Below are 62,902 nucleotides of genomic sequence, written 5' to 3' on the forward strand. Positions count from 1 at the left end.
TTTAGCTTTGGAAGTGACCCCTGAATCTGCACTCCTTTCATCTTGGATACAAGAGCACTTGAGGATGGACTATTTCCTGGTGGGGGAGGGGAGGAGCTGAGACCCCTTCACACAAGCCAAAGCCAATCACTCCAGATGGTTCACTCCAGATCTGAAACCAGTTCCAGTCTGAATGTGGGACCCAGCTGAGAAAGTGGAGCCTGCTGCGCTTCCTGCTACAGGATTTAAATGTCCAGAGAACTGCCTTGCAGAGGGAGCAAGGCAAGCAGCAGCAGCCGGGGTTGGCTGGTGTGAGCTCTAGTGCTCTGCCCAACAAGCAAGGTGAGTCCAGGGGAGAGTCCCAAAGCCCAGCCCTGGCTCAGGAGGGAATCTTCATTCCAAGGGTGAAAGCCAGGCGTGGGCCGGACTGCAGGAAGCGCAGCCCAGGTCAGCAGGGTCCAAACGCTTCGGGCTTGAGCAGAGGGGGAAGCTGTGCAATCACCTCCGGACGTGGAGCAGCTGCAGGGTGGTGCCCAGGGGGCTGCGGCGGCTACCAGGGAAGTCCCTGCCTCACCCACTCTCTCTATTCCCCCCTCCCCATAACTCCCCGCCGGCCCCAAGCCCTGCTGTGGAGCCGCCACCTCCCCATGCGAACTGGGCCTCCCAGGGCAGTTTCACTGGCTCCTCACCCCCCTCTTGGGGGATGGGGCCTCTCAGCCCATCTCTGGAACGGAGCGTGAGGAACCTTTGTATTGTCTCTCCATGTGGACTTTGCCCCAGGACATAATTGTCCAGAAAATGCCTTTCCTTCTTTCAAGGACAATAAACCCGGTTTCTTCCCCCCCATACATAGTTCCTCCTTCCCCCTCCCCCAGTGCCTTCTGGCCATTTGAAACCCCTGCATGTCTGAGGGTAAAAAGAGCCCCACTCGTCACACTTTGTCTCCCTTAAATTCCACCTCCCCACACACACGAGCTTCCCTGTGCTGCAGCAGGGCCAGGGAGCTACCAGCAGAGGGAACCCACAATGCTAGTCACAGGGCTGTGCTGTCATCCATGACATCACAAATAAAGCTGCCCATGAATTGGAGTAGAGCCTTCCACATCTAGGGCCCAGCTTCCAATCTGGACCCATATGGGGCTAATGGTGCAGAGGGAACTGGCTGGTTTAGGGAATGGGACACAGGGCCTCCCCCCTTCTCTGGAGTTTCAGTTTGACCCCAGGACATACATGAGATATTAGTGGATTTTTCAGACCCTTCCTGAGCCCATCTATCTCCTGGTGAGCATGGGAGCTGAAGCCATCAATATCTGTGCAGCACTGGAACTTTGATTCCCTTTTTTTGGTCAAGGCTTCTAGTCTTCATGGCTGTGAGAAACTTTCCAAACATGATGTCATTTTCCTGGGCTTGCAGGCAGCTCCAGTGCTGCCACTGCTGCTTAGAGCTTACCCAAGCATCCATAAAGGGAAGTTCACAAGGCTCTGTTCAGCTTCACTGCATCTGTGGGCAGCCCTGAAGCCTAGACTACAAACATGGCTTTGACACAGTGTAACACATTTAAAGGGCTTTCCACTATCTCAGTTAAGCTAACACAATGGAAAAATGCACCCAAGTTCATGGGTGTGTTAAGATGAATGGGGCAGCTCACACCTTAGAGCTGTTGTGTCATGCTGCTGGAGGACTCAGGAGGACTAGAAAGTTTTGCCACTTTACTGGGATAGTTAAAGTCTCCGTACCCACTCCCACCCCCAAACCAGGTCTGAGTCAGACATAACTATCAGGCCTAGTCTACGCTAGAAAATTTTATACCCGTATAACAGTATTGTGGTTGAGGGGGGGAGAGGTGACTTTTATATCTATTCTATTATAGCCCTAGTGTGAATGCAGTTATGCTGGTATAAGGTTCCTTATATCAGTAAAGCATATTTCCCCTCCCAAATTGGAATAAGTTGCACAAGTATAAGTACCTTTATACCAGTATAACTGTATTCGCAAGAACGGGATTGTTTTGTGTTTTTACTATCCTGCTATCCTTAAAGCGACAAAGCTATCTAGTGTAGACAAGCCCTTTACACTCATGTTTTCAAGCATCTCTCTATAACCATAAGGGATGGAAATGTTATTTTTGCCCTTGAAATGAAAGCCGAGACTTTGTTGTGGTCATGTGACTCCCAAGGACGAAAATCTAGGCACATGCTTATTGTGTCTGTGCCTTAATCCAGCTCTGAGTAGAATAGCAAAGACTCCTCCTTCCTCCCCCAGCATCCAGGAGGCTTTAGGGAAGGGTGGAATAGTAGACCCTTCCCCTAATGGCTCTGGGTAGGGTGCGGGAAGAGAGAGCTGCTTCTCCTCTTCCTGCTGCAAAGGAGTGGGCAGTGGCTTCAAGTTCATGAGATGCCTACTAGCCAGAGACTAATATGAAAGCTACAGCCCCTGACCAGGGTTCAGGTTAGCACCCTAGTGGGAATTCCTGCATGTGCCTCCAGCCCAGCAACTGGGGGCAGGGCATCTCACCATGCCCCTGGACCTCCCTGCTGGCCACATCAGTCTTTTGTGTGAGCCTCTGGTATTAGATGTCTGGGCTCCAGGATTTGAGGAATAGGCTATGAAGCCTCACCTCTAGGTCATAGGTTCAAATGTGATGTTGGCTAGTGATGGTGTATCCCTGGGCTACCCAGCCAGCTGGCACTATGTGTAATGAGCCTGTGACTGAAGTACGGTGCCTAGAGGAGAGGTGCCCAAATCACAAGTGGCCGCCTTGTTGTCACAGCAAAGGGGCCAAGGAGTCGGACCTTGGGGACTAGTCTCCACGGAGGAGGGCTGGCCACATCTAGAAGGAGGTGGTGGGTGCTGGGAGCTTGCTTTGGTAGAGCTGCTTTGGGGATGAAACCAAGCCCATTGTTTTAAAGCTGGCAATCCAGCACCTTGTGGCAGCTCCAAGCTCCACTCTTCCACCACCCTAGCCCAGCCCTGCCGGATCCCTGTGCTGCCTGAAGCAAGGGGTCTGCATGTGGGATCCATGCAGCAGCCCTTGGCTCAGGCTGTCAGCAGCAGGAGTTGGACGTGGTGTGGGAGCAGCAAGCTTAGCCCTGAGGAGTAGGGTTAAAGCGGTGGTTCTCCCCCTTCTCCATACCGTGACCTTGTGTTACTAGAGAAAAAGGTTAGGGACGCCCCTTCCATTTCATAAGGAAGAGAGGCTGTTCATGACTCCCAAATCGACAACCCACAGCGAGAGCATCTTACTTGGTCTCTTACTCCCTGGGCTGGGAGTGGTGTGGGGGTAGCACATTCAACCTGATGGGGAATGACCACCTCGCTCCCTGGGCTGGGAGTGGAGGATGCAGTGGCAGGATGTGGTAAGTCAAGTCCTGTGGGGTGGGCTGTGTCAGCCCTTGCAAAAGGGTTTCATTGACACACACTCTGCAAGACCCTCCTGAGTGACGGGCAAATCTTGCTCTCCTAACAAACCTAAGGAGCAGAGGTGATGGGGTGGCCAAAACAGGTACAGGTGCCTGCTTCCTCCTTGCCCTGGGGATGCTCAACACCTGCTCTGACCCAGGCCCTGCCCCCACCCCAACCCTTCCTCCAAGCCCCTATCTCTGCCCCACCTCTTCCCACCCCCACTTTGCCCCCTTCCCCGAGCGTACCCCAGCTGTGCTCCTCCCCCTCTCCCCAGCACCTCCTGCACACCGCAGAACAGCTGATCATGGTGGGTGGGAGATGGCTGCCGGCGGGTGCTAAGCACCCACTAATTTTTTTCCGTGCCTATGAAAGTATGGAGTTGGTGCCTATGAAAACAGGTGACCAAGATGTGTGGCCTGTCTGAACACTGCTTCACAAAGCACCTCTCTGACAGCCTCAGTGAGAATACAAATGTAGCCCTGAGCCCAAATGGCAAACCCAGATGCAACTGTACTAGGACTTAAGGGCAAGTCTGGCTCCCAGCTGTGGGGCTTTGTCCTATCTCTGCATCAGGCCCCCTGGACACTTTCCCCTGTGACGATGCTGATGGTGATGTTCAGTCCTGCCTGTAATGTGCTAGGTGCTTTCCAGTCATAAAAGAAGGCCGTGTCCTGAAGAGCCCACAATCTGAGACCAGCCAGAACATAAAAACTGCCATACTGGGTCAGACCACTGGTCCATCTAGCTCAGTATCTTGTCTTCCGATAGCGGCCAGTGCCAGGTGCTTCAGAGGGAATGAACAGAACAGGCAATCAAGTGATTATCCCCTGTCGTCCACTCCTATCTTCTGGTGAACAGAGGCTCAGAGCATGGTGTTGCATCCCTGCCCATCCTGGATAATAGCCATTGATGGACCTATCCTCCATGAACTTATCTAGTTTGTGGGTTTTTATTTTGTTGGGGTTTTTTTTAAACCCTCTTATAGTTCTGACCTTCACAACATCCCCTGGCAGAGTTCCACAAGTTGACAGTGCATTGTGTGAAGAAGTACTTTCTTTCATTTGTTTTAAACCTGCAGCCTATTAATTTCATTGGGTGACCCCTAGTTCTTGTGTTATGTGAAGGAGTAAATAACTCCTTATTCACTTTCTCCACACCAGTCAAGATTTTATAGACCTTTATCATATCCTCCTCCCCCGCCCCCTCCAAGTCATCTCTTTTCCCAGATGAAAAGTCAGTTTTTTCAATTTCTCCTCATACGGAAGCTATTCTATACCCCTAATCATTTTAGTTGCTCTTCTCTTATCTTTTCCAATTCTAATATATCTTTTTTAAGATGTGGCATCCAGATCCGCAGTATTCAAGATGTGGGTGTACCAGGGATTTATATAGCGGCATTATGATATTTTCTGTCGTATCTATCTCTTTCCTAATGGTTCCCAACATTCAGTTCACTTTTTTGACTGCTGCTGCACATTGAGCAGATGTTTTCAGAGAACTATCCACAATGACTCCACGCTCTCTCTCTTGAGTGGTAACAGCTAATTTAGACCCCATCATTTTGTATGTATAGTTGGGATTATGTTTTTCAATGTGCATTACCGGTACTTTGCATTTATCAACATTGAATTTCATCTGCCATTTTGTTGCCCAGTCACCCAGTTTTGTGAGACCCCTTTGTAACTCTTCACAGTCTGCTTTGGACTAACTATCTTGAGTAATTTTGAATTGTCTGCACATTTTGCCACCTCACCATTTACCCCTGGAAAAGGGAAACCGGTACAGAGGTGTCTTGGCCCTAGCATAACAAAACAAAGGGTTAATAATAGCACAGTGGCCTTTGTTTTGTCAAGGTAATGTTTGCCTCACTGCCTCAGGATGTCATTGTGGTCTATGGACAGAGCACCTGACTAGCAGTCAGAAGAGTTGAGTCCTAGTCCTGGTTTGGATTTCACCTCTGGGGTGTCTGTCCCCCCTTCTGTCTGTCATATCTGTGGATACTGTAAGCTCTTGGGGAAGGGGACTCTCTCCCTCTGACATTTCACAATGCCTAGCATGATAGGGCCCAATTTTGGCTAGAGCCTCTAGGCATTAGTGTTAGACAAATAATAAGGTTACTTGCAGGCATCACAATAGAGGTGAGTCTTCAGCTAGGATCTGAATGAGGAGAGGATGGGGACCTTGTGGACCAGCTAAGAAAGGATGTGCCATGCAGAGCAGGTGGCATGGAAGAAGGCACAGCTATACTTGTAGGAGAAACAAAGAAACAGCATGTTGAGGCTGCATCATTTAGGGGTGTGGCAGGGAAGGGGTGGCTGTCAGAGTGTAGGGCAGATAAATAAGGAGGCACAGGATTATGCAGGGCCTTGAAGGAGTGATAAGTTTTGAATTTGATATGGTGGAAAAGAGGAGCCAGTGGAGGGATACAAAGAGGGAGGCATGCTGTGAGATCATGGAATACAGCTTTAATGGACTGTATGGCGGGGGGGCTATGTGGGTGCCAGGGATGCCAGGAAAGAGTGTAGAGTAACCAAGAGGGGAAATAAGGGACAGGACTGGAGTTTTTGGCTTGTGATTAGAGAAATGGCTGGCTCTCAGGCTGGTATAGAGCAAGGAGGGACAGGATTTGGACACAGAGTTTAAGGCCAGAAGGGACCACTAGATCATTTAGTCTGACTTCCTGTATATCACAGGTCACCACCCACACACTACTAAACCCAACAAGATGGCCTGGCTGTAGAGAGATGGAGGAGGCTTTGATATCATGTTGTTAAAGTTTCCACAATGACTAGGGTCTACAGCCAGATCATCCCTGTGCCAGCACTGAGGGGAGGCAGCTGGCACTCTCCTGACCCTGGGGCTGCCTCCTCAGCCCTTGGCAGAGGCTAAGCCTCAGCTGCACCCTTTTCCTGCCTCCTCTCGCTGCCATAGTGTCTGTAGGCATTGCAACAGCAGGGAATAACTGGACTGTGGGAATGCCTCCTGCTCCTCCCACCCTGGAATGTCCCTGCTGAGGGATTGCAGAGGCCCTTTGTGCTGGCATTATTCATCGGGAGGGCCCTTATTCCAGTGCCAAAGGGCAAGGATGACTTGGGTCCTAGATTCCTGAAATCACTCTTGCTTCATACACTTAGCCCTTCTCCATGCTTCTACAGTGAGTGGCATGTGCCACCTGGTGGCGGAAAGGGAACTACAACCACAATTTATTGCAGAAGTTGGAAGATGTGTATTGTACTGTCACAGTACAGACTCACCAGGATCGGTATCGAGAGCTTTGTTGTTCTTTTCACAGCTGGGATCATTCTCTGAGGCTTCACTCCTTCACCTGACCAGGCAGAGGGAGTGCTCTGAATTAGACTGTCCCATTTATTTGGTAGAAAGCTCCTTGAGAACAGGCTCTGTGTTTCCGCTGTGCTTTGTACAGCCCTGTGTGCAATGTTGCTTTCTAACAAACTCATTCTCACAGGAAAGCTGGTGACTGAGGGGAGTGGCCATTCCCCTCTCGCGGTGCTGTTGTTGGATAATAAAATGAATACACTTTTTTTTCCCTTTGAGATTCCCAGGTTTTACCGTTTGGGGTAAATGTTGGGCTTAGTGTGGGCCTGAGCACAAAGCCAGGCACAGAACAGACAAGGTGTAAGCTTTTCCTCTTCACAGCTCTGCCCAGGCACCAAACTCCTGGTCTGCAGCACCCCCTGCTCTTCCATCCTTGCCTCCCGCCCTCAAGCTGTACTCTCCTACACCTTGCTTCAAATCACTCTGGCCAGCCTGTCCTCTCTGGAGGCCATCAGTGCCATTTTATACATTGGCCACAAGAGGTCACTTGAGAGCAACACAAGATTTATCCCTTGCCCATGTTTGTGTGTGGTGACCCAGGATTCCTCCTTTGAATCTGGAGGACTGAGAGCAAGAGCAGCCCCCTTGAGAGTGGGGGTGGGGGGTTGGTAGGCATGGTCTCTGCTGGAGAGCTGGAGCTCACATCGTTTGAATTCTTGTCTTGCAGGATGATCCAGCGGCACCAGCTAGTGCAGTCTGTACTGCAGGAGCTACAGGAGGCCACCGAATGCTTTGGGCTAGAGGGACTGACAAGTGCAGCCCTGGAGGCTGAGAGGACCTTGTCCTCTTTCTCCCTACCCAGCTACTGCGGGAGGCAGTTCCAGGAAGAGTTGGAAGTTGACCGGGTGGCAAGAAGCCTGTATCCGGAGGATGCCCCCAGCAACATGCTGCCTCTGGTCTGCAAGGGGGAGGGGAACCATCTGTTTGAGGCAGCCAGTGTGCTGCTGTGGGGGAACCCTAGCCTGAGTCTGGAGCTGCAGGTGCGCACAGTTGTGGAGATGCTGCTGCACAAGCATTACTACCTGAACGGCATGATTGACTCCAAGGTGATGCTGCAGGCTGCCCGCTACTCCCTCTGCACCGAGGAGTCCCCTGAGATGACCAGCCTGCCTCTGGCCATCCTCGAGGCCATTTTTGATGCTGACATCAAGGCCACTTGTTTCCCTGGCACCTTTGCCAACATGTGGCATGTCTACGCCTTGGCCTCGGTGCTGCAGTGTAACATCTACTCCATCTACCCCATGAGCAACTTGAAGATCCGGCCATACTTCAACCGCCTCATCCGGCCCAGGAAGTGTGGCCCGCAGACCTCCACACTCCACATCATGTGGTCAGGGCAGCAGCTCTCCTCACAGGTCTTCAAAGCACAGTACTTCGTGGCTGTGGTAGGCCTGGAAGAGCTGGAACCCACAAGCCCTCCTCCAGAGCCTCCAGTCCAGCCAGTCCAGACTCTGGAGCTGCTGAAGAGTGACCCCCGGCTGACCTACTTTAACCTGTGTGACCGCTACAGCATCACCAAGAGCACCTTCTACCGCTGGAAGCGCCAGTCCCGGGAGCACAGGCAGAAAGCAGCCACCAGGTTTGCAGCCAAACACTTCCTGCAGTCTTGCTTCCAAGAGGGCAATGTGATCCCTCTTCAGCACTTCCGACAAATGTTCCCAGAAATCTCCCGCTCCACTTACTACGCTTGGAAGCACGAGATGCAGAGCATGGTCAATGGCGGTGATACCTCTGCTCCAGCTGAGGCCCTGGTGTCACAGGAGCCTCATGGAGACCATCAAAAAAAGCCCCACCCAGACAGGGATGATGCAGCAAAGTCAGAGGGGGGCCTAAGGCCGAAGATCCCTCCCCTGGAGCCCAACCAAGCAGGAATCTTCATGCAAGGAGCCAAGTCATACCTAGAGAAATGCATTGCCATGAACACTCTGGTGCCCTACAGGTGCTTCAAGCGCAGCTTCCCTGGTATCTCCAGGTCCACCTACTACAACTGGCGGAGAAAAGCCATTAAGGGGAATCCCAACTTCAAACCCCCTCAGCCTCCCTCAGTCAGCCAGAAGCCCCTAGTGAAAGGGAAGGCATACCTGCCATTCAAGCCTGGAAATCTGCCTGGCAGGAAAAGGCTGAACGGACACCGGCCAGAGCCCAGAAGTCTCCTCCAGCTCAAACCCTCTCTCTATAACTGGAGAAAGCAGCTTAGAGACATGGCCAAGAGGCATGTCCAGCAGTGGCGGCTGCCATTCTGCAAGTTCCGCCTGCGCTATCCAGGCTTCTCCTCCACAGCCTATTGGTTCTGGAAGAGAAGCAGCCAGCAGATGAGCAAGCATCCTCTCTGGACCAGCTCATCCCAACAGCAGAGTCAGGTCATCTCTGAGGCTCCTGGAAAAGCAGAGCCTGGGATCAAACCACAGTCACAAATGGAAGTGGCTCCCAGGCATCTAGACAAGCAGGCATCAGTCACCCCCTACAATGCCACAATCTCAGGCTATGCCATGTCAGAAAGAGCCAACAGCCGGATGTTCGTGATGGATGTGATTGCCACTGCCCAGTTCAAAGCTCAGGCCAAACTGTTCCTGCAGCAGCGCTTTGAATCGAAAACCTTCCCGACCTACAAGGAGTTCAGTGCCCACTTCCCCCTCACGGCTCGCTCCACCTATTACATGTGGAAGCGCGCGCTGCACGATGGACTGACGCTAGTGGATGCCTGAGGGTGGGCTGCCTGCTGGAACCTGCTCTCTGCTCTCCAGTCGGGAGGGCAATGTTTGTGAGCTGTGATTCAGCTCTCTCTCTCTCTCTCTCTTTCTTTGGGGGGTTTTTTTATTTTTCCCTTTTATTTTGTTTTCCCTTCTGTTTGGCTAGATCTGGTCTCGGGGTGCAGGGACCAGGTCTGCATGTTACCAGTCCCTGGAGGTGGGGGGAGTGGAATGAGAGCTCTGCTTTGTGTTTGGGTTTATTTCTGGGCTGCCAAGATGCCCCAAAAGAAAAAGACAAAATGGAGTTTGCCTTCTCCTGGTGCTTAGACTGGGATACAGGGTGGTGGAATGGGGGAGAGGGAGGGATATGTGACTCTGAAATGTTCCTGTAGGTGCCCTGGGTGTAAATGCCCTTAATTCATGGGCTGACAAGTTGCAGGCCTCCATTCTAAATGCTGTGTGCAGGATTTGCGGGCTCACCTGCCCCAGGTCACTGTCCAATCCAAAATTGATCTTGTTAACGTCAAGATTTTCTTGGGAATGAGGTGAGCCATATGGTGCCTGGCACAGAGGTGCCCAGCCTCCTCCGGCACAGAGGTCAACAAGCTCATTCTCGCTCAGGCCCCCACAAGTGGTGCTGAGACTGTCCCATGCATGGTGTTCTTAGGAAGAATTCCTAACAGCCCAGCCTTGGGTGGGGGCACCCTGGAAGCTGCACTGACAGTTGGGGAGCAGCCTCCCTGCTTTGGTGTATTCCTTGTTGGTTTAGGAGCAGGGGCTGGGAGCTGAGGAGCGGTTTAGCTCAGGCACAGCAGTGACATGATCTGGGGTTTTGTGATTGTATTAGTTCCAGAGGCCATGTGACTCTGTGCCGTCCCTGATCACTCATTGTTCTGCCTCCAGTCACAGGAGATAAGACTTCCTGGCATGCCTTGGTTGACAAGTGGATTGTGTTCCTGTTTCCTTCAGTCTGCCCTTCCTCTCTGGGAATGATCACATGTAGATCTTCAGCTAAGCAGGGACCTGTTGGCCTTGTCCCATTCAAGCCTGTGTCTTGCAGTCCTTTGCACACTCTGGAGAAAGATAACTTACCTGGGTCCTCTGCCCTAGTAGTAAGTGACCTCACTCCTGTGCCCCTCTGCAATCCCAGTGAGCATGTGCCTTTATGTTCCTGCTCTCCAGGAGCACCTATTTCACAGGAGTCTGGTAGGATGCCCCAACCTGCTGCCCACTGCAGGGGGTAGAGAGACAGCACTGTGGGCTGGAGGGGGAAAGGGGGGGGGTTCTGCTTTCACTATCTAAAAAGAACTGTGAGCGAGTGGGAGGGTGACTCATGGCTGAGCAGCAGAGCCCTATGCTGAGACAGGGCTGGATGTGCATGTGTGACCTGTAGAAATTTAAAGCAATAAAAACCCTTCCACTCCCAGCCCTGTGTGGTGTCTCTCTTGTCTCACCCCCCTTGTCTGACTGAGGGTTGTTGCCTTAATGAGGGTTGTTGCCCTCCTGTTTGTTTTAGAGGAAAGCTGGCCCCAGTGGGGCCCCCAGCAGGGTGATAGTTTCTCTGTCTCCAAGGTCCTGTGCAGACAGCACCTGTACAACTTTCCCCCATACACCATCTGCCCTGAGCCTGCGGCATCACCTCTAGGAAGAAGATGGGACTTCAGGCTCCCTTCCCCTCTCTGCTGCAACTGGTCAGGGGGAGAGAAGTTTTGGTGCTTTGCACACCCACCAGCTCATCTCACTGAACAGCTAGAGAGGTGATGGAAGGCAGAGACAGGGAAGATGATCTAGCCCTTCTCACTAGCAGAGGGTGTTGCTCCCTACAGCATAGGGCAAGGACTACCACCTATGGGTTACTGCTGAGCTGGGCCAGATCCAAACCAGTGACCTAGGAACCAAGGGGGGGGGTTGTCTCTATATTGACTTGAACGGAAGACGCATCAGGCTCATACAATTAGCCTGCCACTTTCCCCTTCTAATAATGTTAAAAAATGAGCTGGTATTTGCACCTTTGGCTGAAACAGAGGTGGTTTCCCACCCATGGGGGCCTGTCACACATGGATAGGTTTCATAGAGGTGGCAGGGCATAGAGACACTGCAATACTGTACTTACAGTCTGTCTGGGGTATGCAGCAGCACCCACTCCCAGCTACTGACAAAGGGAAGGGAAGCTACTGCCTGTTAGAAATAACCCCAAATGGAGGAGCCAGAGGGTGCTTGTACATTTATTATTAGTGCCTCCAGGCCTCTCGTGTGCTGAGCACTGTACAAACATAGGTAGAGAGAGTCCTTGCACTGACAAGCTCACAATCAAAGGGACACACAACTCATCATAGCAAGTGTCCGTCAGAGAGCTGATTTTTTTTCCAAAAATAAATTATTTAACATACTATGAATGGGGTGATAAATCTGCTCACTCCCTGTCCCTGGAGAAAAGTGGGGTCTGGCTGGTGAAATGGGATCACAGCCAGCAGGTGGTGCTCTGATAAAGGGAGACTGGAAGTGCAGCCGGTGTTTAAAATGCACAGTTCCCCACTCAGCAGCCCCTGCCTATCGGACAGTCCTCTCTGCACTGCTTGCTAGGAAAGCTGTGCCTTAACGCTGCCTGTCTACAGTGGGGAAACAGCAAAGCCTTCCTCCCCCGAGAACCCGGTGCTTCCTGGTACCCCCTACTTCCCTCTGCCACTGGGTCCTTCTATGTACGCAGAGAAGAATCTCAGGCCCATGGAAGAGTGGCTGGCAACCCTGGCAATCTGGGGTTCTGGTTCCTGTGGGCCCAGAAAGCCTGTGGCTAGGCAGTTTGGCCTGATCCCTGTTAGGACTTAGCCCTGGGGGGTTGCCTCCAATAGGCCCAGCAGGGTATCTCAAGTGGGACTGAAATGGGCCCTAAGTCAGGGGTTAAAATAGGAGAAGTGGTGGAGGTCCAACTCAGCCTCCCACTCCTGTACTAAAAGCCCCCTCCTTTCTCTGCCATGGGGCAGCAGCATTCCCCCTCCACTCCCCTGCTCCTTGACTGGTGGGGTGCAAACCCTTCCCCCACATCCTGTTTCAATCTACTATAGCCCTTGCCCCAAATCCCACTGGTAGGGAGGGCCTGCCCACCTAGGATCTGACTCCTGCAGGCGCCAAGCCCTTGGGAGACTTATTCTGGTACTGCTCACACACGCCCCCCCAGCCTGAGACACAGACACCCCTGGAGATAGCTGGGGTTGTAGGAAAAGGCCTGCCTTCCTCCTCCTACTCCTTGCACTGCAGCAGTTGTCCCCATCCCACCCCTAACCCTGGTGCTGCAACATCTTCTCTGGCTTCCCCGCCCCCATCCCTGGCACAGACTGAATCAGTGCAGGATCAGCAAACTCAGATGGAGGGCTGGTGGAACTAGTCCTGGGGTTCGTTCTACCAGCTTGGTCCATGAGGAGCAACCGGTGTTAGTAGGTCAGTAGATCTTGGATCCAGAGCAGTTGCCAGTAGGAAAGGTGAGCAGCCCTCCACCAGGGTAGGGATCTGGGATCCAGGGACGGGAGAGCACTCCCCCAAGACAGAGGGATGGGTGAAGCTATTGCAGAAAGTGCTGCATTTGCTCTGATCACTGAGGGGGGGGGGAAGTGTGAGAAAGAGACACACATACAGTAATTAGCTCCTAGTGACTTCTCATCAGTGAATTCCTCTGAGGGAGTGAGCTGGTAATTACTCCAGAATGATTATCCATGTCTCTGAACGGTGCCTAGAGGCTGGGAGATCAGCTGTTTCCCCTCAGCAGCAGTGGCAGCAGCAGCTGTGAAATTGAAATCAAGATTAAGTGGTATTTTCCCTCAGCTAGACAAAGGAAGAGAGCAATAGAGGGTGGATTGTCTGACACTCAGCCTAATAAAGCACAGGTTCCCACTCTAGGCACCAGTGGCGGAGCCTACTCAGCATCAGGGCCAAGGCTCAGAAATACATGCACCCCAGAGATCAGGAGCATGGTATGTACAACACATTGCCTGAGTAGATGAGCCTAGTGGTGCTCCATCTGCTTTTATAATCAGACCCTGAGAGCAACCAGATGCTTCTGGGGAAGATACAAGAAACCCCCATGATGGACAATTATGCAACTCCCTGCCCAGAGGGGAAGCTTCTTTTAAACTTGCATCAGGCAGTGGTTGGTTTATCCCTGAAGCAGGTGGTTTATATGCCATACACATATTTATCCTATCAGATATAGTTGTGGGTGGCTTCATGGTGCTTACCTGGTCCTTTGGGAATCCTGCTAAGTTCTTGCCCGCACTATGCTCTTGCAGCAGTGAGTTCCACAGATTAATCATGAGTTGTGTTAACTAAATTATTTCTTTCATCAATTTCATATTTGTCACCCACCCTTCTCTCGCCCAGAGCCTGTCACCGACCCTGTAATGGGGGAGGCTGGAGAGCTACCGGTGGCCAGTTCCTCTGGTATAGCCTTGTGTAAAGGGGCCAGAAGGCAATGGGGCCCACAACTTAAGATCAGGAGAGTTCTAGTTTGTAATGTGTAAACACAGATTTCTTTTCCACGCTGACTTGTTGCGGATTCAATTGTCAGCTTCTGTGACTTTCCTTCACTGCAAGCTCCTGCTGGAGCAGGATGAAATGGAGTTGGGGAGTCTGCCTTGGCCTCGTGTCTCACACAGCCAAAAGACTGGAATTGGTGCCATCGCTGCACTGTTCTCTCCTCGCATTTCAGGGGACACACCTGGAACAACTGAAGTGCTCTGGGGACTGTGTGCCAGACGACTGGGTCTGAGATGCTAATTTCAACTTCCCCCTAGCCTCAGCACATCTTAAGGAAAGTACAAAACCTTCCTGCTGCTCCTGAACCTCACTGGGGTTCACTCCTCCACTGCCATCAAGCAGCATGGTCACAAATGGGAGCCCTTGTAGGTCCATTAATTTTGCACTCAAGATTTAATAGCTGACTTCTTTAAAGACTAACGTCCATAAAGCCATGTTGATCTCAGTCTGCTGAGAGATTTGGTTTCCTAAGTGCCTGGCCCCAGCTTGGGGGAGGTCAAGGCTGTAAGAGCAGCCAAGTTGGAGGTCAGAGCCAAGGGGTAGCGCAGTGTGTAGGTTGGTGCCAAGTGGGGGGGGGGGGCAAGGCAAGACTGGCCCTGGGAGGGAAGTGGCCAAGGCAGAGGCTGGGAGTTTAACCCCAGCTGTATATTTTGAAGGAGGGGGTGAGATTGCAGGGTACACAGGATCAGGGAGGATGTTCCAGGCACTGCAATCAAGGCCGGCTCCAGGGTTTTTGCCGCCCCAAGCGACGGGGGGAGTGTGGGGGGGGGGAGAAAATCACGATTGGCGGCAGCTCCACCACGCTGCTTTCTTCTTCGATGGCAATTCGGCAGCAGGTCCTTCCCTCCGAGAGGGACTGAGGGACCTGCCGCCGAAGAGCCCAATGTGCCGCCCCTTCCCCTTGGCCGCCCCTTCCCCTTGGCCGCCCCAAGCACCTGTTTGCTGAGCTGGTGCCTGCCCTGACTGCAATCAAGAATGACAGATCTGCCCTGAGTCTGGCTGTGGGCCAGGTGTCTCAGGGGGAGGGGGAGGAAGAGGGGTATAGGGCAGACAAATAAATATTTGGGACTATTGGCAGCTGAGAATGGCTGGAGTACAGTGCAGACTAGCTAGCCCTCCCCCAGGCCCTGCCTTCCCCCAGCCTACACCAACACTGAAGGCTGTGCGGGGCCAGCGTAGAGCTGTTGTGCCAGCTCTAAGCACAGAGTGGAACAGCCCTGTTTTGGGGCAGGCCCTGGGGGCCAATTCCACCTACGACCCAGTGCTTTTGTGACATCAGAGCAACATAAACCAGCATAGAGGAGCAGAAAATCTCCTACAGGAGAAAGCCTGTCAGAGCAAGTGGGCACAAGAATGTGCCCTCTCCTAATGGGTTCGATAGGCAGAAGGCCTTTATGGCATGGACCCACCTCTCACAGGCAGATCCTTGGTGTATACCATTCGAAAGCCCAGATGGTAGCCTAGCAGGCGGGCTCTACGGTCAATCCATCCTTTGAGGAAGATGGTGCTACCCCAGCAGAACTCCACTGAGCTTCAGGCTTTGCTTGGGGAAACCACTGCTTGACATTCTGGAGCGATCCACTTCTCCAACAGTCTTGTGAGCATCCCTTTTTGGGGAAGGTGCTACCTGAGCAGATCTAAGGGCCTCTGAATAGAAGAGCAATTGTTAGTAACTTTCACCTTGGGGTCAGGCCCCAGTCAGCCATGAGGCTTGTGCTGCTGTACCTGACAGATGGCTTTGGCACTGGATAGGAAAGCTCTCCAGAGGGAGAACGGTAGATTTATCCACTGCTGTCGCTACTGGTGGCGGTGATACAGTGCAGGTCTAGTTGCATGCACTTGCAAACAGGCCCAGGTTTGCTCCCAGGGGGTTTGGTTCATGTCTTGTGGGAGGGTGTCAGACAATGGTGATGAATAATGGCTCACTGGCCCCCTCAGAGAGCCTCCCGGATGGAACTGCACAGGGGTAAGGGCTGTCCACTGACAGATGTAAGGCAGCCTAGTCTGGCCTGTGCTTATGAGATAGCCACCACCAGGGCCCACGCTTCCAAAAAGGCTCTGCCTCTACATCAGGCATATGCATTAGCACTCCAAGCTGTGGACACTCAAGCCCATTCGCAGCAGGACCCACTTCCTGGAATCATGCATAAACCTCTCCTCTTTACAGCCCTCTAAGGAAGCCCCTCCTATAAGAAGACATCTCACAACCCCCTAGAAAATCTTGCTCACACATGGCTGTTCCCTCCCCTGCTCTTCCTCAGTAGCTATGTTACAATCTCCCTCCCTCACCTTTTTTATTTCTCTTGTTGAAGAATGGCTGAGATGCCCTGTTTGAGTCCCTGTTAAACACCCCCCTCCCATGGTCTTTATTTCCCCTAAGTATTCCCCCCCCCCCCCCCGATAGGTTTATAAAAATCCTTCATACACCCTGGGCCGCTCTGACAACATTAACTACTTCTGCTTTTCTGATCTTCTCTCTGCAGCTTTCCCTGATTTGGAGGGTTCCCATGTGAGTGACAGCCCCTTCTCCAGTGCCAGTACTGGTTCCAAATCCTTGAGCCAACCCTAGGCCAGCCACATTGGCTGCTCCTGGTTCCTCCCATTCCTCTTTTCCAGAGGACCTGCAGTTAGGATTACACAGCCATCTTCTCCCACACTGGTGGATTGTAAGGGCCTCCTTTTGGACCTTACTCACTAGATTTCTTAGTGCCAACATCTGCCTTCCTGGAATCTAATGCTGTTGTACTACTGTATACAATGACCAATCCCTTCCACATGCTCAACTCAAGTAGCACATGGTCTCTGGATACACTGGTCACTGGTTCCCTATGCTCACCTGATCCCTCCCTTTCAGCAAGGAGCAGATCCAGAAAGCCTTTTCCTGGAGTCTGTGTTCTGGATCATAGGACTGGTCTTGCCGCAAGAACAACTTTGATAATCCTTGTTGATTTCTATCTGTCACTCATCCAGATGCCTGGACTGTTAAAAGCCCCCATGACTATTGTTCCCTGCAGTATGGAGCTGCTTGAAAGTTGATCCAGGAAGCTCTCTCACTCGTGGGAACGGGGAGGTGTGAAGCTGATGCCCAAGGTCGCTCGTCCTTTACTGTACGTTCCTTGTATCTTTGCCTCCAATCCCCCTGCGTTATCACATTATGACTCATTGGCTTTGACACACAGGGCCTTCTTTCTACCTCTTCTACTTTTCCTCTCTCCCTGTAGAGGTTTTTTTCTATCAATATTAATAGCCCATTTATGGGATTTATAGCACCAGATCTCACTTACTCCCACGAGGTACTAAAGGATGGTGACAGCGACAAGTATCACTTTCAATTCATCTTACTTATTTCCAAGAGGGATCGCAAAGTGCTTCGCAGACTTTGTGCATAATCGATAAAGGGCTTGTCTTCCTGGGCTGCAGAACACACCAGCTGTCTGACATCCCTGCAGCAACACTGCAGGACATCTGAGGACAGGAAGTGAAGAGGAATCGTGTATTCAGTAGAAACTGTAGGGGGAGTTGAGGGAGCAGAATGGAATTAGCCCAGGTTGGAATTTGGCCTAGATCCCAGGATTAACACTTTGTGAACCTACAATCCTGGAGCCATGGTTGGGGTCTGAAGGTTGGGTGAGGGCTCCAGCAGTAGCAACAGACCCATCCCCTCTGCTTTTCCCAGCCAGCCTTATCAGCTTGCCATGCAAGGCTGCTGAGGACTGTGCAGCTCTTTACGCTCATCCTCCCATTGCTGGAGATGACACTGTCTGGGGTTTGCGGCAACTCACACCCATAAAGCATGAATCCTCCAGATACAGAATCTCAGCTCTCCGGGATTCCCTCTGCCCTTGGTGTCTGCTTCCTAGGCCTCGTTTCCTTTTCCCCTCTCTGCGGTTGGTTTCTGTTTCCATTTCCCATCCTAAATTCCAGTCTAAATTCCATCCAGTGTCAGTTTTTGTTCCCAGTTCACATCCCTCTGGTTTCGAATCCCCATCCTCATCTCTGGTCATTGTTTCCAATCCCCAGCCCAATATCAGACTCTCCAACTTGGTTTCAATGTGACAAACCTGCGTTCTCCCCCTGCCAGCTCAGGCCCAGTTTGTCTTCTTCCTTGGTCTGCTGTAACGAGATGATGTTTTATTGCCCGGCCAGCCCGGAGGGACGTGGACAGAGGAGTACTCCTGGCAGTAATGATCAGTTGTGGGCACTTTTTATTTATTGAGGTAGTTTGAGGCTGAGTGGAGTCTAATTGGGGGGAAAAACATAACCTGTGATGTATCCCTGTCACACTGAACTCTCATTGAGCTGACGGGAGAGAGATGAATTTCAAACAGGCCCAGCTGCTCCTCACTTTGCTGTCAACCCTGGGCCAATAAATCTCTCCCTTCACATGTGTGGAATAAGATTTAGTTCAAGTGTCACCTGAAATCCCTCACAGCCTGGTACTTAAAAACACAAACCCCAGCAAAGCAGGAAATGAAAACAGTAAAAGGAGATTAAAATGCAGAAGCTGGAGGACTGTAAAACCCACACAGAGGAGCCCTCCTGCCTGGGTCTGATTTAGGGGCTGTTCTCAATCACTGACGCACCTAATTCACATTCATCCACGTTTGTCATGCTACTCAGAAACCAGCCAGACTCGGTGCAGGGACTGAGAGATAAGAGCCTTCTATGCAGCACATGGCACCGGGTTCACCCCATGCCAGGAGGAGAGGCTCGCAGAACACAAGATTTGTCAGAGCACTGGCCTATCCAGTGCTGGATCCTGCCTCTAGCAGGGGTCAATGACTGGGCCAACATTTTCCGTGTGACCACTGCCATTAGGCATCTACATGCCTATTTAGACGTAAATAAGTGAGGTGATTATCAGAAGTGTTGAGTACCCACAGCTCGCATTAGGGTCCCTGAACATGGAGCACACTGCACAGTTCAGGTCTCCTCTTGATAGCAGAACTGATGTTTTCAGACAGATCAGCAGGGGAGCTCAGAGAAGATCAGCAAACAGAGGCTGGCAAGGGGGGACTCAATTGATAAAGGTGATTGGAAGACCTAAGAGATGGCTATGGGAGGGCAGGAGAACCTTTTCGAGACATGTGACCAGCGCTTCTGTGCTACACGTGCTCCTGCCTTCGTGCTGGCAAGAGCAGGGTTGCCTTTGCCCCAACCCCACCTCTCGTCAGAGCAGTTGATGAGCAGCTGATTGAGAAACTGGATGATGCAGAGAACTTCCCACTTGTCAAAGCCTGGCTATGATGCGGTCTTTGTCTCCAGCGCCCACTGGTGAAAAACGCAAAGCTTATGTTCTCCTTAGTGAACATTACAAGTCACTCTAGAGACAGCCCTAAAGCATCGTTCTGCTTAATTGGGGTCACTCTCAAATCCAAATACAGGAGCTGGGATTCTACCACAGACTGTGAGAAGTCCTGTTCCTTCCCCTAGTCCTGACACTCAAACGCCTCTCATCCGGACTTACTTTGTTGTTTATTTGCAAGCTATAATTAGCGCTTCTTCCCATTAATCAAGGCAGTGGGGTTGTGTTCTCTCGCTCCGGTTCTGTTTCAGTTTTTTCAGAGCTAGTTGCTTGTTTCTGAGCCACATCTGTGGCAGTAGCCCTTGGAGTCAGCAGCAGGGCCTTCAACTTTTTGGAACCCTACCTCACGTTGTGCGATTGGGGCCACAAAATAGACCTCATGCTTTTTCTACTACACCTGTACCTTTATTACAAGTAGAAACAGTCAGCAAATTTGATGGAAGTTTTCTGTCAAAAAAAAGGTAGTTTTGACTAAATATTTTGTGGGAACATGTCTATTTTGACAAATGTTTTAACTTTTTCCCTTCAAAACCTTGTTTCAACTGTATCATTTTGATTAGTTTTGACTAAAATTGACTTAATGTTCAATATAATAAAATTAACATGAAATGTTTTAATGGTTCCAAATAACCAAGGTTTTGGAAGGTGTTTTGTGGGACATTGCAGCTTCTCATACTGATTTGGAACTAATTTTGTTTAAAAAATGTTGGAATTTCTTGCCAAATAGAAATTCAGGTTCCCAACCAGCTCTAATCACCCTGTGTCTGAAGATGACTGCATTTTTAGAAAAAAAAAAATATGGAGTAACTGAAGCCACTTTAATTCCCCAGCCTGGGAGGGAAGCTGGCAGAGATCTGCTGGAGAAGGCTGTAGCACTTCCAAAATTTCTTGGAAGCAAGTGGTATTGCTCAGAAATCTGAGAGAGTGAAACACAAGGGTGCCCGGGGCAAGTCTAAAAGCATTGAGGACTTGCAAACCAGTCCAGTGGGAGCATGGAGGAGACTGCAAACTGCCAGACAAAAATAATTCAAACATATCCACAATACTGTGACCCACAGAAGAAGATCACTTGGCATAGGCACCTTTTCTTTACAAAAAACCCAATAGCCAGATGAAATAATTGAGCCTTATGGTACAAGCCTACCTACCTAATAAAGCTCAGCTAAGCCATGAAAACCTCGTTAACAGATGAACTAATCAGAGTGGTATAACTGATGAACAGGTCAAAGCAAGGAGATTGTGAGAGGCGGACTTGACTTTGCAAAGAACAGTAGGTATTTGTGAGGCTAGTGAGAGCTGTGCTTCTCAATGAAAACATTAATAAGCAGTGAAAGGATGAAAGTGAATCCAGTGAAGCATGCACACAAAGGCAGAAAGACACAATACAAGGGTAAACAAATGACAGGGACCAATTTGTTTGCAATGAATGTAGAAGCCATTGCAATACACTGTGTCCAGCACAAAGGCTGCAACAGCATGTAGTGCAACCACGTAATGAACTGGGATTCATCAAATCCATAATAATCCCAGTGGGTGCCAACAACAATATATCAACACCTAACATTTCATTTAGCAGCGAAGAAAGGTAAAAGCAAAATTTGACCAGACGGTAAAATTAAATGTAATAAAAACCAAATGAGTTAAGTGGTCTACTGTTAATTTAAAAAAACATAACAAAACACCACACCACTTGAGGTGCTGCACAACACATCCCCTAGCAGCGTACTAAGCCTCATAAGTCACTTTGTTCACCAGGAAACTCCAAATGAGTTAACAACGGCTAAGGGCCTGCAACCCACGAACGGCTCATTTTGGCGATTTGCATTATCGTAGAGCAGCAGCTCTGTAAGTTTGAATCACTTGCTGTTTAAAAGATGAGAATTTTAAGGGCTCTTAAGAGGCAACTGGCCAACCGGGGACTTGGATGGTCTTGACATTTGCTATGCCTCGTAAGGATGTGGGGATAGGGTTAGTAGCCCAAATTTGGGATCCTTTGAGCAAGAGGTTCCTGAAATATAATCCCCCTAAAAAAAAAAAAAAAAAAAAGTCAGCTGTTTAGAAAATCACCTGATTTTGGATTTTTGTGTGTCCACTCCTGGGGCTCAACCTATTGCTCCAAATCCTCCCCGAACTGATCTCAGCTGCTTGTGATTTAGCTCAGCATCCACTGACTCCCCCTTTCAGGACACAGCAAAAGTTGTCAGTGATCAGCATGCCCCCTCATGGCTGGGTGTGGCATAGCAGCTCAGCAGTCTCATGTACTGTCACCTGCAGTTTAGACTGCTTGGTGGCCTGTTCTTTCTTGAAACTCAGTCCTTCAGCCAAGTCACTTGAAGCCACCTCACCCCTTCAATAGCTTATCCCATGTCTTCAGTCTCAGCCTGGGTACAAAACTGGCTTACACTGCCTGCCCTTCCTGCAGGGGGATGGGGAAAACCAGGCTCAACTTCTCCTCTGGGTTCCTGCCTAGGGCCCTTGCAATAAGCAGCTAGGGTCTGTTCCTTGGCTTACAATACCTTGCTGGATCCCTGGGCTGCTGCTTCCTACCTTTGTCAGTTTGCATGCACCTCGCTCCCTGGAATTTCACCTCTCTATACAGCTTCCTCCCACTTTGTTGCTAGGGTACTTTCTCCAGTTGGATAGCTCCTAGCCCCTCTAGCACCACCATGCTGCAGCCTTTTATCCCAGCTGTGATTAATTGGCCAATTAGTCACAGCTTGAGAGGGAACTGACTCATCTATTAACCCCTTCCTGGCTGCCACAAGATGAGGTCTATACATCCCATCACAGGAAGCAATACTAAAAAATGTATTAAGGACAAAGTTTTGCACTCCGGATCCGCAGGAGCTAAACTGACATGCCTAAAAGAGTGAAATGAACAAGTGCAGCAAGACTAGGTCTCTGCCGAAGCCTGAGGGTTTGCAGGCAGCTTGTTACAGTAACTGGGTAGCTCAGGCTCATGCTGGGGTCCTTGAATCTGAGAAGCACCCATGCACTGAGGCCATGTCTACATCACAAAATTAAGTTGACCTAACTTACATGGGCATACAGCCGCTGCAGTAATTACATCACTTGGGCGCGTCTACATTTTGCATCCTCACCAGGAGCACTTGTATGGATACCACTGATTTTATGGGGCATTATGGGATGGCTCCTGAATCATAGAATATCAGGGTTGGAAGGGACCACAGGAGGTCATCTAGTCCAACCCCCCTGCTCAAAGCAGGACCAATTCCCAACTAAATCATCCCAGCCAGTAATATTCTACATAAGCAACGCAGTGTCCATACTGACACCGCTTCGACCTATCTACATTGACCTTGACTCTACGCTGCTCATGGAGGTGGAGCAGTTACGTTGGCGGGAGCGAAATTTAAGTGTAGACATGTCCAGAGTTAGGTGGCGATAAGCTGCCTTGCGTCAACCTAACTCTGTAGTGTAGACCAGACTTGACAGTCTAAGCCCTACCCTTGGCAGTTTTCAGAGAATGCACTTTGGGCATGTTCCCTGCATTCTTCAGGGGCTCCTTTTGAAAGTTTTACCCTAAGACCAAATGTCTAGTTTAAGAACAATATTTTAAAGTGCTCTAAAATTCACATTCAGACTCTGATTTCACTTTAGATGTATTGTCAAAGAAATTAGCATTAAATAGAGGGAAATGAAAGACTCTAGTGAGCAGTTAAGGTCATGTAATTCCTGAATTTCTTGAATAATAGAACTGAGTGTGATCAAAGGCAAGCAAGTCCCTGAGTTATTTGATCAAGGGGTTCCTAATATTAAGTCCCCCCCCCCCCAACAAAAGCTTCTTGTAACATTTGCAGATTCTTATAACGTTTTTGGTGCAGACCTAAGGAATATGAAGGGTCAGAGCAGTGAGGAGGGAAATGTGAGGGGGTGTTGGAACAGCGCAGGGGTAGGTGAGTTGGGCCAATACAGGGTGGGCGGGAGACTCTGCCCCTATGCCAACCTTCACCCCTTAAATCTGTGCTCTGGCACAGCTTGTTAGGGGCCAGCACAGCCCTGGACAACATCTTGTATTAGTGTTGGGGTCACTCAACCACTGATTTTGAAAAAACAGTTGCTCCATCAGGCCAAGGGTGAGGACTCAGGGGCTCCCCTTCCCTCCACTATCCCCTGGTCAGGGGTGGAGTCCAGAACTCCCCTCCTTCTAGCAGAGGGAAAGGTCTCCATGCTCACACTTCCCCGCAATGCTGCTGCTGCTTCTAGGAGGAAAGGGGAGGTCAGAGCAGTGCAGAAGAGTGGGAAGGAAAGGAGGGGGTCAGAGCTGTGCAGTGAAGAAGTAGGGAGGCTTCAGCTGTGCCCCACAAACCTATGCACATCCATATGCTCCATTTTTGTCCCGCCTTCAAAACATGCCCCTCACCTTGCTGTGACCAGCCAAGCTGAGGAGCTGGGAATGAGCGTGTTCAGTGCATGGCACAGGCATACAATGCCGATGCCGCAGTAAGGAGCTAGGAATGGGCATGGTTAATTCATGGCACAGTGCACAGCGCTGAGATCATAGTTGAGAACTGAGAACAGGCATGCTCGGAGCAGGCACCAAGCACACAATGTAGAGACTGTGGTGAGCAGCTGAGAACAGGCATATTCTGTGCATGGCTCAGGCCCACTACTGCTGAAACCACAAGGGGGGGCGGGAAATAAAAACACGCACAGAGGGCTTGTCTACACTGCCAATTGAACGGTCACAGGTGCTTAAAAAAGCTTCCCCCTCCCCCGGAAAGACAAAAGTTTTGCCGTGGCAAGTAGCAGTGTAAACCGCTCGTTGTCGGCAAGAGCAAGACAACCCAAACCCCGCTCGTAGGGGGTGGAAGTATTTTGTACGCAAAAGTGCCAACAAACAGCATTTACACTGCCCAACTTTTAGCGACAGGGCCGTGTCGCTAAAAACTGTGTAGTGTAGACAAAGCCTGTGATGAATGGAGCAGTTTGCCCCTCTCAGAACTGTTGTTTCAGACTGTGTTAATCTCCACGGAGAGCTCTAGTTCAGCTGAAAACAACTCATTGAGATGAATGGGCCACTTCACACCTCTCTGAGCCTGCTAGGCTACAGATGGATGTGTAAAGCGCCTTCTGCACACACCAGGCCCAGATGGGGGGAGGGCCTTTGCATCTCCATTCTCCTACCCCTTCTTGCAACCAGCTGGTGCATGCACACACTCACAGCCCCTCCAAGTTTACCAGGGTCATGGAGTGACAAGGAGAGGGGGGTGAAGGTGGGGGGTGAGGGGTTGGAGCAGCAGAGAGGGTGGGGGTGGTCAGAGCAATGGGCATGATGGAGGGAAGGTTGGAGTTCACAAGCTAAGCAGGGGCGGCTCTAGCTTTTTTGCAGCCCCAAGCATGGCAGGCAGGCTGGGACTGGCAGGGCGCCCCCTGCAGCTTGCCGCCCCAGGCACGCGCTTGGAGCACTGGTGCCTGGAGCCGCCGCTGAAGCTAAGTATAAGACGAGACAACAGATGGATACAGAGAGGCCAACGGGAATAATAATTAAAAAAAAAACACGAGACAATATTCATCAGCATGAGAGGCAATGGTCTCAGCACACAAGTGGCTGAACTCAACATACTAGAAGGACATATCACAAGGACCCTGTAACAAGCAGGCAAGGTCTGTCTATTCAAACCTACTCCCACTACCTTCCTGGGCTTCTTCCTACCTCAGCCTGTCCACAGGCCTTTTCCATAGCTCCTTCCTGAGCCCACTGGGTACCTGTATTTTTCTCAGGCTCTGAGGCCTCTCTTGGTTCACACTTCTTTCAGGGCTGGGGGTCAGGGCTTCCCCTGCAGTCACCCAACAAATCCCAAATGAAAATACAAACAAACTACTCTGCCCTCCTCAGACTTGAATTTTCATCCCTCTTAGATTTCCCCTGTGCCCTGTTCCTCACTTGAAAGCCTCCCAGGGTTTTCTCCTTGGAGGTCCAGATCCTGCCCTTTTAACAAGGCCAGAGCTTTCTGCACCACAGCACCTGCTCCATGTCTCTCCCTGCCTCTTGCCAGAGTTCTCTAGGCAGGGGAGAATCCCAAGGCCACCTCTTTCCCTAGGCTTCCTCTTCCCTCCAATGCCCTAAAGTCCATCCTGGCCCTGAATGTCTCTCACCTGCCCAGGAAAAAGCTTCAGTGTTCTTTCTCTCTATCATGCTGCCTTCCTTCTGCTCTAGGCTTCCTCTCTATATAGTAAGCACCCAGCTAGGACTTATCTTCCATTGGGCCTGGTCCACTCTCCGGGTGCAGCCAAGTGTCCTAATTGAGCTCTCCAGCGAACTTTTTCAGAGCCAGTGGGCGTATACTCCCCATTGCAAACACCTCCCTCTCTGAGACACAGTTCTTCAGTAGGAACAGGAGACAGCTAAATAAAACCAATGAGGGCATCAAATCTCTGTTTCTTTAGGAATCCCAAATGACCAAGAGTGTTCATGTGCTGCCTGCGAAGTAGTTCATGCCTACCCAGTCACTGACAGCGGAAAACAGTAGCAAACCAAGACTCCAGGTCACAGCTTCACCTCAGGGCTCAACAAGGCACCAGGGTTGCCAGGTGTCCGGTTTTCAGTACTGACCAGACCGTTAAAAGTCTGGTTGTCAGCACAGCAGGGCTAAGGCAGGCTCCCTTCCTACCATGGCTCCACATGGCTCCTGGAAGCAGCAGCATGTACCACCTCCGGCTCCTATATGTAAGGGCAGCCAGGGGGTTCTGCATGCTGCCTCCGCCCCACGCGCCAGCTCCACAGCTCCCAGTGGCCAGGAACCACAGCCAATGAGAGCTGCAGGGGCAGTGCCTGCGGACGGGGCAGCGTGCAGAGCCGCCTGACTGTGCCACCACGTAGGAGCCAGAGGGGGGACATGCTGCTGCTTCCAGGAGCTGCCTGAGGTAAGCGCCGCCCACAGCCTGCACCCTTGACCCCTGCCTGCAGTCCTGATCCCCCCACTGCTCTCCAACCCCCTCAATCCCAGCCCAGAGCACCCTCCTGCACCCCAAACCTCTCTCCTGGGTGCTCTAGGGGTATGTCTAACCTGCAATGAAAAACCACCGGCTGTCCCATGCCAGCTGACTCAGGTTTGCAGGGCTCAGACTGTGGACCTGTTGAATTGCAGTGTAGACTTAGGGGCTCTGGCTGGAGCCTAGACTCTAGGAACCTGCAAGGAGGGAGGGTCCCAGAGTTCAGACTGCAGCCCCAGCCTGAATGTCTACACTGAAATTAAACAGCCCCTTAGCCCAAGCCCCAGTCAGCTGGCACAGGCCAGCCCCAGTCTAATTGCAAGGTAGATATACCCTAGGTTAACTCACTTCAGCTGTGTTATTGAATCTGCTAACGGCTCTCAGGAGTGAGACTGAGGGGTCGCTGAAGATAGAATGGTCACCCTTGATTTTAAGGTGCCTTTTATAAATGGCTTGTAAAGAGTTAATAAATGATTAATAGGGTTTTTAAGCATGTCACCGTATATGTAAGAGCGGATTCTAAACACATCAGCTATAGTAGGGTCTAGCAACGTATTGACCCGTGTGACTCTATAACAATTTATTAACCACTGATTAACCCTTTATTAACTATTTACAAATGGAATTGCCATATAAAGTGTGACCAAAATTGTTATACATGCAGGAGTAAAGGAAAACAATAAAGGTACATATGTTGGTGGGGAAAAATCAGGAGATACTCTCTAGCAGGTGCTGGTGTATGTATCTGCTCTTCTCATTAGGGTTGGAGTTCAGTTTGCTGTTATTTATGCAGGGAGCTAAGGCTCCAGGCTGTTTAGGATGTGAATGGGGGGATGGAGAGCAGGATTCAGAGGTCGTTGTGCCTTTTAGTGGGGCTGCTATTCATGGGCTGGAGCATTAAGATTCCTCCTTTCTGTGCAATTTCCCTTCCTTTTATTATTTCCGACACACAGCAAATAAATAAAACTGAATTATGCCTCGAGTATCTTCTCCAGCCTGATTCCTTTTGGCAGGAGTGTCCCATGGAGTGTGGGGCAACGGGCACCTCCTTGTACACTAATTCTCCACTGCGGCGCAGTCTGTGACAGACATCAGCTTAGATTAGCGTTCAGCCCTCACCACTTCCCCGTCCTCGGCCCAGCCTCTGCAACAGTCCTCGGCAGGGAGGGCAGGGGCGAGGAGAAGGGAGATGAAGCTGAATGTGCTTTTGCTCTCCGTGTTCCCCGCGGGCTCCACGCTGGCTCAGGTGTGGGTTCTAAAGGGAAAGTAGTTCCACAACATAGCAAGCAGCCCCAGTCTTTACTTCTCCATGGGGCTGCAGGAAATAACTGCAGGTTCAGTGTTCCCGCCACAGGCCCGCTCTGCTCCAGAGAGGTCTCTGCAGCAAACGGGGATGTCCTGAGCACGCTGTGCAGAGCTGAGGAGGGGGCTACGAAATAGACGCTGGTCCCAGAAAGAGGAGACAGGAACAGCCAAACCATTTAATCAAGGCTAAGGAGTCTCGAGCTGGAGGCAAAGCTTCTCCATGCAGCTGGCTCTGTGGGAGTAGACAGCCCCCAGCAATCCCCAACAGCCTTCGCCCACTCTCTTTAAGTGCCCGGAGTGACACTGATGCTTCTGTCTCTTTTAGGGCTTTACCTTCTTTTCTCTAAGTTGGCAGAAGCCCCGATGGGACTTGCTGCAGCTCTGCGAGGTAGGGGTAACACGGACCCAGCACTGTGTTCAGAAACTGTTAGTCAAGCCCCCCTAGACCATGAGATTTTTGAACAATGATACGTCTTGGGGTCTGTTTATTCACTGTCCGGGTTCAGAGCCTTTCGAGTGCCCTCAGGTCACATTTCCAAGCTCTTCTCAACAACCGCAAGTGCTAGAAATCTACGTCTCAAAGGAAAGCTGAGATTTCCTCGCACATCTCTGATTCCTGGAGCTGGGGTGTTATGACAGACACTAAATATCTTGAGTTGCAGTAGCGTCACCAGAGTTGGCATCTGTAGACCTGATCCGCAAGCATCACAGCTGGCCCATTTGTCCTGGGGCAGGGCAGTTCCTGGCAGTGCTCCCAGGGCTCACCACCGCTCCTCCCTGCTTAGCTCCTCAACTCCTCCAGGCAGCAGACATTTTCTAAAGCCAAGGGGCATGGGAGCAGCTGCCTTGCTGGTTGCAGGTTCACTCTTAGCTGCTCGGGGCTGGCTTCCACCGCTGGAAGGGGCAGCTCCTGCCCTATGTGGTCTCTGAGGGGTAGACACTGGTGCCCTGGGGTTCCTCCTGCTGCTGCCTGAGCTAGCTGGACAGCTCTTCTCTGCCTGCTTGCATCACCCACTGGATACAGGTGCAGCCTATTACTCGCATGGTGAGAGGCTGGTGGGACTCTCCTGTGGGAGGTGTTGCTACATGGCCTCTTTCTGCCTTGCCCAATGGAGCTGGCTGAGCTCATGTCTGTTTGGGCAGCCCTAACCGTTGTGCTCTGGTGCATGCTGCTGCTGGAGATCTTTATACGGGGAGATCATGGCAGGTGTCACAAGGGAGAGGAGCAATAATGAGTATCCTGATTTTACAGCAGCTGATGCCTGAATGATGGCCCTTAATTGGCTTCTCTGTGAGTAAATCCCTTTCCTCCAGCCCCTAGAGAGATGGCACTGCCACAGGCGGAGCCTTCACAGTCTCTCCCAGCTGCAGGCAGTGGGTGAGGGGGGGAGGAACCGGAATGGAAGGGGGCAGGTGAGTATATTTCTGAGATCCTTTTTTTGCTACAGGAATAGAAAATTCACTCTGCCTCAGATAATTAGACAGTTCCTCTCTGGATTGCTGTGAAAGGAAAATATTGATTGTGCCATCAAGGGAGGAGAAAGCATCGTTCCTGTTCTATTTCTGAGTCACGCTTTCTGAAATGAGGACAGCATGTTTGCTGAGGGGCTGGAGTGACTCAGGGAAGGGTGAGCTAGCGTCTTTCAGCTCTAGGGCAGCGGTGCCAATCCAGCCACAGGTGATGCAGGGACTAATAGACAGAGTTTTTCACTTTTAGATGACAATTTCCCATCCATCAGGGGCCTGGATGATTTAGGGGGCTGGGAATGATGAATACCTTGCTTTTAGATAACACTTTCTCCAAGCACTTTACACGCCTGGGGCAGTGTTCGTGTTCCCATTATTGTCCATGACAACCCTGAGAGATGGAGTGGGTAAGACCAACATTGTGAAAAACAGCCACTGATTTTGAGTGCCCAACTTCAGACACCTTGAGACGGGGTTTTCAGAGGTGTTGAGCCCCCACAATCCAACTGAAGCCAACGGGAGCTGCTGGTGCTCAGTGCCTGTAAAAAATCAGGCCCCAGGTGTCTCACGCTGGGCACCCAAAATCAATCACCATGTCTGAACTTTTGATTGTTGGTAACTGACTTGCCCTAGACTGCACAGTAAGTCACTGTCCGTGCTGGGAATAAAACCCAGCTCCTGCCTCCCAGTCCCCTGCATTGATCACTAGACCACATGGATTCCCCTTGGTACAGAACCTGATAGGTCACCACTCTGAATATGGCCCAGGTCTGTAGTGATTCAAACTCCTAATCACTTGGCCACTGTTCAGTGGTTATGGGTAATGGGTGAGAGGGTCTAGTGGGCAGATGGCTTCATAGTTGTCATCGACTTGCCCCTTTGGTGGCTTTCAGCTGAGAGGACAAAGGATGAATGGACCTCTGGAGTCTGCACTCCTGCTCCCAGCTCTAGAAGAGGTCTCTGCAGGACAGAGCGGAGGCACATGAGCCAGCATGGTGTGGACAGGGAAGGACACACTGCTGCTGCCCCCAATGTCCCTGGTTTGGGGATAGAGATCTTCAGTTTCCAGGAATCCCATTCATAAACATTCATTTGGTAGAAGCCAGCTTATTCTGTCCTGAATATCCTGCACCAGCCCCTCTCCTTGTGCTCCCTGCTGCCTCCTCCCGATGCGCTTCAGAGAACGGGAAAGAGAACTGAAATAGATCAAGCGCAGAACCAGCCCCTGCACCCTTTGTAACTACTACAAAGCCCAGCATCCAGAGGCAGCTTCTGCTTCTCTCCATCTCAAATCATTCGCCAAGGGGGAAAGGAGCATGAAGAAAGGAAAAAAGGAAGCATGTGCTGACAGACTTGGCTCAGATGGGTCAGTAACTTAGATTTGTGTTGGACAAACCAGTGCATTTTCCTTTTATAATGTTCTGTTTCACTGCATCCTAATAGGCAGCAGGGTACAAAGCGTAGCCCGGCTCTGATAAAAGAGCGCTCCATCAGCCAGGCCCGTCTCAGGAGGGAAGCACTTCCTAAGATTAAAACCTGCCAGGATGAGTTTGACTTGAAATTACAAAGTGAGATGAAGGAAAATACAAGTGGGGAGACGGCACATTTTTCACTTTGAGCAAAAAGGACAAACAAAAGAAACTTCAACGCAGCTAGCAACAAGAAGCACCAGATTGATGGGCCCCAGGTTATGGGAGCAAGGAGCCGATGGAAGGTCTGAGCCCCAGGGAGACTTTCAGGCCCAACAAGGAGAATTGTCCTCTTAAATCTATGCACATTTTATAACTGCCCACCTGGCAGGTCTGAACTTCCTGAGGAGAGAACAGGCAGCTGGTCCTATTTCTGCCTAACAGCTGGCAAAAGCCAGGGATCGCTTTTTACTCCCAACCTCATGGATGTAGTGACAGCAGTGTCAGGTAAGGTACATCTGTCTAGGTTAGATACCCACGTCCCTTTCATCATCCTAGCTCTCTTCTTAGGCTTCTTCCCTGCCAGACTGCGCAGTGTGTGTGATCCTGGGGGGTTACATCCTTGGGCTGCTAATGTAGATAGCTTATTAATATGAGCTAGCAACCACAAGTGCTTCAGACATGTGATCTGTCTGATAGATCCCTGCCCCCAAAGAACTTCTAGTCTAACTCAATGACTTACCAACAAAGAGGGGAGGGGAAAAGGGATCTAAGATTTTGTAAAAGGCTTCAAAGACTCCTAACTGCCCCTTTTAGTGTTTCTTAATTTTAACCCTCATGTTCTCTCGCTTTCTGTTAGTCTTAGGGTATGTCTACACTACGGGATTAATCCGAATTTAGATAATTCGAATTTGGGAAACAGGTTGTATAAATTCGATTGTGCGCGGCCACACTAAGCACCTTAATTCGGTTTTTAACCACATTAATTCGGTGGTGTGCGGCCACACTACCCCATTAATTTAAACACAGTAATTCGGTGGTGTGCAGCCACACTAACCCTAATTCGAATTAACAAAATCGATTTAGGCGCTACTCCGCTCGTCGAGGTGGAGTACAGAAATCGATTTTAAGTGCCCTTTAATTCGAATTAACTGGCTCTGTAGTGTGGACGGGTGAAGGGTTAATTCGGATTAACGCAGCTAAATCCGAATTAAAGTCGTAGTGTAGACCAGGCCTTAGTTTATCTCTTGCCTACATTTTTAATGGGCTTTACTTTGTTTGGGTTAAACCTGGCCTGTTTCCATTGGCTTGTTGTTTACAGAGGTGTGAATGGTGTGAGTTCCCCTGCTACTGTTCTCTCTCATGTGTAGATGTCAGAGCTCAACGTCCAGCTTCGTAACCAGAGGACGGTCTCTGTACCCAGGGAGACTAGGTGGTGGAAAACGCCCTCCAGATGGAAGGTTGGGCACTCTTCCACCACAAGTTACTGTCTGCAATATTGCCCCCACAGTCACAGCATGGGGGGGGGGGGGAAATCAGGCCAAGCTGGGGCATAGTTGTGGCAACTCTGGATGAGTCAGCGAATAGCCTGCTGAGCCTGGTCTAGGATCTACACTCAAGTGGACAAAGAGGAAGGTGCAGCAATGGGCTCCTGAATTTACTTAGGGCTTGTCTTTTGGACTATGGAGGTGTGACTAGCGGAGCATACCAAAGTGCTGCGCTGTAACTCCCCTGCGTGGATGCTGTGGGCACGAGCTAAAAGGTTCCTAATGCACGGTAACATAGTCCTCGTCGGACAGGATTACATCCCTGCAATTCACACCCCCAAAGTCTGAACTGCAGGGCAGTGCAGACAGAGGCTGTGTGTGTTTGACTCTCTTTCCAAACTGATGCGTCCACTCTGTAAGGATGTAGTCTTCAGTTTCCTGGTGGTGCTGATTGTCCATGCATGGTGAAAGGCCAATGGGGCTCTTGTCCAAGAGAGCGTGAGCTGTCTTAGCAAAGGGGTGTCAGGAGATCAGCTGTGGTGTCAAAAGTGGGATTTCTCTCCTGAATATGAGCAGACCTATGAGTTGGCGCAGTGTAGGCAACTGTTGAGAAACTGGGATCCTAAATGGAAAAACCCAGCCAGTAAGAGAAAGATGATATGTGCTTCATGCTGCAGGAAATCCCCACTCACTGACCAGTGTACGCAGCAACATCTTGCTTTGCAGAACCAGGCTGTTGTCAGGAGCTGCCCTGGGATCAGGGTTACTCCACAGAAGTGGGATTTCCTGCAGCATGAAGCACAGGGAGGACTAGAATGCATAAGCATCATTGAAGAGAGGGTTTACTTGGTCAAAGTGCTGTAGTAACACTCGGTCTGGGTCAGAGAGGGGTTGTGATGTAGCCAATGATTTTAATTTATTGTTCATTTATTGTGTGGTTATGATTAACTAACATGTTATGTCACATATAATCATTGTATGTTAAATAGAGTTAAATTGTAGGATTACAGACGTATAAGATTGATTAGTAGTTAGAAGAGATAATTATGTATTAGGTAACTAAGTAAGTAGGGCTGAAACACAAGGTCTGTAGGCTGAGGCCTGCAAGATTTTAGCTTAGCTATTTTAGGCCTGGTAGATAAGCAATGCTGACATAAGTAAGTGACCAAAGAATTATAGGATTACAGGAAAAGATGTACTAATGGGTGATATTGCAAAAAATTAACAGTAAAAGTAAATTTTTGCTTACAAGATGCCCGGTAGTCACATTTTTCTAACATATGCTCTAACCACAGAGTGCACTATGTGTATAAATGCTAATGAGGTACAGTCAGAATTAGATTATAAAAAGGAGGGGTGGGGGAATTGAGCTCACTATGGGAAACTCCAGCAGGAACTATTTCTCTGCAGATGACCAATCCATGAGAGACCCATCAGACCCTAACACTATTGTTAAGGATGTGAGTATAACTATATTTGTAACTTTCACATAGGTCTGTATAGAATTTCTATATGCTTGGGTAATCATAACTTTAATTGTAACTTTAATAAAACTTGTAAAACAGTCTAGACCTTGAACTTGTGAATGTCTGTGTGGTCACTACCCTTGGTCTTTATGTGTTCCTAGAAACTCTAAATCTGAAGCAAGTAGCAGAGGTGACTTCCACTCTGTTAAGTTTGAAACTGTAGCTGCCAGAGCCAAACCCACGGTGGTATAAACCACATTACAAAATTCACTTTAAAAATAAAATAAAAGCCTACAGTGACTAACGGAGGCGGGGGGAGGAAGAAAGAGAGAGTTGATTCTCCTCCTAACAGTGTAGGTGGGATGGGAAGAGAAAGACTTGCTGTTCCCCTCTGAACCTGGGCCCAGAGCAGGCCACCACCAGCCCCCTTCTCAGTCCTCATTGGAGGTGGGGCAAAGAGCTCCTTATGGCTAGGCAGGGAGCAGAGGTGGAGGGGATGGGCAGTGAGGGGAGTCGAGGAAGGAGCAGAGGGGATGAAGGCAGGGTTGGCCAGTGACGATCCTTTTCTTTTAGAGCCTCAAGCAGAAATATAATTTTGAAGGATTTTGTAGTTTGTACAAACTCCTGGAGCTGCTTTTTAAGCAGCCTGTTGATTTCTTGGTTTTGTGTGTCCCTTCCCTTTGCTCCCGGGCATGCAGCAGACTGTGGAGTCTATAAGAAGTTATTCTGAGGCAGCCGCCATGCTGATTCTCTGGATTTCAATTTCCCCAAGTTTCCCTTTAGGCTACTTCTAACTAATATTCTCCTTTCTGTAACAACCCCCCAGGGGATGCTCTTGCACCACCCACCCCTTATGGTATCACCAGAGACCCCGCTTATGAGCAGAAAACACTTTCTAATTTTGTCGGCCCCTTTCAGATCAAGTTCTTCTCCTTATAGCTTAAATTAAAAAGCCAAAGAGCTGAGTTTCAATTGACTATGTTCTGTTACACAGGGTGTCACATATTCCCCAGTGAGCGCTAGTCATTAAAGAGCCTGTGCAAGTGAGTTTGGGCCCTCGCAGTTCTGGTGGAGCCCAGCCCGGTCTAATTTCTAGTTCAACGGATGGTAAGCTAAGTTCTGTGTTTGACACTCATCCCCATGACCGGCAATGCAGGGCGCAGGCTGAGGTGTCCCAGTGCATCACCCCAGGAGGTGCCACCAAGTACAGCTGACGAGCAGAAGGAACTTGGAGCCAGCCAATCTGTAGGGAGCTGAAGGGCTAAGCCAGAGGAAGCTTAGTGAGACTGAGCATGTGAGGAGATGCTCCCTGAACAAGCAGGAGCCTGAAGAGCAATTTCTGAGTGCAGGGAGGTGTGGAGCAGGGGCTCTTGATAGCAGGGCTGACATATCGCTCACAGCTCAGGGGAGTGGAGGGTGTGGAAAACCAGACTATTCCAGTCAGGCCCCACAGGCTAATCCATAGGCTCCTGAGGACAAACATTGAGTAGCATTTTTAAAATTCATAGATTCATAGATTCTAGGGCTGGAAGGGACCTCGAGAGGTCATCGAATCCAGTCCCCTGCCCTCATGGCAGGACCAAATACTGTCTAGACCATCCCTGATAGACATTTATCTAACCTACTCTTAAATATCTCCAGAGATGGCGATTCCACAACCTCCCTAGGCAATCTATTCCAGTGTTTAACCACCCTGACAGTTAGGAACTTTTTCCTAATGTCCAACCTAAACCTCCCTTGCTGCAGCTTAAGCCCATTGCTTCTTGTTCGATCTTTAGAGGCTAAGGTAAACAAGTTTTCTCCCTCCTCCTTTTAGATACCTGAAAACTGCTATCATGTCCCCTCTCAGTCTTCTCTTTTCCAAACTAAACAAACCCAATTCTTTCAGCCTTCCTTCATAGGTCATGTTCTCTAGACATTTAGTGATTCTTGTTGCTCTTCTCTGTACCCTCTCCAATTTCTCCACATCTTTCTTGAAATGCAGTGCCCAGAAATGGACACAATATTCCAGGTGAGGCCTAAACAGCGCAGAGTAGAGCAGAAGAATGACTTCTCGTGTCTTGCTTACAACACACCTGTTAATGCATCCCAGAATCACGTTTGCTTTTTTTACAACAGCATCACACTGTTGACTCATAAATGCACCTAAAATGCACCCAAGGGACTCAGGAAGCTGAGAACCAGTGATTTTTTTTTTTTAGCAAACAGAAATGATTTTTCATTGGGACTCTCATAAAATCCTAGAAGATGCAGGGCTGGAAGGCACCTCAAGGGGCTGAGAAAACATTGGCTCTTGTTCTCCACATTCTGCACCGAGGTACTCAGGGCAGACCTACTTGGGCTGAGACCTTCTCCCTTCCACACCTCCTCAGTGGCTGGTCACCCCGCCCCCCCCCCACAGGAGATATAGAAGAGGGTCCCTAGTGGACAGAGAACTCCACCTCCCTGGGGAGCCATTGCAGGGTCCAGCCAGCTGCTCTCTGAGCCTGGCTCTGCTGCTGCCCGCCCCATGCAGTGTCAGAGTGAGGTGTGTGAGTGGCAGCCCAGCAGGGGAGTGGAGGCATGGTGGTAAGGTAGGCCAGGGTGGCAGAGGGCTCCTATCATGGGGGAGGCTGCAGGACCCTGGCCCAGCGCCCCTCCCATTGGCCACAGACTGTCCCGTCTTCCCACCACATTACCCTTCCCAGAGACCTGGGAATTAGCCAATCCCAGTGGCCAGCCACCTGGAGTATAGCTGGTTTCCTAGTGTAAGTGGGGGGATGGTCCTATTATTGTGGGGAACTTTCCTGGCTTATGCACTAACCTGGTGAAATTGCTAGTGAGCGGATCTAAGTCCTCACTCCAACTCCCTTTATCCAGAGGCCTGCCTGACCTTGAGCGCCCCCCTTCCCTCACTCTCCCCAGCTGCTCACCACACTTGGCTCGCGTGTTACTCATGGCACAGCGAGCATCTGCTCCCCAGTGCTGGGCCTGCAGCTCTCCACTGCAGCTCAGCTCTGGCTCACAGTCGGCGTGGCTCCAGCTCCCGACTCTGGGCTGCTCTAGCTGCAGCTCCACTCTGCCTCCAGCTCAGCTCTGCCTTCTGGGCTGCTTCTCTGGGCCCTCTGGTTCTGGCTACTGCTGCTCTGCCTCCAGCTCAGCTCAGGTGTCTGCTCTCTCCTTAGCTCTGCCCTACTCTGGCTCAGGCAGCTCCAGCTCACAGGGCGGATGGGACCCTGGACTCCTAACGTGGTCATTGGCGTGCCTGCCCCCCACACACACGTTGAATCTCTCTATTGGCTCCCCATTTTCTACTGCATCAAATTCTACCTTCTTGTCCTCACCCTCTGATCAGCAGACACTTCCCCAGATTTTCATCCAGACACTGGCCCTCTGTGCTGCAACCACATTTAATTTGCAATACCATGTAGTCCCTGGGATCCTGGCTCCTGATGTCCTGGATCAGGCCACTGGTCAATCCTGTGCCCAGTATTTTAGCTCCTGCTGTAAGGGACGCATGGCAGTGTGGTCCCTGGGCCTGTCTATTTAGACAGTAAGCTCTTTGGGCCAGGAACTGTCTTGTACTATATGCTGGTACACAATGTAAGGTCCCAATCTCTGGTGATGCCTCTAGGCACCACTGCAGTACAAATAATGTAACACATCAGACCCTTAGACTATTGCTTCTATCTAGTGGACAGTAGCTGATGGGACCCTCCCACCCATGCTGCTGTTCACTTGTGCCTTGCTATGGCTAGGAGGGGGAGTCTGTATTACCTCCTTGGGGGCTAGTTGATGGGCTGAGATTTCATTACACTTCTTTTAGTTTGCACAGCTTCAGAAGTGATTATTGGCCATCAAATTCTCTTTTGAAATCCAGCCATGATTTCCGGCATGGTGACCCCATGGGGCACTGACTCCCCCAGGCTAACTAGATGCCCATTTCCCTCTCTTTGTTTCCCATTTACTTTCTTTCACTATGATTCAAGTGACCCCACTCCCTGAGTTATGAATCGGTCAAACTGGTAAGCTTTTACCGAATGGTAAAAAAGGAAACAAAAACCTTGGCACTGCTCTAACTTTCATCTCTTTTATTCAAGTCCTGCCAGGCCTTGAATCATTGTTGTTGGCTTCTCTGACTGTTTCCAGCCTCTCCAAGGGACCTGTTAGTAACTCCACAGAGGAGTTCACTGTTATTCAAAATCATTATATTTTTTCTCTCTCTTTTGAGCATCTTTACTTTTTAAACATCTACTGTGCACTGGGCAACCTGAACTCCATGGAGACTCCTAAATCTTTCCCCTAAGAAGCTACTATGAATTCAGAGGCTCTAAGTTTAGGTTCTTTTCCTCAAAGTGTATTTCTCTGCAGTGATCTAAGTTAACTGTAATCTCCCATTGTGTTGCCCAGCCACTGGCTGGATTACATCCTCCAGCCTCCCTTACAAGCATCCTGGGGTTTTCCTGATCTAAATAGCTTTGTGCCATTTGCACAGTGTGCCCCCATTCTGTCCACATCCAACTCATCGAGGATACATTCCCGTTTCCCGCTCTTTTATTAACTCTTTCATGTTATAAAACATAATGGGACCTTCAGAGAAGCTTCTGAACAGGTCTTGTCTCTTGTGTGTTTCCTTCTTTTATGGCTCAAGTACAATAGAAATCTCAGATATTAACATGCTGCTTTAGAATTAAATGTACATATGAACAATACACGGATCAAGGAACATGCTGAGTTTCTTACAGAATATGCTATAGTGTGCATGGAAACCCCAGGGAGGAGGGGTGAGTTGGGAGCCTGCCTACGCCCCATCAGGGTAAGGCGTGGGAAGGCAAGGGAAGAAGTGCAGGGCGGACTGGCCAAGGTGAGGAGGGTTTAAGATGTGGCGTCTGAGGCACAGAGTGGAGCTCAGGTTGAAGCAGAAAGTGTCTCTTTACAGTAAGCTCTTTGGGGCAAAGACCTTGCCTCCACATCCGTCTGTGAAGCACCTAGCATGTTATTGGCACTATACACATAAGCAATAGGCTGTAAGCAGGGCTAAGTGGTATTGGCATTTCCAATGTGAGTCCTGTCCAGCACAAAGCCTTGCACAGACACTTCTTCCCACCCTCCACCTGGGGTTTTGGCTCCATCGCTTGTCATTCAGTCTCCAACCCTGGAACATATATTTTCTCCTTCTCTGGCTTTTGTCCAGTAACAAACAGTATTTTTGGCTGGAGGTTATACACAAAGCTGAGTTAAGAGGTTTTTTTTGTTGACCTCCTTATTTGTCTGTGACCAGCATTAATGGGATCAGGCCAGTTCCGGCTGAGGGGGTTGTTATTTACCTGGAAGTAGACGCATTGGGGGCAGAACAGGATATTTTCTTCTGGGTGTTGCCCTAACTGGCAGTACCTGGAGTGTTTCATTGCTCACCTTTAGCTTTAGCAGTGAGGTACCTAGCCTAGGGTTCTATGGCCCTGACATCAGTGACCTCGGGTAAATCATGTCAGCTCTCAGTGCCTCCGTTTCACACACAGCCTTTGTCAGTTTTGGCTCCTGAGACTGTATGTTCTTTGGAGCCTGAGCTCTTACCATGTGTCTTTACAGAACCTAGCACAACAGTTGGGCCACTAGGTGCTACTGTAACGACGATAATACACAAGACTTGTGTGGTTTTTCCCAACCAGCTTCTACACATGAAATGATGAGACACAATTACCAACCCAAATGACCTTTCGTTGTTTTGTTTAGAATGGATTTATGAGTCCAGAGCTAGGTCTGAATCACCAAGGAATGAGCCATGGATTGGTAAATGAGACTAGGGTAAATAAAGCCTGGTGTCAGAGCTGTTAGCTGAGGTTTTACAGATTGAGTCCCAGAGCTCTCTCTTTATTTAGGGCTGCACTGTGTCCTCCTAGTTTGTGGCAATTAAAGCGACAGTTGCCAGCCTATGGCACTAAAACTGAAGTGTTTTCCCCACAACAGGAGCCTTGACCACTCTCTCTCTCAATCAGCCTGTGAGCCACTGCCCTCTCTTCCCCATGTGCCTCAAAATCAGACCAGGGCTGATACACTAGGTGGTGGGATTCACAGTGCAGGACTAGAACATGAACATGTTGTTTTTAATACTATAAGTGGCTGCACCAGGCCCTGCAGATGAACTAAAAATCTCTCTTCCACATTCTTCCTTAAGCGAAACATGCTCCTCCCAGCCTCAGAATCCAGGACTTTCAGCCTGTGCTGAGTTCTTTACTAGCAGGACATTGTTAGCCAGTTGTCCAAGGTGTAAAGGAGAATGGAGTCTATTGTTCATGTAAAAGGGAAAGACCCTGTACAGCGCATCCAAGCCTGGATCCCTCCACTCATGGAGCTGCTCAGCGGCCCTTGCAAGCGTTGCGTTATGTCCTATACTCCATACAAAAGCGTGAATCCCCCTAGCATTGGCCTTTGGGTGCAGAGTGCTGAGCTTTGGTGTGAAGGTCTCTGCTATACATGGCCACTTTTGGATAGATAAGCAATCAGTGCTACAATCACACCAACATAGACCCCTGTGCCGATGGTGATGGAGAGCGCAGCAAGGAAGAGGGCCCGCCGGGAGGCCGAACTTGCCATGTGGAAGTCCCCCTTGGAGACAGCCTTACTGGTCTGGAAAGAGAAGACAATGTGTAAGTGACTATTAACACCATCTAACCCCTCTGGGGAAGAGGAATGACTGTTCACTTACTCCAGGGAACAGCACTGACTCCCAACCTTTATCCTCCCCTTCCCTTCTGTGCAACTTTACTTTGACACGGCTTTCCTTTAAAAGGTAGGTTTGAGGGGTTAAGAAGTTTGAAGTACATGTGTGCATCTGATATTCTTAAACTCCACTCTCATGGTACAGGGATAATTGCACCAGCTCTTCCCAGCACAGTACACCTCTACCCCGATATAACACTGTCCTCGGGAGCCAAAAAATCTTACTGCGTTATAGGTGAAACCACGTTATATCGAACTTGCAGCCCCGCCCCCCCGGAGTGCTGCTTTACCACGTTATATCTGAATTTGCGTTATAACAGGGTAGAGGTGTATTTCTTGGTGAGTAGCTACAGATATCCATACATTTGTAGATGGATCAGTCTTTGAACTGGTTGTGTTTGGACTTTTGAATATGTCACTTCGTGCACTTGTGGTCTTGAAATGTAAGTGCAATGGAATTTCATGATGTCATGCCAGAAGGATTGTACATGCAGAGATACTAGCTATATTGTACTAATAGTCTTCAGTATGTTGGCTAATCAGGAATATGTAAATTATTTCTGGTTACATTGTATTTAAAAAGGGATAAAGAAGAATACTGAAACAGTATAACGTCATTGCATATATTGGTGGGTCACCCTCCTCTGGTGTTCAGTTCTGGCCACATCATTTCAAAAAGGATATGGCAGTTATAGAAAGAGTTTGAAGGGGAGCAATGAAAATGATCAGAGGCCTAGAAATACTTTCATGTGGTAGAGGTTAAAGGGGTCTTTCCAGGCCTCTGATCATTTCCATAAAACGAAAATATTCACAATATAGTGAATAGGATAAAGGGTGTAAATGGTGCACTGCCCTTTACACTGTCTCATAATCCCAGAGCACAGGGACATTTACTGAAATTAAAAGGCAACACATTTAAAAGTGATAAAAGGAAATACAGTTTTTCCCACAATGCATAAATAACCTGTGGAACTCACTGCCACATGATATTAGGACATAGTGGAGTCAACATGTATATGAACAACAAGAATAGTGTAGATACATTAGCTAGGATAAACCAATCATTGACTGATAAGAGTGAAGAAGAATATTCGCCCAGAGGCAGATTATTCCATAATTGATTGTTATGGGAATTTATACCTTGGCATCTGGTTCTGGGGACAAGCAGGGAAAAGGCAGCAGACAGCCTGGACCATGGATCTGTCAGTACCTGTATTCCTAGTCATTTTTTAATTGCTGTTACCTTTTCCTGTTTCTCCTATTGCACCTCATCTTTAAGATGAAGTGCCCTGTACTGAATGCAGGATTCAAGGTGAGGACGCACACCACTCTATGCTATGGCATTGTTACATTCCTCTCTATTCCCCTTTCAATATCCAGGCATCTCATTTGCTCTCTGGGCCACCACTGCACAGATTCAGGGTTGCTTACAGTGACACACCGCACTGCTTCCTGAGCGGCTAATTCAGTGGCCAACAAGATTGAAGTGCTCCTTGCAGTGGGCATCAGCTTGCACTTGTCTGTACCAACTCATCTGCCATCATGTTACCCAGTTTCCTGGTTGTGTTACATTCTTCAAGAGTTCCTCTCAGCCCTCCTCACCTAAATGATTTTGTGTCATCAGCAAACGTTGACGCCTCTTTATTCAACCCCAACATCTAAATCATTAATAAAATATCTAACATAACTAGTCTGAGAACTGTTCCCTAGGGGAACCCATTATTAATCTCCTTCTTGGTTGAGGATTGACAATTATTTAGCCTTGTCCTTTAACTTTTTACCTTCTAACCAGTGTATAATAACCTATAACAGAACTGTACCCACCTTGCCCAGGGTTACCACCTTTCCTTTGTAGCCTATTGTTTGGGACTTTATCAAAAGCCTTTGAAGGTCTAAATAGACCCATCTGTCATCTTTTATCCACTACTTGTTCATTCTTAGTTAAAACCTACAAGCTGATTCCCCACTGCATTGTTCTAGTTTTACACTGGCATAACGTCATTGATTTCAATGGAAACCCACTGGGCATAAAACTGGAGTGATACAGTGGTGGAGAGAGATGTTAGACTGCAAGTTCTTCAGGATGGGCGCTTTTAACTTCCTTTAAACACTGTGCGTGTTCTCAGTTGTTAAACAAACACAGAGACAGTCCCTGCCCTGAAGAACTAACAAACAATGCGAGTAATAACCAAGCACCATGTACAGCAATTACATTAGATAAACAAACAACAAGAGCTCCTCTTCAAAGAACTCCAGCAGATTAAAGACCCCATTTTGCCTCACAGATGCTGTGCTAGGTTGTTCCTTTCATATTATTCTCAGCTAGGTGCATTATAACTTATCTTTTATTATTATTTCTACTGTCTCCATTCTTAAGACTGAGAAAAACGTTGATCTTGGTATCATCCAGTATAAATCTGGCGCAACTCCGAGTGAATTATTCTGGATCTACATCTGTGTAACTGAGAACAGAATCTGGCCCATGCCCTGACTAGAGCAGCAGCCAGTATGAGCTAACACAGGCCAAGGCCCAGATTCTCTCCTTATTTGTGCCAGGCTTTACACAGCCGAGTTACACTTGACTTACACACAAGTGTGAGGAGAATCAAGCCCCTTGTGTGATCTGGGAAAATTACAATGGACTCATGTTTTAATCGGGAGAGCTGTCAATCCTTCCCCAGCTTTAAGCAGGAGAGTAATATTGACTCAAGGTTTAACCAGCAGGTTGGCAAAGGGAGGTGTTATGATCCCTATTTTATAGAGGGGGAATTGGCTTTATTTGACAACATCAGAGGCCATTACTACAGACATAATGAATGGAGGGACCCCTGTAATAAGAAACAGAGGCCAGAGCCTCTGCTCTGCCCAGTCTCCAAGGCAGCTGGATTCTCAAGCAGGTCCATTGCTGGATCTGGAACAGTTTGGAGTAGCCTGAGGGCAGCTCCAAGCTACACCAGATGGTAAAAGTCACCCAGGAGACCATCCACCCTCCGGGGATTGTTGAAGCACAGAAATTGGAGCAGGGCAATGTAGGAACTGACTATAGCAGCTCCACCCCAGCCAAAGACTCACCCATGCTGGAGAAATTCTCATTTGGCAAGTTATGGTCAGTTTCGGGTCCCTTTGCACCACCAGAATGGCACAAAGGGTGGGACTCTGGTCCATAGTATCTAGTCTCTGCACTGAAGGGCAAGTCCTCTAGTTCCCCCACATGATCATGGAGAGCCCTGGCTGCAGTGGAACCATGTAATTCTGCTGTGGGGCGTGGATGAAGGGTGCCCAGAGCACTACACGCCCTGGAGCATGACTTGCTGTGCCCCAGCACACAGAGCTGGGTCAGTGAGGGTTGGAAACAGGACCAATGGAGTGACAGAGATGTGTGTCTCACTGACTGGAATGGTGCCAGGCCCCTGACTCAAGGGGTTCTTCTGGCTTGCAGGGTCCCTGCATTAGAGCCATTACCTAACCCAGCATGTGCAGCACAGAAAAGGAGACATCAGCAAATAGATTCCTCACCCTATGGGAGAAGTAGAAGGCAGCGATTCCCAGGGGCCAGAAGCAGCAGAGCATTGAAAAAATGGCCAGGCCCAGGTGGTCTCGTGGGGGGAGCATCAGGAAATGATCCTCACTCTCGCTGTCACTCGAGGAGTCACTCTGGAAAACAAATGAGTTCAGTGCTGCTGAGCAGCGCAGAGCCGTCAGGCCTGGAGAGTGCCCAGGCAGAGCAAGCCTGGGAAGAGCGGTGCAAGCGCACCCCATTCACCCCTCAGTGGGACAGGCTGGCATGTCTGACACTTACATGACCCTGAAACATGTCATGAGGCCAGCCTGTCAAAACCGGGCGCGGGGGAGGTGGGAGACTGCAAACACTGACACAGGGGCGTCCTCCCCTCCTCCCACCAGTCTGATGCTGGCCAGCACTGGAGGGATCTGCCACAGGGATAAAAAAGGGGTGCAGTCACTATGGCCCGTCCAGACCTGCTGTGTGGGGGCAAGTGTGATGGGAACGGGGCTGAGATGCAGGATCTCATGGCCTGCAGACCACCACACAGCCGCTGGTGGAAAAAACTTTTGGTCACTACCAACCTCTGGCAACTCGGAGCTCTTGACACAAAATGTTCTGTGTCCTATTACTAAGGGCTTTCCCTGAATCAGAACTGCCCCTGTCAGTCTGCCCACCGATGGTATTTCTAGGGCACTTATCACTTTGTATCTATGCAGCGCTTCCCACCCCCATCACTCTCTGTATTTCAGTCTCACCTCCTTTTCTTTCCCATCCCTTTCATATATTCTCTAACTCTTCTGACCCAAACCTTCAGAGAGTGAGTTTCTAAAACACCGCATCCTCTCAAGCTGCTTTGAGGAGAAAGAAATGTAATGAGAAAATTTGGGGATTGAAATGGATTCTGATTTCCTTCCCAGGTTGAGTCTTCAGCAAACTTGGTGGAGATTTGGGATTTCCCTGGAAATTATTCTTATACCTAAACATCTTGAGCTTTGGCATAATGGGCTGTGTGCTGGCTTTGGAGAAGTGCCTCATTCTCATTAGGACTAAGTGGACCAGTCCCCTGCCAGACGGGGTTTGAGAGTAAGGGAAAGGGCTTGAATTTGACCCTACCCTAATCTCATGAGGACCCCTGTTCCTCTTTTCAATGTGTGTGCCACTCAGAGTGTCTAGTACTTTTCTCCCTGTCTTGGGCACCCTTTGGCCCACGTTCAGTTTGGAGGGGGCACGTTTTAGTGGTGTAAACCCATGGAAATGGGCAAGTGCCTGTTTCAGTCTGGAAGAGGCATATCGCCATGGTCCAAAGAAATGGATTTGGAGATAAACAGCAGATGCCAACAATAGCAGGGCTAATGGAATCCACTCCAATAGAGTCCTGCCTTTGTTAATCTTGTGTATTGTTCTTGACTTCTATACTTCATGGAAAATCCTGAGTGAACACAGGACACATCAATATAAATAGCCATAGCACAGATTCGCCAGTCAATATTTTATTGCAAGACTCATGATATATTTATATTTTAAGCGTCTCATGATGGTTAGTATCAAACTTGTGGAACTATCCAGAAGTTGGTATCAAACTATGACTGAGTTGCTTCAGATTTTATGACAAATTACTACATGGGCTCTGGTAGGGTCCAATCAACCCAGGTTTACTCCAAGTGTCTGTCCCCTTGAGGGCTGGGGCGTGGGAGACAAAGCCCACTGGCTACCCTGGTCGTACTCTGACCTTAAGACCTTAGGCAAGACCAGACAGGACAACAAACTCCATCTCCCAGGTCCTAAAGGAAAAGATGCATTAGTCACAGGCAACGAAGTGAACATTAGAGTCCCACACCAGGCCCTTCTGCCCCCAGGGAGGCTTTGGCCTCTGACAATCTCTGAATATTCCCTGGACTCAGCCAGGCCTTCCTTCAGGCACTCTCTGGACAGGCCCCAGCCCCAGCCAGCCCTTCTTTCAAGGAGCTAGCACAAGAGGTCTATCCCCTCTCCTGGTCAGCCACTACTGTGCTGGACTTTCGTCCTTTTAATTCCTCCCTCTATTCTTGACACCTACAACGGGTATAGCAGGGTGGGGCTGATTAAGTCTATAGGCTCTTATTAACCCCTTATTGGTCTGTGTGGGGTCTATATACCCTCTCACCTGCCCTTATTCAGAATGGCCACCATTTCCCATTATTTTCTGTAATGCCACAGCCATAGTCAAGATGGCCACCACTGCCTTGCATTGGAAAGTGAGGTTGCTCCCAATGAAGATGGCCACCATCTCCCATTGTTCTCAACTGAGCTGAAGTCAGGCTGATACCAGGAAAGTTGGCCACCTCCTCGGCTCTGGGGTTAGGAAACTGGACCAGAAATTGTGAAGAGACGGGGAAATGTTGGGTACAGAGAGAGAGAGAAGAGACAGGAAGCTGGAGGGTGCATGGAGGCATAGGAGATTACTGGGAAAGATGAGGAGCAGGAAGGGAAACTGAGGGAGTTCTAGGGAATGTAGGGTACAGGAGGGAGACTGAGGGAAACGTGGGGGCAGAGTCAGAGGCTAAGGAGTGCCAGGAAGGTGATTGAGGAGGTGCAGGGTAATACAGAGAGCATGAGAGAGATTGAGTATGCAGAGGAATGTGGGTAGCAGAGTGGGAGAATTGAATGATAAGAGACTATCAAAGGACTGGGAGGGAAAATATGGAGCATGGCATGGATCAACAACAGGAAACTAGGGGGAGCATGTAGGGAGAATGTGTGGGAGGCAGGAGATTGGGTGTGGCACAGAGGGTGTCAAGAGGGGACTGGGAGGATGGTGACAAGACAAGATTGCTATAGGGGAGGGGGATGGAGAGGGATAGAATGACAGCTTCCTCACCCCATGGGTAAATGAGGTCCCCTCTGAGCAGCCAATCAAGATACTCAAGTGCCTTGTGACAGAGCAGCATGTACGCCACATGTGGCTGCCACACAAAGTGTGACATCATTATTCATCTATACTTAGCCATTGCGTTAAAAAAGGGCTATTTCAAAGGACCCACCCCCTGAGATGGCTCATTCTCTTGGCTGAATTTCTGGCCAATTCACGGTGCCCCAGATTACTTTCCAACCCTAAAAATATAACAACACCTTCAGTACAGTGCTGCTGTTGTGCAGCTATCTAGCTGACAGAAATAGTAACATTGGCTCTGTAATAAGCCAGCGCTGGAGAGGAGAGGGGTGGGTGGGAAAGGACAAATGAGCTTTTTACAGTGTAAGAGAAACTCACAATACTAGGATAACATTTCAACCAAGGGTGACAGGTTTCAGAGTGGTAGCCGTGTTAGTCTGTATCAGCAAAAAGAAAGAGGAGTACTTGTGGCACCTTAGAGACTAACAAGCATAAGCTTTCGTGGGCTAAAACCCACTTCATCAGAAGCATACAGTGGGAAGATATATAAACACAGAGAACATGAAAATATGGGTGTTGTCATACCAACTCTAACGAGACTAATCAGTTAAGGTGGGCTTAAGGAGGAGAAAAAAAAAAAACTTTTGTAGTGATAATCAGGGTGGCCCATTTCAAACAGTTGACAAGAAGGTGTGAGTAACAGTAGGGGAAAAATTAGCATGGGGAAATAGCCCACGAAAACTTATGCCCAAATAAACTTGTTAGTCTCTAAGGTGCCACAAGTACTCCTTGTTCTTTTATTTCAACCAATGGGACTGCAATATGCAAATGAAATGAGATCACATTATAATAATTGATTAAGTCCTCCTGGATGCTTTAATCTCAGCTCCACTTTGATTTCAGAGTCAGATTAAATTTGCAAAGTATCCCACCAAAAATAACCCCGTTGGACACCAACAGAAGCAGCTGGAACACTCTGTGGTGATGCCGAGTTCAGACACAGAAGGGGATGGTAGAAATTTAACACCTTCAGTACCATTTGTGCACCATCTACCCCCAAGGACAGTCGGACATATTCACCGGGGAGCAGCTTGTTGCTGTTTCTCCTAGAAGTAGCTCACCTCATACTCCTGGAATTCCTCCTCCTCCACCTCATAGGACACTGTTTGGATTCTGATGTCACTCTCCATCTGGCATGGCCCTTGTTTTTCTCGCCCATCTGCAGCCTCAGAGGGGGCCTCTTTGTTTTCCATGAAGGTCGTCTCGCAGCTCTCCCCTTTGTTGTCCTTGGCCTTGAGACTTGTCTCATCCTTCACCAGGATGAAGTTGGGACCATACAATGCTTCAACGGCCAGCTGCAGAGAACTGGCATCCAGCAGCTGGTGAGTCCTGGCACTGCCAGTGTTTTGAAAGATGTAAAGTTTCCCCTGGCAGCAATGACTAGGGTGATGCTGATGGTAGGAGTAGCTACCGTGAAGATGCTTGCTGCTCTTGGCCAGCAGTGGGTTCTGAAGCTCACTCAAACTTTCCATTCTGCTAAAAATGGCCTGGAGAAGCTAACAGGAGGGTAACCCTGAGGAATAAAAGAGAGTAGTAGGAGTGAGTGTATAATATCAACAAGGCGAGGCTGCAGATTCAGGGGTACCATTCATAGTAACATCTACTGGGCACAGCAGAGATGACTGCAGGACACTGGCCAGTGCAAAATGGCACTATCTGGCTGCACTAGGGAGAACAGGAATCTAGGAACCCTATTCCATGGCTTGAACACTGTCTCAGATAATTGAGGAGCTGTTCATCTGTCCCAAGCTGACAGTAAGCTAAGCATGTGATGAGATGATCTGATAACATCAGGCTGGAATGAGTGGAGGATTTGCTGTATCTACAATGCACATTGAGAAGGGACCATACAGTCAGATAGGAATGCCTGTTGCATCCTTTCTGGTGGCTCATAATTTATATTGCTGTAGAGGATACCAGATGGCATTGCAGTAGATGCACAGCTGGCATCCACTTGAGGGGCCTTTCTGACGTCCGAAACTAGCAGGACACACAGTAAATTACAGCCCTTCATGCATTACAGTTTCAGCAGCTAATGGTTTCTAAACATACTCAAGCTTTCATAGCGCTTTTTAATGCCTGGGCTCGGGCTGGTGAGGGAGTGAGTATAAATTCAGGGAAGATGGAAGGTTGCTGTGAGGATATTTTAATTACTGTTACCGTCTTAGTGTTCTCTTGGGGGTCTGCCTCTCCATACACTATACAAAGCACAACTGCGCATTTTGGGGGCCTTGTTGACCTGGATGTGCTCAATTACCAGAGAATCCACATCAAGACCCTTGAGTTCAGCATTACTCTCAGCATTTTTGAGCATGTGCAGTAGGAACTCTGCACTCTTTTTAGGCCAACACCCCTGTGTCCAGCCCCACTGCTTGGCCTGAGCGCATTTGCCAACTCCACCATTGTAACGACGGAAGGGAACACACTGCTTTTTTAGGGTCACATCCTTTAAGTATTTAGTGGCTTTCCGGATATGCATGCCCTTGATAGCTTGAGCTGTCTCACGAGTGTTCTTGAAGTGGACTCAAAAGTTAGAACCCCTTGACTTGCATGATTTGGTGGGGTTCTCTGGATCAAGTGAGTAGCGGACCATTTTCAGAGCTTAACTCAGGGGCCGCCCGCACCGGGGAAGAGCACATGCACATGCTCAAAAAGGGTCTTGATGTGGATTCTCTGGTAATTGAGCACATCCAGGTCAACAAGGCCCCCAAATGCGCAGGCGTACCTACAGAGCTCATGGTCGTATCAACCCCTACATGAGCTCCCCCTGTCATATTGAGATGATCCTCACTGAGAAGGAGCAGATTGTTCCAAAGCCAGAAGAGGAAGTTGCTCAGAAGAAAAAGATCTCTCAAAAGAAGCTGAAGAAGCAAAAACTTATGGCTCGGGAGTAAATCTGACATATACAAAGCACAGTAAGGGAGAGAGGGATTGAGAGGCTGAGGCCTGGTCTACACCCACAGCTGCATTTACCTATCTATTGAAGGTCCTTATATGGCCCCATCACTGTAGTACTTGAGCACCTCACAATCTTTCATGTATTTGTCCTCCCAATACCGCTGTGTGGTGGGGAAGTGCTATTGTCCCCATTATACAGATGGGGAACTGAGGCACAGAGAAAAAAGGGTATGGCTACACTTTGAGCTGGGGCGTGATTCCCATCTCATGGAAACACTTACACTAGCTGCCATTGAGCTAGCCTGTTATGAACAGAATGCAGCTGTGGCTACCCCGAGTCCCTGCCTAGGATCTCGGAGCGGTACGTACTCGGTGGCTAGCCTGTCTCACAGCCATGGCTATATTCTATTCTTAGCTGCTGGCTCAATGAGAGCTAGCACAAGTATGTCTCCTCGAGCCATGAATCACACCCCCAGCTTCAAGTGTAGACCTACCCAGCCTAGGGGTATGTCTCCATTAGACACGCTACTATGGTTCAGCTGCACCACTGCAGTGTAGACACTCACTACAGCAGTGGAAGGGGTTCCTCCATTCATGTAGTAAAACCACCTCTCAGAGGCGGTAGTTAGACTGATAAAAGAATTCTTCCATTGACCTAGCAGTGTCTACACCGGGGCTTAGGTCAGCTTAATTATACGACACAGGGTGTGACATTTTTCATGGCCCTGAGAGATGTAGTTAAACTGACCTAACTTTGTAGTGTAGGACAGCCCTACGTGACTTGCCTAGGGACACGCAGGATGTTTGTGACAGCAGAAATTGAACCCGGGTCTCCTACAGCCCCGAATAGCCTCCTAACTACTGCACCATCTTTCCTTTCTAAACCCATTTTTCTAAACTAGCGCAACATCACAGCTTTAATGAAACCAGCAGCACCCCGGGCATAGAAAAGCCCTACCACTGAGCTCAGTTCCGGAGACTCTAACTTGAGCTGGCTGACATTTTTTTGCACAAAACAATTTCCCATCAGAAAATGTGATTGTCAAAATCAAAATTTGCCATGGGAAGATGTTGATTTTGACAAAATTGTTTGACTTTCCATCAGCAAAATATAAACGAAACAAACATTTGGTTTTGAACAGACATTTCTTAAATGACATGAAAAGTATCTTTTATTTTAAAATGTCAATTCAAATCAAACTGTATTTTGGGAACGATGAATCATTTCGTTTTAATTAACAATGTAGACATCGCTCGTTTTAACATTTCCAAATCAAAATATTTTGGAACCCTTTGTTCTGTGAAAACGGCTGATATTTTGACTTTTCCTCCTGATTTGGCATGAAAACAAATGTTAGAATATCAGACTTTCCCCTGGGGTACAAACTCCGTTATTTGGCCACCTCTAATTCTAGCACTAGACACTGTGTTTTTACAGCAGTTCTTTAGCATGCACCTGTCTCCTAAATAGACCTCAATGGGACACCCTTCTGCCTTGCAGCCCAGAATGTCATTTCTTTTTAGACACCTTAGTAATTTCTTTCTCTGCAGTATGTTATATAGTATAGGCAGATTCATCTGCCCCATTTAGGGCTCTCTGGGGTATGCCACTCTTTCTGATCTAAAGCATATCACCTTCGTTTTATCTGTCCTCCAGATGAAAATTTAAATAAAGAAGTTGAATTGAAGACTCCTGAGGATCAAAAGCCCATTTAGCTCCCATGTGTTTGTCCCCAGGGCCAATCCCAGCTTCTCCCCTACTGTACAATTCCTAGTATGGTATCCAGCTTCAAAATATCCCTATCAATGAGCTTCCATCCCTTCCCTTAGAGCAGCATTTCCCAAACTTTTGAAAGTTGAGCCTCCCTTCAGGAAGATGAAATCATTCTCTCCCTCCCCTCAAATCCTTCAGCACCACTTTGTGTTGTTAAAGGCCTACCCATCTTAATTCACACATCTTTCATGTCTCTTCCCACCAAGACAGTCATTGAGGGTACGTCTATACTTACCTCCGGGTTCGGCGGTAAGCAATCGATCTTCTGGGATTGATTTATTGCGTCTTGTCTAGACGCGATAAATCGATCCCGGAAGTGCTAGCCGTCGACGCCGGTACTCCTGCTCCGCAAGAGGAGTACGCGGAGTCGACGGGGGAGCCTGCCTGCCGCGTGTGGACCCGCGGTAAGTACTTTGTAGTTTGAACTAAGGTACTTCGACTTCAGCTACGTTATTCACGTAGCTGAAGTTGCGTATCTTAGTTCGAACTGGGGGGTTAGTGTGGACAGATCATAGTCTGACCTTCGGTATGTCACAGCCCACCAATACCACCCAGCACCCACACACTAAACCCAACAACCGAAATAAGACTAATGGCATGCCTCAGATTTTTAATTTTCCCATCCTACTAAGAATTTCTATTTGAACCATTAACAAGTAAGGAAGACCTAGTTAAAATAAATTAATAAAGACTGGTACAGGCATATATGGGAAATTTTCAATAGAGAAGTACAACAATCTGGATGAGGTGTGTTTTAAGAATATTGAAGGAATGATCTAACAAATTATAGCACTGACAGTTAATTCAAGGAAGTCACAGAGAACTGGGCTTGTAATGGAGGGTTGGAAAAGGGAAAAAAGTGATCCTGCCAATTACTTTCCTGTAAATTTAAATTCTACTTCTAATAAAATAATGGAACAAATATTAAGGGGTGAAAAATCACGAGACGTCTACAGGATAATGATCCAACCATGGAGTTTGCGAAGAAAAGATCTTGGCAGACAAACTTGCATTTTTAGTAAAGCATTTGACAACTTTTCTCATCACATTTTTTTCTGCCAAAGTTCATTCAAAGTGGGAAATAGTCACTGAACTGGACAGAAAACTGCCTGAAGGACCATGAACAAAGGGTGCTGATAAATGGTCCTGTATGGGGTTGCAGGGCAACGTTTAGTGAATATTGCATGTTTCAATGTTACATCTAGTCTTATTTAAGATCTTCATTAAACGATCCGGAAGAAGGAATGAACTGCACATTAATGAAATTTGCTCACGGTACTACAATGGGAAGCGTTGTGAATATTGGTGGGTAAAGAAATAATGCAAAGGGTCCTGGGGAAATTGAAAACATAAGTATGAGATAAAATGACACTGAACTTGGAAAAAGGCAGCTAAAACAGGAGGAAAATAATCTGAAACACAGGCAATCAAATGGAATTGAAGCGCTGGGATGCAGAGATGGCTAAAAGAGATTTAGTGGTGATATTGGACAGCAACTTAGACCAGCAGTGCAATATGGCAGCAAAACAGGCCTTTGTGAGGCATCAAATAACAAAGCCCAAAGGTGATTGTTTCTCTTTATATAGCTCTACTGCAACTGAACCTGGATTATGTGAGCTTGGGAACCTTGTAACTAGAAAGATACTGATGAACTGGGAAAAGTTCAGAGAAGAGCAACAAAGATGGGGCTGGATGGACAGATTTACAAGGAAAGATTGAAAGAGCAAAATCTGTCTAGTTGGAACAACACAGAGGGACATGGTAACAGTCTGCAAATAGCTGAAGGGTTTAAGTATCCAGAAGGGTGACAAATTACTCAGGGTGGCTCAAGGGAGTAAAATTGGGAGTAATCAAGGAACAGATGGGAAAATGTAAGTTAAGTACTAAGAAAGTCTCCCCAAGAGTGAGCGGTAGTGGTTGCAGAATTCTCTCCCATGGGAAGTGATGAAGGCCAGCCGCCTGGGACTTTTAAAGCTATGCTGGACAAAGCACTAAGCTACGTAGAGAACAATCCCGCATTAACAGCGGGTGGATGGGAGGCACCCAGGGTCTTTTCCCTCGCTAGCTTCTGTAACTCTGTGGAACAGAGCTCTCTCTGTTATAATGTTCTCTGTGATATAAGGTCCCCAACACTCTTTTCCTTGCTGCCCTTCAACACCTCAGGGGCTTGGCTCCCAGAGATGGTGTTATAAAGAGAGGAAAAAAGGATATTAGGTTGTTGATTGTAGGGGATCAAAGGGCCAACAGAGGTAACCTAAGTACATCTGCCCTGAGCCATCCCATAAGACTGTGGCTGCAGCAGGAAGAAGTGCGGGAATTGCTGTATTAAGTTGATGGCCAACTCTGCACAGGGAGGATCATGGTCAGCAATCTCTTTTTTGTGGAACAGCTACAGAAAAATCCCAGCAAACTGCATCGGCAGCTCCCTCTCTAGGGAGAAAGCTGGATAACAAGGGCCCCAGGATAAGGAGAGAAATGAGAAGCGAGACCTTTCCACCACAGGTCTCATAAATATGCAAAAGTTACCCTGAAGTGCAGCCACAGGAACAGTCTGGTTATTAGGTTGCAGCTGTAGCTTTATGTGGAAGTGGAGCATTGAGGGATATCGTGTCAGAGCCCTATAGGTGCTGTGCTCAGCTATATTGTAATGCAAGCAAGGAATATGCTTCCTGCTTTAATACAACAGGGTTAGCATGTCCTCTGAAGAGCCCTCTAATATCACAGAGGCAGCCGGGGCAGGGGAAGTGGGGAAGGAAGACACAATTGTTGAAGGGTTAGAGATCATTCTAATTTCTTAAAGGCACCAAGGTCAGAGCATTGCACAAATATAGCAGGTGAGTGTGTGTGTGTACACGTGTTTGTGTGCAGTGAACAAAGTAAGTTCTTCGGGACAGGGACTGTGTTTCATATGTTTGCACAGCACCTATGATGCTCCTGAGAGTACGTGGATGATGCAGGGAATCACAGGAAAAGCAAGAAAAGAAAGGCCTGGTCTACACTAGGCTTTTATGTCGACTTTAGCGCCGTTATATCGAATTAACCCTGCACCCGTCCACACCAGGAAGCCATTTAGTTCGACATAAAGCTCTCTTTAAATCGATTTCTGTAATCCTCCCCAACGAGAGGATTAGCGCTAAATTCGACATGGCCATATCGAATTAGGCTAGGTGTGGATGGAAATCGACGGTAATAGCTCCGGGAGCTATCCCACAGTGCACCACTCTGTTGACGCTCTGGACAGCAGTCCGAGCTCGGATGCTCTGACCAGCCACACCCCCGGGAAAATTTGAATTCATTTTCATTTTCCTGTCTGGGCAGTTTGAATCTCAGTTCCTCTTTGGACATCGAGGGGAGCTCAGCAGCAGTGGCAACTATGCAGAGCTCTCCAGCAGAGATGGCCGTGCAATCTAATAGAAAGAGGGCCCCAGCATGGACTGATCGGGAAGTCTTGGATCTCATCGCAGTGTGGGGCGATGAGTCCGTGCTTTCAGAGCTGCGCTCCAAAAGAAGGAATGCTAAGATCTACGAGAAGATCTCCAAAGCCATGGCAGAGAGAGGCTACAGCCGGGATGCAACGCAGTGCCGCGTGAAAATCAAGGAGCTGAGACAAGGCTACCAAAAAACAAAAGAGGCTAACGGACGCTCCGGATCCCAGCCCCACACATCCCGTTTCTACGAGGCACTGCATTCCATCCTGGGAGCGGCCGCCACCACTACCCCACCCCTGACCGTGGACTCCGAGGATGGGATCATGTCCGCGGCCGGTTCCTCGTCGGACATGACAGCGGACGGGGAAGATGAAGAAGGAGATGAGGAGGACGAGGCAGTCGACAGCGCTGGCACCGCTGATTTCCCCGACAGCCAGGAGCTCTTCATCACCCTTACCGAGATCCCGTACCAACCGTCCCCATCCCTTACCCCGGACACAGAATCAGGGGAAGGATCAAGCAGTAAGTGCTGTAAACATGTAAACATTTATTTAAAACAGAACGGTAATATTTATACTATTAACAATGTACATTTATAAAAGTTCTGTAAACTAGTAAAAAAATAATCAGGTACAAAACAGGAATATTTACAAAGGTAACAAATGGGTTTTCATGATTTCTCTGGCTTGGGCTCTTCTCAATTTAGTCCCAAGTGTTTTAAAAAATTTTCACAATGTCCGTTACTCCATGATTCCCAGGCCCAAGACGCTCCACTCCATAGTCCCAGTGCACCTACGCGAAAATCCGGTCAATGTGGCCGGGGATCGACGAGAAATCCTCGTAGGAGAACTCCTCGTAGGTCTCGTGGAGGTAGAGCTCAAGCCTGTTGATCAGGTTCCGGGGTAGGGCGATCTTAGTGGGCCCTCCGTGGTAGCAGACATGTCCCCTCCATGCCACAATCAGGTACTCGGGGATCATGGCCCGACATAGCATGGCGGCATACGGCCCCGGTTTCTGCATGCTTTCCCGCAGCATGCGTTCTCTCTGGGTGTCCGGGATCCTCAGGAGGGTGATGTCGCTCATGACACCCTGCTTTGAATTAGGGAGGGGAATGTTAGTATTGGGACTGCTTTACAGCCACGCGGTGGAGGGAGAGGGGCAGCATACAGGGATCTTTCCCTGGGACAGCCGCGAGGGGGTGGGACAGGGGCAGAGTTGATGCTGTCCTGATTGCTGGCAGCAGAGACTGGCATTGCTTTCAATGTGAAAGGAGGCCAGTGCTACTGCTGGAGTTTTAAGCAGCCACAAGTCTGCGGCTTACCATTATTGCCCGCTCCAGAAGTTCAGGTCTCCAGCCACAGTTCTCTGAACAGTCCAAGACCTCCGCAAGTCCACAGGCACTGAAGGCGACGGCCGAAAATTCGACCTTGTCCTGAGTGCGCATGTGAGAGGTGCAGTGCATGGTCTTGTTCACAGAGAAAGACTAGGTTCTTTGTATACAATTTCATTTATCTGTCTCAGGAATTCACTCCCTTTTCACAATTCACACAGACACATCTGCGACTGTCTCCCAACCCAGCCTCTCAGCACACTCCCAGAGGCTAGCGCAGATTAGGCGGAGGAAGAAGAAGACGCGTGAAGACATGTTCTCAGAACTAATGGACTGCTCCCGAGCCCAGGCAGCCCAGCAGACACAGTGGAGGGAGAACTTGTCACAAATGCACCGAGCAGTCATGGAACGGGAGGAGAGGTGGCGTCAGGAGGACCAACAGGCTACTGAAAAGCTGCTTGGACTAATGAGGGAGCAAACGGACACGCTCCGGCGCCTTGTGGATGTTCTGCAAGACCGGAGGCAGGAGGACAGAGCCCCGCTGCAGTCTATCTGTAACCGCCCTCACCCGCCACCAAGTCCCACACTACCCTCACCCAAACTCCAAAGAAGGAGGGGCGGCAAGGGCCGTTAAAACTTTCAGTCAACCCCTGCAGACTGCTCTAGCACTAGAAGGCTGACATTCCCCAAAATTTCATAAGTCCTTTCCCACCCACCTCACAGAAGCCCCCGTCCAAGTTTCACACCCCACGTTTCATGTCTGGTTCGCAATAAAATGTTTGTTTCTCTCCATTACTGTTTCAGTCAGGTTCTTTTGAGGGAGAGTCTGTCTGGAGGGGGGCAAGGGGCTTGGTAATTGGGCAGGACAGTGACCTTTAGCAGGGTACAGAGGCGGTGTCAGGTCCAGCATCAGGACACATACACAGTGCAGTCACTGGTTACCCTGGTCAGTCTGGGAGGTGTTTTTCATGTTCTCCATTGAAATAACCAGTCCACCAGTGCGGAGCCTGTCATTCCGGGAGTTTAGAAGCATCATTTGCATCAGAACACTGAACCCGCCCCCCGCCACAGTCTGCGTCCCCGGTTTAAAATATTCCCGCGAAAACAGCAATACAGACAACGCTGTTCATTAACAAAATCGAAATGATTTTATTTTTTGGGAAGGGGGTGAAGGGGGTATGTAACTGGAGAGGATAGTCAAAATGAACTGGGTAAAGAAACGGGGGCAGGTTCAGCTTCTCTGTCCACAAACTGAAAAGTCACTGGTTGCCCTGCTCACTCAGGAACCTAGCTTTCAAAGCCTCCCGGATGCACAGGGCGTCCCGCTGGGATCTTCTAATGGCCCGGCTGTCTGGCTGGACGTAATCAGCAGCCAGGCTATTTGCCTCTAGCTCCCACCCCGCCATAAAGGTCTCCCCCTTGCTCTCACATAGATTGTGGAGCACACAGCAAGCTGCAATAACGATGGGGATATTGGTTTCACTGAGATCACAGCGAGTGAGTAAGCTTCTCCATCTCCCTTTGAGACGGCCAAAAGCACACTCCACCACCATTCTGCACTTGCTGAGACGGTAGTTGAACAGTTCTTTTTCTGTGTCCAGGGCGCCAGTATAGGGCTTCATGAGCCAGGGCATTAGCGGGTAGGCTGGGTCCCCGAGGATGACTGTAGGCATCTCCACATCCCCAAGAGTTATTTTGTGGTCTGGGAAGTAAATACCTTCCTGCAGCCGTCTAAACAGACCAGAGTTCCTGAACACACGAGCGTCATGAACCTTGCCCGGCCATCCGACGTAGATGTTTGTAAACCGTCCCCGATGGTCCACCAGTGCTTGCAGCACCATTGAAAAGTAGCCCTTTCTATTGATGTACTGGCTGGCCTGGTGGTCCGGTCCCAGGATAGGGATGTGAGTCCCATCCATAGCCCCTCCGCAGTTTGGAAATCCCATCGCGGCAAAGCCATCTATGATGACCTGCGCGTTTCCCAGGGTCACTACCTTTGGGAGCAGTATCTTCACGATTGCCTTGGCTACTTGCATGACAACAACCCCCACGGTAGATTTGCCCACACCAAAGTGGTTCGCGACTGACCGGTAGCTGTCCGGCGTTGCAAGCTTCCAGAGGGCTATGGCCACTCGCTTCTGGACAGTGAGGGCTGCTCGCATGCGGGTGTCCTTGCGCTTCAGGGCAGGGGACAGCAACTCACAAAGTTCGAGGAAAGTCCCCTTCCGCATGCGAAAGTTTCGCAGCCACTGGGATTCATCCCAGACCTGAAGCACTATACGGTCCCACCAGTCCGTGCTTGTTTCCCGGGCCCAGAATCGCCGTTCAACAAAATCCACATGCCCCATTGCCACCGTGATGTCCTGGGCGCTGGGGCTCGTGGTTTCTGACAGCTCTGTGCCACTCTCCGACTTCAGGCTCTCACGGCGGTGCCGTAGCCTCCTCGCCCGATTTCTCTGCATCTGCCTCAGGGAAAGGTGTATGATAAGCTGCGAGGTGTTGAGAACGGCCACAAGTGCAGCGATGGTCGCAGCGTGATCCATGATCGCAGTGCTGTGGCGTCCGCGCTGTCACTGACCAGAAAAGTCCGCGAACTGATTTTCCGCCGGCGCTTTCATGGAGGGAGGGAGGGCGTTAGTGACGGACGGATGACGACAAATTTTTTTTACCCAGAAGGCATTGGCGGCTCGACCCAGAATTCCGATGGGCAGCGGGGACTGCGGGAACTGTGGGATAGCTGCCCACAGTGCACCGCTTCCAATATCGACGCTCGCCCCCTTAGTGTGGACTCACAAAGTCGAATTACTGTCCTTAGTGTGTCCTTAGTGTGGACACACACGTTCGACTTTGCAATATCGATTCCACATATTCGATTTAAGTAAAATCGAATTACCCTCGTAGTGTAGACATACCCAAAGACATACAGTCATCCCCCTCCCCGACCCCTGAAGAGACAGTGTCCAGCAAATCATGCAATAAACTCCAAACTAGCCTGGACTTCCTTGAGTTCTTCAGTGAGTTTAACGAAATTGGGGCCTTATTACCCATCATCAGGCTTTGGAGAGAAAGAACGAAACTGGTAGATCAAAGCGAAGAAGCAGTGAACAGACAAAATTGGCTGAGAGCAAAGCACACTCCATCCTCATTATAAACTCACTTGGATGGAATGCGGCACTATTCACCCCACAGAATTAGTCTGCATAATACTGAGACAGGGTAACAGCAGGTGTCGTTGGGTGGTTAGGGAAGATACATACACACAGAGCTCAGAGAGAGAGATGCACCTGGAGGAGAGTGTCCATCAGATTGACAGAGACAGACCGTACCTGCAGTCAGGCTGGGATATCGCCCAGGTACCCATGGATGCTGTGTATCCATAATTACTTGGCTGTTTTCTCCCTACAGTTTCACACTCATAGTCACTCCAGAGGGTGAGGCCTCTACACCCCCAGTCTCAGCCTCCCCTGCCCATTGCTCCAGTCCTTGGCAGAACACAAAACTGATCAGTGTGCTTCACACCAAGAGATCACCAAAACAAGTGCTGCACTGGAGACAATGGACATGAACTGAGCTAAGGAAAAAACAAACAAACAGGGCCAGATTCTGGTCTCAGTAGCCCCAGGATAAATCTGGGTCTCGTTGAGTGTGACTGATGTCTCCCAGCTCCAAAGCCCCCAGCTGTCAAGACTAGACTGGCACGTTTATCCTCCCCAGTGCAATAAGGTTACAGTCACTGAATACTCCTCTCTGTGGACAGTCCTTGATTCTAATTTGACACTTGGCACAGATGCTGGGGGTAACAAGCTGGGTTAATGGTAAATTAAGTAGCTTTTCCAATAATCAATCACAATTTAGTTGTTCTGTCAGGTAAACATTCAGCCCTGCCTCACTGTTAGGATATGTCTGGATTACATCTCCCCAGATGCCTCCAGAGGAGGTTAGAACATCCTGATGTGAGACTTTAAGCCACAGGACTTCTGGCTGACATGCAAGAGCGCTCCCAACTGAGCCATGCTGGCACATTCAGAGAGCAGTACCGGGCACTGCAGCCACTCTGCCAGGCTCATGGTGAAGCTGTTTGAGAGAGGAGCAATCAGGGAAGCCAGGAGATAACAGCACAGCACAGCAGCTGCAGGGAGAGGAGCTCCTGCTCCAGCTACAGTGAAAATAGCATACAAATAGTCTCACCTGCCTTGGCCTCAAGGCATAACGATAGGCAGACTCCATGTTGCGCAGCACTTGACATGACAGCACAGAGAAGGCAATGGAGACGTTATTATTGTTACTTGTGGAGTGCCAACCCGTAAGTGCACATGATCATAATTGTGCTTGGTGCTTTCCAGAGAGGCAGGCCCTGCTCCTGCCTGACACACAAGGAGGAGACATCACTGCCTCCGGGAGCTAATTATCTGGTTCAGACCAAGAGAGAACCAACCCAAACGGGCAGGGGAAGAGGATACCAGGAAGAGGGTCACGGTTGGAAGGGTGAGCAAAAGAAATGGTTTACAGGAGGGAGCAGAGACCAGCCATTCAGTCACATGGGTGTGCGGAAAGCTGTCCCAAGTGGACAAGGCAGCATGAGGAAAGGGGCCAGGTCAAGAGTGAGCAAGAGACAAAAGAGCCTTAAAGTGAGAGCAATAAGCTCAGAGTAGGGTATAGTGGGGGAAGAGAAGGCAGAAATGAATGCAGTGATGTAGGCAGTGGTGAGATTACGTAGGGCCTTGAAGAAGAGAGCGAGGAGCTTGAACTTAATACAAAAGGAGAGGAAGCCAGGGAAGGGATGCAAGGTGGAAAGAGACCAAGGGAAAAAGCTGGTCAGAGCAGCATATGGATGGAAGGGATGGGGTCTGCGGGAGACGGAAGTGTAATCCAAGCAACCTATGAGCCGGGTGCGTACAGGGGTTCTAGCAAGCAGGATGATGAGAGAGGGGATTTTAGAGCTATTATAAAGGAAGTATTTACAGGGAAGAAGGTGACACAGATTGTGGACCTGGCTAATGGGCACGATACAGGGTGTCTGTGATGAAGAACAACTCATGCACAGCTGTGAAGCAACTTGTTTGAGAGAGTTGGAAAGGAATGAATATGGCATTTGTTCTGCCCTCCTAATAGGGGCAGAGTCAGCTGCCTCAGCGATGGGCTTCCAGAGCTGACAGAGACTAAATTGCTTTGAGAATTGGGATACCGTGTGCTGCTTTTCAGGGATTCGCTAGTGAAATTGGTTGATTTCCAGATGCAAATCAAATCTTCATTCTTACTTAGATAAATGTTTCTCTGCAGAAACATTTCATCCAAACTACTTAGGGCCGAAGCATGGCTCCTGATCAGGGCCAGCTCCAGGCACCAGCTTGCCAAGCAGGTGCTTGGGGCAGCCACTCTGGAGAGGGGCGGCACGTAAGCTATTCGGCGGCAATTCGGCGGACGGTCCCTCACTCCCACTTGGAGCGAAGGACCTTCCGCCGAATTGCCGCCACAGATTGCGATCGCGGCTTCCCCCGCTTGGGGCGGCAAAAACCCTGGAGCCGGCCCTGCTCCTGATGGTGACAGCCAGAACATCAGCCCCCAATCCCTTCAGTGGCGCTAGTCCAGCAGCTGCCTAAGCAGCATCACAAAGGGGACGCTTCATCAGGATTCCTTACATTCCCCCATACCTCCCTCCCAGTTCTATTAAAACGTACCAACGCAAACCAGATGGGCTCTCGCAGGTTAGGGTGCGCTTAGACAAGAGGAGCTTGGAACATGCGGGGTAAGTTAACACGCTACATGTGAGTTTACCAATGTATATATAAGAGGTCCACATTTCGACTGTCTCCTGCTCTCCCCCATCATTTCTACGTTGCCTGTACTCCTGGAATGTGAGCTCCTTGGGGCCGGGAGCCTCTTCGCATGTGTAGGCAGCGCCCAGCACACCATGTGCAGCATCAGCACACAAAAAATAGATTTTCCTATGAAATCCATGGACCTGCTACTTTTCTATCTGGCCACTGGATGTCTCAGTCGCTCTACAGAGAATGGTGCATTTATCAGAAGGTAAAGAGTTGATTCCCAATCAGGTATGGGGCATGGATAGTTTAGAGTGGTTCTCAACCAGGGGTCTGTGTATCCCTGGGGTACTCAGAGGTCTTCCAGGGGGTACTCAATTCATCTAGGTGAGTGTCTCTCAACCTGGGGGTTGCAGCCCACAGTGGGGTCATGGGCTGTGTTCCCTCTAAGGTGCACGCCTGCGCGGCTACACAGGAGGCCATCAAGGCCTGTGCACCAACCGCGCAGGCGCGCACATGGGCGAGCGTGTAGGGTGGGTGGGGGCAGTGGGATGAGGTGAGGGTTGGTGATGGTGACTTGGGGGAGCTTGGGGTGTGCAGGGCTATGGGGGAGGAGAGATGCCTCTCTTCCAGCCCCAGCGCTGCGGCGAGGAGAGGGGGCTCCCTCAGCAGCACTGGAAACAATTTATTATTAAACATTGCAATTTATATTCAAATCTGAGCTGAACTTGGAGTTTACATTATTTATCAGCTTTGAAAACTGCTGCTGCTCCCACAACCAGACAATAGAAAATGACACATTTTTTTACTCTAGTACAATTGAGCTGAAATATAAAATAACTTTTAAAAATAGCCAATATGTTTAAAGAAATACATTGTTACCTGGCCTCTGCTCTTACCCTGTGCACTTGGGGACCAGACTACTTTGTCATAAAGCTACGATGACAGAAATAATAGTATTAGTACAATTTCTCCATTTGTAGAAAGGAGCTGATGATATTTACCTGCTTCAAAATAGTTATTGTGTGGCTAAATTAATTCAAATGTATAAACTTATTTGATGGCCTCAGAAGGAAGAGGTGTAAATTAGTAGTAGTTTTATTATTACTCCTCCATTAAGTATGTTGGGGGTTTTTTTGGGGGGGGGGAGGGGTTGTATGGCTTGGATGGTTCAGGAAACTTATGGGATATGAAACCTTTAGTTAATGAGAATCCGAAGCAATAAACCAATATTAATAAAATAGCT

General features: G+C 49.2%; 2 protein-coding genes and 1 pseudogene across 2 annotated transcripts; 1 reads left to right on the forward strand and 2 right to left on the reverse strand.

Moving 5' to 3' along the window:
* Positions 1 to 7,386: 7,386 nt before the first annotated feature.
* VRTN (vertebrae development associated) lies at positions 7,387 to 9,423 on the forward strand. Its single transcript, XM_024192712.1, has one exon. The coding sequence runs from the start codon at positions 7,387 to 7,389 to the stop codon at positions 9,421 to 9,423; it is 2,037 nt and encodes a 678-aa protein (XP_024048480.1).
* Positions 9,424 to 39,700: 30,277 nt separating this feature from the next.
* On the reverse strand, positions 39,701 to 47,936 carry SYNDIG1L (synapse differentiation inducing 1 like). The gene is made up of 3 exons (XM_024192713.1): positions 47,526 to 47,936; positions 43,547 to 43,684; positions 39,701 to 39,937 (listed from the first exon to the last, which is right to left on the reverse strand). Exons 1-3 carry the CDS (start codon positions 47,934 to 47,936, stop codon positions 39,779 to 39,781), a joined length of 708 nt encoding a protein of 235 aa, XP_024048481.1. The 3' UTR covers positions 39,701 to 39,778.
* A 692-nt stretch (positions 47,937 to 48,628) lies between these two features.
* Positions 48,629 to 49,101, reverse strand: LOC115271201 (annotated as a pseudogene).
* Between the last annotated feature and the right edge of the window lie 13,801 nt (positions 49,102 to 62,902).

Source organism: Terrapene carolina, unplaced genomic scaffold, assembly GCF_002925995.2.
Source record: "Terrapene carolina triunguis isolate 2854851 unplaced genomic scaffold, T_m_triunguis-2.0 Scaffold96, whole genome shotgun sequence".
Lineage (NCBI taxonomy): Eukaryota > Metazoa > Chordata > Testudines > Emydidae > Terrapene > Terrapene triunguis.

Excerpts from the sequence above, each read along its gene's own strand:
- VRTN (XM_024192712.1), top strand. The coding sequence starts at position 7,387 with ATGATCCAGCGGCACCAGCTAGTGCAGTCTGTACTGCAGGAGCTACAG.
- SYNDIG1L (XM_024192713.1), bottom strand. The coding sequence starts at position 47,936 with ATGGAAAGTTTGAGTGAGCTTCAGAACCCACTGCTGGCCAAGAGCAGC. Across the intron at positions 43,685-47,525 it reads AGGAATTCCAGGAGTATGAG|AGTGACTCCTCGAGTGACAG; the intron begins GTGAGCTACTTC and ends TTTGTTTTCCAG. Across the intron at positions 39,938-43,546 it reads CCTTCTACTTCTCCCATAGG|ACCAGTAAGGCTGTCTCCAA; the intron begins GTGAGGAATCTA and ends TTCTCTTTCCAG.